Below are 72,089 nucleotides of genomic sequence, written 5' to 3'. Positions count from 1 at the left end.
GATTTTAAAGCAGTAAGTGTAGCTTGCTAGAATCAAGGAGACCATTTAGCAAGCTGTTTTAGTAAAAAAAAAAAAAGGGGGAAGAAGTTGATGTCTTGGAAAAAGAAGTTTGCAGTAGAAATGAAATGCAGAAACTGTGGTTTTATACGCCAATTTCATCTTTGCCCTACACATAGTTTCTGGCACATTCTAAGCAATGATAGCTATTTTTGTTGAGTGCATTTACAGTGTTCCAAGGACCATTTAAAGCACCGTACACACACACACACACACACACACACACACACACAGGCACATACACACACACACACAGGCACATACACACACACACACATATATATGTATAAATTTCTATTCATATTTAATAACCTAATTAGGCAAGTACTATAATTATTGTTAAGGAAATACTGACAATAAGAGAGTTTAGCCAATTATTTTCTTAATAAATTGTTAAGCGTTGGGGTGAAATTCCTCAGGCAGTTTGACAGTTTGAAACCATAGAACTACTCTTAAAATATACTATCACACTTATTTGTCAAAGAACTTATTGGATATAATAAATTTAAGTCTGAGGAGCAGATATAATATTTATATACTGTGATTTAGGCATGTAGAAATGCAGCTTCTCAGATTTCATGCATGCCTTGGAGGACAGGAAGTGCTATCTTGGCCTCTCTCTTCTGAACCAAGCATGCCACTATGTCTGCTCTTCTTGGTCTGCCTCCTGTTTCTGTAGGAGTACCTGGTAAGCATTTGGTTCCCACAGTCAAAGTGGACTAAGCAGAGTCTCCTTCAAGTTTTAAGTTCTTCATCAAAATAGCTCAGGTTTCTATATCCTTATAACTTAAATTTCCTTTTCCTGTGAACAAGATCCTAGAGGGTCAGATGCCTACATCCCCTTTCTGAATTATCTATCTATCTATCATCTATCTATCTATCTGTCTATCTATCTATCTATCTATCTATCATCTATCTATCTATCATCTGTCTATCTCTCTCTCTAATCTATCTATATCATCTATCTATCATCTACCTACCTACCTATCCATCTCTATCGTCTATTTATCTACCTACCTATCTACCTATCTCTATCATCTATCTGTCTATCATCTATCTATCTACTATCGATCTATCTCTATCATCTATTTGTCTATCTACCTACCTACCTACCTGTCTCTATCATCTATCTATCTATCTATCTATCTATCTATCTATCTATCTATCTATCGCTATCTATCTACCTATCTAATCTATCTATCTGGCATCTCTCTATGTATATATATTAGTGCATTGCATCTCCAAATCTTCTATATTTTTCCAGGTTCTCTCATTCCCATCCAAGCAAAATAACAACATTTTTTCCTTCATAAATGACAGGAATTTCCTCCATGATATATCCAACGTGACTACTCCATGAGTAAACATGCTTTCTGAATTCTCTAATTTGTGCATTCATGCCTTTTTTTTTTCAACTTTTATTACATGGATACAAATAAGAAAACAATAGCCACTGGGGCCTACTTGATGGTGGAGGTGGAAGGAGGAGGAAGATTAAAAAACTACCTCTTGGGTACTATGCTTATTACTTGCATGATAATTCTTGCATTGGAATACATTGTTTTTTTTCTTCCCCACTGAAACTCAAGACTTAATTTTTGAAATCATCCTGGGTTTTTGTCTTGTTTTATTTTCTCAGTTTAAGTAATATATGCCTTATCTTTAATGGCTTAATAGGTTGAGAAGTACAGGGCAAAACAGTAATAATTAACAACAACAAAGAGTATGAATAAAAGACACATTGGACAGTGTTTCAAACTGTCTTTTATCCTTGCAGACTGTTTTGTGCCTCTCTTTTGCTGTTTTGCTTTCCATCTAAATATTAGAGGATTAATTAGCCTGTGTTCATTTGTATTTGAGATTTTCTTTTAGTTTTTCTTTCTTGTAATTACTTTAAATAGCCTTTCCTCACCATGCAGAAAAAAAAAAGAGTGTATTGAATGTTGGGAAATGCTATTAGTTTCCTGAGATTAAGTTTTTGGATGGCAGAAACAACCTGCCTCTCCATAATTTGTATTCGTCTCACAGCTCACAACAACTGGATTAAAATACTAATATTGCCTGCTATATTTAATGACCAGGGAGAAAAGAGAGAGCATCATCTAATCTTGATGGTCTTCTCAATTAATAATTATTAAATGTGATCCAAGACTCTCTTCAGCTCTTCCCATAAGTTGACTCTAAGCTTGGAACATCATCATGGTTACCTACAGTCATCCTTCTCTGTAGTTTCTTATAGTTTTATTTGCACATAAAGCTGTTCATTCCAATCAGCCTTCTGTCTTTCAGTAACTGCTCAAAACTATATTTTTGGTGACATTTTGTTATTTTCTAGCAATGCAATAAATTTATTTATTTTGAAATACTTTTTTTCCCAAAGAATTAGAGATTGGAGGGAGAATAGATATATGTACCAATTTTGGAGTATTGATCCATTCTCAAAATAATTCGATTTTTCTTTCCTAAAACACAAAGTTGAAATTCTCTCTTTACAGTTTAGAATCCCTTATTGCCTGCTTATAACCCCCAGGGCAATAACCACATTTATTAACGCATCACTAGAAGGCCTTTATTATTATTATTTATTACTTTAGCTTAAACTCTAATCAGTCTCATCCCTCCACCCTATGTTAGTCACAGTGGAAGATAGAGGTTATAATACTTGAAATCAATATGCCTCTTTTTACCTTTCACTGCAGTATTTTTCACTTACTCTTTGCCTGGCTTGAGTTTTCTCAAGCTTTATGATACAACTGTAAAGTCAATCTAACACTATACAGTGAATTCTTTGACTTTCCCCTCAACCTAATTAGATGACTTGTCTGTGCATTCTTAACATTTTAGGCACATATCTATTTCAATTCTTTTTATCACATTATGTTACAATTTTTCACATAAATGTCTCTCTTCTAGGCTGTTAGCTCCTTAAACACAAGCTATACCTTCTTTATCTTCATAGTTTCAGTGCCTGGTGTCTTATAATATGTATGCTAAAACATTACTGTATAATTCAATGAACCACAACATAGTCATGAAATATTATACAACTCTTAATAGTATCAGCAAAGGAGAGCATAATATCAGTAGCTCAGTGACAATTGATTTTATAAACACAGTATCTTTCCAAAGTTAATCACAGGAACTTCACTGTAGGCCAAGCTCAACTTTGGCCTTCCTTAAGAAGACAGAAAAAAACTTCAATCAAACTTGAAAAGCATAATTAAATCACTCTGTGGAGTTATCTTCCCACTTGGAATAGCTTAGACATGTTTCATCTTTGTACATAAGTATTCCTAAAACTTAGTCATCTTACACTTCTTCTCTGGAATGTATTTGAATTCTTTTTTTTTTTTTTTTTTTTTTTTGAGACGGAGTCTCGCTCTGTCGCCCAGGCTGGAGTGCAGTGGCGCGATCTCGGCTTACTGCAAGCTCCGCCTCCCGGGTTCACGCCATTCTCCTGCCTCAGCCTCCCGAGTAGCTGGGACTACAGGCGCCCGCTACCACGCCCGGCTAATTTTTTGTATTTTTATTAGAGACGGGGTTTCACTGTGTTAGCCAGGATGGTCTCGATCTCCTGACCTCGTGATCCGCCCGCCTCGGCCTCCCAAAGTGGTATTTGAATTCTTTATCCAAGTCTTGTTAAAGGAAAATGGAAGCAACCACAAATTTTAAGGTTTAAATTATTATCTAATAAAATGAATTATTTTTCGTTGTTAAAGAGCAGAGTTTCTATTTTCTCAATGACTGTATATGATTTTTCTCTATCACTCAAATTTTAATTAAGTTCATCTGAAATCTGTGTTTCTATTCCTAATGAAATTTTGAATTTCTCATTTGCCAGCTAACCTCTTACCAAGGAAATGTGTCTTGTTTTCTATCAATTTAATATCAATCTCTTATGAAAACAAAAATTTTTAATGCTGATTGTTAATGCTTTGAATATTTGGAGATAAAACCCTTAAAATACAAACTATTCAGGGACAACATATTAATATTATGTGAAAGCTCCCTTCCACAGATCTATGAATAACATTTAAGTTTTAAAGTTACTAAATTTAATTAAGCAATTAATTGGCATTTTCATGGTCAGAATGAAAGATTTCCTTAGGTTTCATGACATATAAGTTTCAGAGTTCAATGCCAGCCATCAGTGAAATTAACCATTTCAATTTTTTCTGCTAATCATTTCCAAAGCAAACGCATGATAAAAGACTAGAGAAATGCAAATCAAAACCACAGTGGGATACCATCTCACACCAGTTAGAATGGCAATCATTAAAAAGTCAGGAAACAACAGGTGCTGGAGAGGATGTGGAGAAATAGGAACACTTTTACACTGTTGGTGGGACTGTAAACTAGCTCAACCATTGTGGAAGTCAGTGTGGCGATTCCTCAGGGATCTAGAACTAGAAATACCATTTGACCCAGCCATCCCATTACTGGGTATATACCCAAAGGACTATAAATCATGCTGCTATAAAGACACATGCACACCTATGTTTATGGTGGCACTATTCACAATAGCAAAGACTTGGAACCAACCCAAATGTCCAACAATGATAGACTAGATTAAGAAAATGTGGCACATATATGCCATGGAATACTACGCAGCCATAAAAAACGATGAGTTCATGTCCTTTGTAGGGACATGGATGAAATTGGAAATCATCATTCTCAGTAAACTATCGCAAGGACAAAAAACCAAACACCGCATATTCTCACTCATAGGTGGGAATTGAACAATGAGAACACATGGACACAGGAAGGGGAATATCACACTCTGGGGACTGTTGTGGGGTAGGGGGAGGGGGAGGGATAGCATTAGGAGATATACCTAATGCTAAATGACGAGTTAATGGGTGCAGCACACCAGCATGGCACATGTATACATACGTAACTAACCTGCACATTGTGCACATGTACCCTAAAACTTAAAGTATAATAATAATAAAATAAAATAAATTAATTAATTAAAAAAAGAAGACTAGCTAGCTCAGTTATTCTATCAAGTTCAAAAATTCAACTCAAAGAAAAATTAAAACTGGCAAATGGGAGCATAATTTCTGATGTAAATGATACCCGAGATTACTAGAAATGGGGTTGTGCAGATGATAAACTTTTCAAGGTGCAAACATTATATGTAATGCTGTATGATTTTATGCTGTCATAAAATAATTATTGTCAAGGGAGGACACATTTTTTCTTCTTTCTTTATACACTTTTCTAACGCCACAGTCCTGGATCAATTATTATATGTACATTCTTTATCATTTTTTTGATATAGAGTTCAGTCCAGGTACAGTAGAAGTCTTGAACACAACAAGAGAAAGAGAATATAACACTGTATAACACTGATGATGGAGAAATTCAATGAAATATCGAGAGTCTAGTCTAGGCCAAACCTGTGTGTTGAGCAAAAACAATTTTATCCAGTGTGTACATAATAAAAATATCTAGCAGTTTCACAGTGCTTTACAAGTGCCCACTTATGGTCTAAGAACTTTCAGATGTCAATTCATCATTTAATTGATTTTTTTAAGTGAGAATTGAAATAACTATAATTTCAGATAAGTGAATTAACTCAGGTAGCCAAGTAAATGGTAGAGCCAAGGATTTAAAGAAGCCAAGGAGTCTATCTTCAGAAATAATGCCCTATTCTTTAAACCACACTCTCCTTCCAATCTATCGATGATGTAGCTAATTAGAAGGGACTAAGTTTAGTTTAAAAATTTCTCCCTTCAATTCCTCCCTACTATCTAACTAAAATATTGAATAAAAGAAAGCAAACAAACCAAAACCAACAGCAATTTTATTAGATTAGTTGAATCTTGGAGGAAAACTTGAGAGATATAATATATAAACATTCAAATAAATTTATTTTAAAAATTAAACTTACTTGCCAAGTAAAAATTCAACAGGATCATCAGTAATCAGTACTCCTGTTTCTTAGTCACACATGTGAAAGATATACTTAGGCATAATAATTCGTTTAACCAATAAAGATTGAAGGAACTTACCTATATTTACCATTGTAACTACTAATTTTACTTCAAGAAAAAAAGTTACAATAGTAAACTGAAATTATTGAATTAAACATAGAAATGTTTAACCTTTTTTCCTCCAAGTAATATTTTTAATCCCATCCAGACGTCCATTCATCTATTGATTTATTTTTTTCATCTAGAACAATGCTTTCCAAACTTATACATGGAATAGCAAAAGTAGAAAATGTCAGTATGTGTACGCACATGGGGTAAACTAGTGAAGATTTTGAAGCATCTATATGTACAAATATGTTTCTTTAATGAAAGAAACATTTTTTTCTTGGAATTATATAAAGAGGTAAAGAAAAGTGAAGCACACGATTTTAGAGAAGATGTTAAATACTAAGTCAGTATACAATTTTCAAAATAATATTTTATTTTATAAGGAAGTATATTTGTATACCTTCACAGATCAAAAATGTTTTATTTCATATTTTATGCTGGAAATGCTGTCTTCAAAATCTTGATTATGTAGTTCAATAATAAATTTTTCAAATGTAAATTTTAAGCAGCAAATGGAAGAAAAATCAAAGTATAACTGATAAAACAACAACAAAAATTATTGTTAACCTTATTTCTGAAATAAGGTTTGATTTTTGTCAGTAAATATTAACATATATTTTAAGCAGTTATTGAACTTTTCATTACAATTAAATTTCCATCAATACAATTAAATTTCAGTCAAAACGGTATATTTTAGTGATTAGTATCATTCAAACAAATTGCAAATAGAAAAAAATTCAATTTTTTTCAGTTTTTTGACTCATAACTTTTTGACAAAATTCTACTTTTGGTCATCAACCCATTATCATGTTTTATAAAAGCAATTTGTTAAGGAGCACTCTTGTTTTGATGATGTTGACACATACATGGTTGATTATGTCACTTTGGAAGCATTTAATATAGAAATCAAACCTAGAAGCCAGCTTTTATATAAGAGAACTCCTTTCCCTTTTTATGTTATCCTGTCATTGAAGCTTACTTTTACAACACACATACATATATGTTTATCTAATTTTTTAATATTTCATTCACATTCAAATTGTTGATATATCATTATACATAATTTATTCACAGTAACCTCTTTAAGAAATTATATAGAGAATGCACAATATTCTCCTCAGCCCCTTTCTTCAATAAATCTATTAATATTTATTGAGGAAAATATATAAATAACTGTAGATTTATCAATCTGCAAGGAAAATATTATAAATTTAATAAACTTCAAGATAATGTTGACACCCTCATGAACGCATAACCAGTGTGTTCACTAATACTGTCATGTGAAAATGGCACCTTTTCTATTTCCTTTGATTTGTTGCTCTCAAACATGACAGTGACCATTTCCAATATAAGGAAACAAAAATTAAACTATTTTGTTGGGTCTATTAATTGTTCAACTTTGGCTGTTTACCGGAGCTGAATCTGATACTTTAGTTGCATCTGCATAGCATATTTGTAGCTAGCTATGTGATTTATTTTTATTATTTCTTTCTATAGAAATAAGACATTTAGGCAGAAGAAGAGATGAATTTTCAGAATATAGTAATGCATAATTGTGATGATCTTCATGCTGCTTATTTATTGATTTAAATTATGTATTTTGACATGTTCTTTCTCTGAATTGATAATTGTTGATTTTATTTTAAAACTGTTGACTATGATGTGGAAGGGAATATCAAAATATTGTATTTAAATACACTTAAAATATGTAATAACTGCCAACCTTCATGACCAGAAAATTCTTATTTTTACAAATATATAATAATCTGTATTTATAATTTTTATTTATATAAAATAACCAATTTTATTTAATCACACATTTTGAAAATACTATGTGATAAGCAAAATGAGAAGAGCTAAATATTACTTCTCACTTATTTTAATATTAAAATTTGGCAAAAAATACAGATTTCAATAGTACTACCTTATAGGATGAAAACATAATGCAAAACATATTTTTGAAACTCTTGGTACCCATAGTACCTTAATAAATCACTAGTGCATAGTGCACTGCAATAAATTATGTTTTCCATTTAAGAAATATTATTTACTTTTGAAAACAACTATTAATGTATTAAAAATTTTATAAATGTTGACGTTAATAGCCAATGATGAATAAATGCTTGAAATTAACTATTCGATAAAACCAATTTTGTTCTTTACATAGAAATATCTAATTCCAGGTAATAAAAATAGCAATCATAGATGCTAGCTTAGAAAAATCTTTTTAAAAAGTTTTAATAACAATTCTAAATACTTAAATGCATTCTAATGATAAAGAATTTCTCTGGTGATATAAAAATCTTGACAATAATGAAATCAGATTAAGTGGTTCTACTCAGCAGAGCGTCAGAGAAACTCTTCTTATAGGCCTGTACACAAGTCCTGCAGATAACAAAATTAATTACTCAATTCATAACAATCATAGAGAGGAGTCATCTAAGGACTCTTTTAGTAGACTTTCAACTGTTTAGTCAATAATACATTTTAAATACCATCTTACTATTCATGTTTTACACCCATCTTGGAGCACACCTCTAATCTGGGGTTCAAGTGTTCATGTACCTCAGTGCACTGGTGAGAATTCCCAGCTTTGATCATCAGTGATTATTATTTTCTGCAGAAGCCTAGAAGTAAATTCCATATGTGGTACTTTTTAAAAAATCAAAAATAATGTTTTAAACTTTTAATGAGATTTAAAAAAATAAATTTGCCACCACAGTAATGTAACAAATTACTAAAGAAAAGAGGCCCTCATAAAATCAGTAGTTGAGTGGGATACCATCATGTGCTAAAGCAATTTTATGAAACTTCATTGCTTGTTTTTAAATCTTGATTCCCGAGCTCAAAATTATTATTCTCTTAGTATCCATTAGGTTTGATGTACTGCCTTTTTAAAAAAAATAACTGATGAAAGATTTACACTGTTTGGTAATTAGATCAACATATTTCTATTCACACATTTTGGAAAATAATAAAAATAAATTCTAAATATATAAGAAAAATATGTTCATATATCATTGTATCACATAGATTAGATCATTATTTTTGTATTTAAATTCTTCACTTTCATTAAGTAAAAAGTGTCTCTCATCTCACTTCTCATGAAGCAAATGCTGCATATACTAACTGTTTTATTAGGGTCTGTATCTTTTAATTTGTATCTTTATTTACTATTAATTTCAGGAACAAATTTTGGATAAACGTGACTTAATTTGTTAAAATTAATAAAAAGATAACACTCTAATTTATTGACTTGCCATATTCTGTAGTATGCAGATTTATACTGTCCTTCAGAGTAAACAAATGTTATATCCTCCTATGGCATGTTTAATATTATCAGTTGTTGCTCTTGACCTTTGAATTAGAAGACCTTTCAAATGTTAAATTACCTCTAAACTAGGCATTCTCATAACTGGGTAAAACTAAAGGATAACCCGGAAATGTAAGGCCATTCTGTAGGTTCTGAGACCAAAATCTGTCTGAAAAAAAAATTGGAGGAAAGACAATTAATTCTAGTGAACAGTTTGCCAACTGGGTAGACAGGCTTCAGTGCAAAACAAAGCTATATTCCAGACAACAAAGAGAGGGTATGGGTTTTATAGCAAAAGTTCCTTCTCAGGTTCCCAAACAGGTCTGTTTATGCAAATGAAGGATTGAAACTATCTAAGTTCTGATTGGTTGGTACAACTAAATTGTTACTGGTCAATGTAGCTGAACCCTGATTGGTTGATACATCTGAGCAGGAAGGCCCTGTGATACATTTACAACATCTTTCTGAGATCCCAGAGCATGTGACTGTTTGCTCACCAAATCATGGCTCCCTGGTTCTGTTTTAACTTTTTGCTCCTCCTTAGCCATGGGGAATTAATTTCCACTGTTAGCCAGAGACATAAAGTTCTGATACTAACACACAGAGTGGGTACCTGCTCCTCTCTTGGTTAGCCTGCACTACTTAGAAAACAGTGAACTAAGAGTTTCATGCAGGCCCTCTCAGAACATCCAATTTATACCTACTCCTCCTCTTTTCATCTTCCCATCACTTTTTTCCTTATAATACTTTTACACATGTAACCACATGAAAATTACCTCAAGATCTTGTTAAAATGCAGATTATTTTTAGAAGATTCATGGTGGGGCCTGATTTTCTGGATTTCAAACAAGTCCCAGGATTAGTGCAGATGTTTCTTATACTTTTAATAGCGAAGCACCAAATCACTTCTAAGCTTTGTTATTTACTAAATCTAAAGAATGAAAAGTTCCCCTTTTATTATGCCATTATGGGCTTTTATATTTCTACAAAATGTTATGAAAAATATGGACAACCTCTTAAACTTTTAATAAAATAAGGATATACAGTCTGTCTTTTACATCTATGGGTTTTACGTTCATGGATTCAACCAAACCTGGATTGAAAATATTTGAAAAATATATCCCACAAAGTTTCGAAGAGCAGAACTAAAATTTCCCACCCACTACTGCATTAAATTCACATAAATGAGGTGATGTGTAGGCATTGTATGAGGTATTATAAGTAATCTAGAGATGATCTAAAATATATAAGAGGATGTGCACAGATTATGTACAAATACTTTGCCATTTTATAGAAGGAACCAGAGCATCTGTGGATTGTGGTATTGGGAGAGTTTGGGAACCAGTGCTCCTCGGATATTGAGGGATGACTGTAATCTCAAATGATAATACTTTTTATCTGATATTTCACATGCATTTCTACTATGTTTCTTAGTGAATGAGCAAAACTAGTTTAAATTAACCAGGCATTGTTGAGACAATTATTTTGGTGAAATGGTATGTTGTTTGAATTAAAGTAATATTTCATTAATATTTTTATTTTAACATTTTATTTTTAACATGAAAATGATGACTGACCTAAACTCTGGGATATTAAGAAAATGCAAGCCAATTAAAATCAAATTTAAAATAGTCAAATATTAGATTTGTGGCTAACTGAAAAGTATATTCACATTTTTAGTTTCATAAAATTTCTATTACCATTTCAAATTTTACAAACATTGGAAATCATTTCCTAGAATATGTAAAATTGATTGAAGCAAAAAGTCTAAAAATAGCACAGAACAAAACTAGAAAAGAACAAAATAGGAAAATGGGCTAAGAGGCTAAAGGTCTAGTTTTTAATTTCCACTGGAAAAATCAAAGAAAATTAGATTTATGTAACTCTACAGAAATTTTACCAACTTATTTCTTGCATATGATTGCATTACATTGTGTTTCCAAAGAAGATCATTTCCAATTTGACCTCTATTAAATCTCAAAGCATCCAATTGTTTTCAATATTACCATTGTTTTTTTCTTACTATGATTTCATATCATATTTTTATGCCCCCCATTCTTTATGTTGTTTCTACTATTAAACAACTGTAAAGTATCATTAGTTGATTAAAAATTAGAGTATATGGATCTCACTACCCCTTGACAAGTACAAGCCTATACCAACTTGGCATATGGTGTAGATTCTCTCAATTATTTAGCTATTACATTGGTTGCATCAGAAGAATGTATTGTCTTCTGGGACCTTGAGTCTGAAAATTCCTTGTTTACCTATCACCAACCATGTTTCTGGAACATGGTGCTCAAGTCTGCATCTTGGAAATTCACAGTGCCAGATGTCCCCAGAAAGGGGGTAGGAAATAAAATCTCTCAACTTGAGATTTTATCCTTGTTCTATCTACCTTTTCTCCTTGTCCCTTTGGGAGTTTGGCTAAGCAAGCAGAAGAATTAATACACATTTTATTATTACCTGTGGAATTCTGTACTTTCCCCACACATCTTCAGCCTTTCTCTTTTCTCATCTTTTATGGCCACTGGAAAAATAGGTAATATATAATTAATTATATATAATCTATAAATCATATATATATTATAAATAATTACATGACTCACTAGTCATTTTAAATATGCAATGTTTTAAATTCTATCCACAATTTAAATATAGCTAAATGATTGAATCTTTACCAAATGTCAATTATTTATAATACATGTTATATCTTATATATATGACATAGTATATAATTCTACACTACTGAAGTAATGCTAGAGTCTGAGTTGATCAAGCTTGATCTTGATATGAAAGCCAAGGGAAACCTAGTGATGATAAATTTAGAAGGATAAAAAATTTTTTTTAACATGCCAAAATATTATTTCTGTTTCGGTGTGACTAGATACAACATTTCTAAGAAAATGCTTGAACCTTCGCAAGAAGTTGACAGTAAAATTTAAATTTCAATCTCATATTCTAGCATCATTGCTGAATCCATATTATGGTTGCTAATTTTATTAAAAGTTTTTCTCACTTGACTACCAAGACTACTCCAGACCTGCCAAGGCAGATGAAGTAAAGGAGGGTGTAGCTGAATCGCGAGCTGAGGATGTTTGTACAATGCCTTGCATTTCTTGACAAGGAGTTTAAATTTTACAGAAATTTTAGCAGGTGAGTAAAATGTTCCAATTTATTCTTGCTGCCTTTGTTAGAAGAATGTTGTAGGGGCTGGACAAAAGTTATTGCAATAATTTAGTTTGGAGAAAATATTTTAAAAACTAGTGGTTTGGACAAATGTGAAAATAATATAGGTCCTAAGAAATTGTGGCAATCTTTCTAACGTTTATTTTGGTAAAAAAGATGTATTTTATAATTGTAGGTGTATTGTCGTGGAAAGAAAGTAAGCAATATTGCTCCATTTTTTTTTTGCCCTAGGATATGAAAGAATGGTGGTGCCAGCTGATGGAGAGTGAGCGTGAAAGCAAGACATGTTATGATCCATATGCCTCCTTGAGATTCAAGTGGAGAAATCAATTCAAATAAATAGAGCTTGAAAGAATTACAAAAGCTTCTAAAGTTATTTATCTCTTAGGAAATGCTTGGATTATATAATGGAAACTTGATTATTGACCTAAATTCTCATCTTAATCCTTAGTGGAACAGTGCAATCTTTCAAAAAAATGAGTTTAAAATTATTTTATTTCTATTTGTAACTTCTATATATATTTTATAGCAAATATATATATAGAAGCCTTATAGTATACATATACTATATATATACACACTATATATACTATATATACACGCTATATATGCTATATATATACACACTGTATATACTATATATACACTATATATAATATATATATATATATATACTATTGAAGCCTATAAATACTTGAAATCATTTTCATTGGCATTTACTGATATTTTAGAAGGCCAAAACTCATGAAACAATTAAATTAATCCATTTTGTAAGACTAGGTTGTTTCTTAAATATAGATAAAATCTTATTGATTAATGGAAAAAATAGTGATACAATGGTTAAATTATAACATAAAAACTCTAACAGTAGATATAGGTACACAATACAGACACACACAAATACATATACATATATGTGTTTTAACATGTAGAACTTATTACTCAAGTTTGCTGAGGCCAACAGATGAGGAGATGATTGTTGCTGAAAAGATAGTTTCACAGTTCCCAGGAGCAGGGGGCACACTATGCCACACAAGGCCACACAGAGACACGCCAGGGTCAGTCAGGAGGAAGAAGGAATGAGGGAAAAGTGTGGACAGGAGACTTTCTTGTGCTTTCTGTGGGGGTGGCCAGGCATGGTAACAAGATTTAGAATTAGCCAGTTTTAAATAGCATTAGTGGGCTGTAGGTGGTAGGAGTTGTCTTGAATTGTCTGTTACCTGGCCCTGAAGTGATATTAGGCAAGGAAGAGGGGTGGCTCAACCTCTGAGAGCTGAAGAAAGAGGGTAGTTGGTCAATATGAGATCTGAATTGGTTGATTTGCATATGAAGTTTATGCTCCCATTAAAGTCATTTGCTCTTTCTAGGAATTAGCTAGTTATGGGAGTGGCAGTGTTTTTAGGATTAGCAAGATGTCAAAACATTATAAAATACAAAAAAAAAGTGATTCATATAATATGCTTACATATTATGCATATTATGTTTACCTAGTCTATGTTATATACATATACATTATACATATATAATAAATATATGTTTACGTAGTAGATATTATATGTATTATATATATTTATAAATACATATCTAAGGAAGCCACAGAATATACAAATATATAGTTGAAAATTTATGGCTTCCTTACAGTTTTCTTTTAATCAAAATATGTTTTCTTAGAATAAAGTTTTTGAAGTATTTTTAAATAGACAGATAAAATTACATGTGTTTGCCATGTACAGCATGATATTTTGAGTGCAAGATTCACTTTGTATTATCCTTCTGATGCCCCTTGGTTTCCATTCATTAAGTCAGCAAAGGAGAATGAACTTCCTCATTGACCAAAATTGAAACAATATTAAAGTTCTAGCTGAGTGCTCAAATACATTTCCAATTATTATCTTGAAAATAAAATGCTGTAGCATCCTTCTGCTTTCCATTATAGTAGAAGATGCCAATTTCTAATCAAGATCACAATGTTTATGAGATTCAAAATCTCTGTGTATGTGTGCTTTCTTTTCTATTTTTAAAATTCTTATTTTAAATCAATTAAGACAAAAAGCTAAAATATGTCATTAGAATAAACATAACAAAAACAAACTATTTAAAGAAATTTATTTGTCTAGTGTAATTCGAATTTGCTTTCAAACCATTATGGATAGTGTTACATTACAGCATACGTGTATGAGCATTAAAAGAAATGAGGCTTCAAAATTATAGTGAAAGTTGGACTAAGAATATTATTTAAAACTTACTAATAAACCTAATTTGAAAGTGCATTTTAAACTATGTTACAATGAATTGAAATTCAAGTATTTTTCAAACTAATTTTGCAAAATTCAAGTTTAAGTGAGGCAGGTAAGAGCCTTCCTTTGAATTTCAAATCCAAACCAATTATTTTCCTCCCTAGAAGAGAGATAACAAATAGATTTTAAATCAAATACAACTCTAATCTATTGGTGTTTTCTCTCAGTTATGCCATAAAAGCAGTGAAAATAAAAATGGAGTCACTAATGTTGAGAAAAATCTCAGAAATAGAGCCAAGGAAGATCATGAAGAGAGTCCTCACACTTGTATGCCTGATAGTGAAAAAGACCACAAAAAGCGAAACTTCTGCAATGACATCTGCCCAGAAATTGCCTGCTCAGCCTCAGACTGCTGTCATCCTTGTTATTTATCTCTGTAGGCAAAGATAATTATTTCAAAAATAATTATGTAATCTGTCTTATTTTGTCCTTTAAAAACCTTGGTCTTTTTTACCTTTCTATACATAGTTTACTATGGCGTGCATATTCTTATTGCAATGCTCTATTGCCAGATAAATGTGTTTCCTTTCAGAGACCAGCTTTTTGTTCGTTATTTGTTTTGTCATATATATGGTATCTGAAATGGGACCTGAATAAGATCACTATAAGAAGAAATTGGCAATTCTTGGAATTAGTGTGAAGGAGTAACTTGAGCCTCTGCTTCCATGCTTCACCATGTCTGGCCTTGCAAATCTTCTAGGTTCAGCCTTCACCCTTTTGGTAGAGGCTTTTTGATATAAGTTGGGGAATCTTATTTGGATAAGGCTACCTTAATAAGGAATGGTATATTCCTCCAGGGATGATAAAAGACGTTTTGTCTTTTCTGCTTATTCCTTTCTGGTATAAAGATAAGGATCTTTCTAATTGAGTAGTCTTATTTCTATAGGTCTTACATTGTGTCTTTAAGGTATGTCTTCTGGTGAGTAATTTCAGTCTAGACTGTGCATCTGGTTTAATATTTTGTTGATCTGCACACCTAGGTTAAAATTTTTGTGCTTATCCTTATTTTGGTTTCACTGAGTTCTGTTTGACTCTTTTCCCTTGCTTGTTTCTGAAAGTCTTATGAGAGCAAAAATAAACATTCAAAATAGTGAATGCAGGATAGCTAATTTAAAGCTACTAGGACAACTGTCACAATCTAAAACACCAGTCTAAACTCCTGACATTCCCTGACAAAATTTATATAATTTTTATTTTTGGTATTTGTGAGATTAATAAGAAATGGAATGGGATTCTCAAACATTAAGAAATGCCAGGTTTTCTGAGGCTCCAGCTGACTACATTATATGGTTTGTTTGTGGGAATACTTTTAAACTGGTGGACAAATTACATCAAGGAAAATTCAGAGCTCAAATAGTAATTACTAGAAAAATTAGCAGCTATAGAGTTAACATGCAGAGTCTTCTAAGTTCTCTATCTAGGTCTCTGTATTTTTTCTGTCTACTTTGAATCTGCTGACTTTTCTAATGGCATTGAAATAAAATTCACTGTTTATGGCATTGCAGCCTCTATATATATATATATATGTATATATATGTGTGTGTGCACGTGTGTATGTATATATAATATGTGGGTATATATGTATACATATATACTTATATATACACATATATACATATATATACATATATGGCAACATGACAAAACCCCATCTACACAAAAAAATACAAAAATTAGTTGAGTGTGTTGGCATATGCTGTGATCCCAGCTACTCAGGAGGCTTAGGTGGGCCCTTGAGTCCCGGGGTTGGAGATATATATGTATAATAAAATATTTTATTTTAAAATTTATTTATAAATATGTAAATATATTTATAAATATATAAATTGATAAATAAATATAATATAATATATATTTATATATACTTCAAAGGGAATCTTAAAGGGCTTTAAAATTAATGGTTTTTTACAAATTCTGACAGCTCCATGATAGCCAACAAATTGAACACCCGTTAGAAATGTAATTTTAGATTTGCTTGACTAACAATTGCATATGATGATAGAACATAATTGAATAATTAATGATCTAAAAAAAGAACTAGGAAAAATGTTTTAAAAAGTTGGATCTCCAATTAAACAGATCAAAATCTTCAGTTGAAATCAATCACATAAGTTGTCTCAGTCATGCATAAAAATGTTTTTCTTTTTTCTGCTACAGAGAGGCCAAAAGTAAAAAGTCCAAAAAAAAAAAAAGAAAGAAAGAAAGACAGAAAGAAAAGAAAAAGATACCGCTAAAATTCTTTTCTACTTGAATTTGCTAGTCAAGCAAATCAGAAAGCAAATAACAGACACATTTGTCTCTAATTCAAGACTACTTGGATATTTTGTTTATCTTATAAAATTCAGCTAGTCCTAGCTAAAACGTGAACACTAAAATTTTAACCCTAAACACTTTTTTTTCGTTTTTTTTTTTTGAGACAGAGTCTTGCTAACACACCCAGCCTGGAGTGCAGTGGTGCAATCTCAGCTCACTGCAAACTCCACCCCTGGGACTCAAGGGATCTTCCCACCTCAGCCTCCTGAGTAACTGGGACCACAGCGTGTGCCAACACACCCAGCTATTTTGTATTTTTTTGGGTAGATGGGGTTTTGCCATGTTGCCCAGACTGGTCTCTAACTCTTGGGCTCAAGCAATCCACTGGCCTCAGCCTCCTAAAGTATTGGGATTACAGGCATGAGCCACTGCACCAAGACCTTAAACACATTTGAAACTAAAAATGGTGCAAGAAAATAAGAGAAGAGGTTTTTTGCTTGTTTGTTTGTTTGTAAAATCAAACTGCCATGGGAAATGCTTTACCCAAAGTTTTGGTCCACAACCTTTGTTAGATTACATATTGGGGCTAAAAATGTTTAGTTATGTGAACTTGTTCCAATTTTGTCTGAAATACAATTTGGATTCAACTGTCTCTTATAAACTAGTGTATTTGTTGTATTACTAGCACATGTCTAAAATTTTAAAATGAAGCTATAAGATCTTTATTTGTGTGTGTGTGTGTGTAGACTTGTTTATGCATATGTACATGTATCATGTTATATACTCTGACTATACTAAAGACAAATGAGTGCTCATATAAAATATATAATTAACTCAAATGTCTTTTTGTCATGTTAATTAAGCAAATATTTAATAAATTAGTTGGTTTTTAAATTATTCATAACATAAAAATAGATACATCTTCAAATTTGCCAGCATACAGTTTTGCCTGGATTTACTGGTAGTTTTATATTTGTTTCTGCTAGGTATTTTCAAATGTCAGGGTTTTATACAAAGGTTATAAAAACTATAAAACCTGTATAAAACAGAATGATATTTGTGAATTTTTTTGATGAAATTAATTTAATATTGTTGGTTTGATGAAGCCAGCTGTATGTTCAGATTTGTCAGCAAAATAACCACATATTTAACTCAAGATTTTTTTACTTAGGTAAACACCAGATAGTCATGGGCTATAAAAATGGTTAACAAGGAAATAACTAGAAGTGAGGACTATCATTGTCTAATGTCTTGGTTTTTATAAGTAATAGAGGTAACTGTTAAAAATAAATAAATTAGATTAATGTAAATGTGGCAAATATCTATAAATGAACTTTTCATATAATTTGAAATATTTAAGTTATGTTTAATAATAGATACTAATTAAATGTCTGGGTCATATCTAAATAAGATTAAAAAAATTACTGACCGTAAATATAACTTTGTTTTTGCCGTCTTAATGTTTGTAGAAAGACTAAATACATTTGAGTCAATTAATATATGTAAAATTATGTTATGAAGAAACATGTTTCTAAAAAATATAAAATGGTCCTCATCTATAAAATACTCATGTATGGGCAGATAATTCAAGATTGCTTGATTCCTAGGTTTTCATTAAAATTCAAGGTTATTAAGAGTTTAAAATCCTAACATATATAAACAGTTCTATATATAAGTGCACATATACCTAAGTTGTTTTTAATAAAAAAAATTAGGAAAGACATAAAAATGCTTTCTTTTTTGATAGAAAAGCATTTTTATCTAATTTAAAGGAAATTTAATGTTGCTTCAGACTATGGGTTTATGAAGAAAATAGAAACAAGATAAAAATAAACCAGGAAGTAGGAGAAAGAGATGTGAAGAAAGTTATGAAGATTAAGATGCATTCTTGGCAAGGAAAGTTGATTAGAAGAGAGAATAATTTTGTGTGAGAAAGAAACTGGTATGGTAAATTTTGTTCTAAAGCAAAATGACTATTTTATTTTTTTGGAAAGAGGAAGTATAGGATAAAGCAGAAATTTTAAGTGTGTTGCCAACATTCTGAGTAAGTTATGATAAGGTTCATGAAAATAGAATTTATTAAAGGAATTTTGTGTGTCATTAAGTTGGCTATAATAAAAAAAATTATTTGTCTTTGTAAAATTTGAGTTTGACATTAAAAATGAACTAACACAAAAACTTTTAAAGAAGGTCCTTATGTTAGAACAACAAGGTTTTCTTTCGATATTAATTTGCTCTTAGTAAAGTTACCAAAGGTATTGATTTTTGATTCTGAAATCTGTTTCTTTATAACAATCATCTTCTAAATTACATAAAGTTTCTATTTTTTTCTGAGATTTAAACCATTTCCCTGGTTTCATACTGGAAATACTGTCTTTTTCATTCAGACTGATAATTGTATTTCTTGAGGTAAAATTTATCTTTTTGAAACTTTTGAGCTTTATATTTCAGAAGTTCAAATTTTGTTGTATCTCACTGCATGTGACTTGCAGGTCATAAATCACTGCCTTCTGTTTTATTTTTCTTTCTCCCTTTAAAAAGGTATGTCTCTTTGGTTGGCTAGGGTAATTCCTCTCTCCTTCAATCTTTTCATCAACTCCTGTAACCTTTTCTTCTCTGGCTCTAACTCTGCTTTTATGGCCTGATGCTGAAATGTTTATCTTGAAGGTCTAGAAAACCAGTGTTTTTCTCCAGTTTAACTTGTTTCCATACACTTGGATTTTAAAAATATGCCTGAATTATTTAATTTAACCTGGAAAATTCCCATGCTTTTATCCTTGTATTTTCCTGCTCAAGGTACTAATTTGTTTGTTTTAACATTCCTTTATAATATAGTTTACACTCATAATGCTGGATACACTCTTCCTGTGTCTGATTAAATTCAAGTACCCTTTTTATCAGGTTTGACTCCCAGGTTATCAAAATGGACTTCCCTTAAAGAAAAACAATCACATTGTAGTATGTTTTTCTTTATTTTTATGGAGGCTGGCCTAAAAAGAAAAACAAACAAACAAACTAAAAACAACAGTTTTATGTTTTATCAAGATAATTCCTGTATTGTCTTTATTAAGTTTTAATTAAGAAATCCAAATTATAATAGGGATAATGTTTTTACATCCATATAACTTTCTGTATTGCTTTAGAAGTGTTTTGATTATTATTCTGATTAAATGAATAGCTATTTTTTTAACATGACCTGTGATTCTTTTTTGATCAAGTGTTTTGGGCCTTTTGACATTTTTGATAGGTACCTTCAGAATCAAAATCCTATATTAAGTCTTTTTGGCATAAACTTCATGTTAGGGTATTTTAGTTGGGTCCCTGGATAGCTTTGAAGTATGTACCTCTCATCATGCAGATATGTTAAATTGTAGGACTTATTTGGTAAACTGTATGAGAGCCATAGTTAAATGATAAGTGATATTAGATTTTCCTTATATTACATTTCTGAATAAGTTACTGATATAAATGTCCCAGAAATTACATAAACTTATAAAAATTGAATGTTTTGTCATACTTTTGATTGTTATATTAAATCTTTTCTAACGTTATGTTCATATAAATATGTTATTAATGGAGGATTCTAAAAATTATATGAAATTTATAAAAGTCTGATGGTTCTGATGTGATGCTGTCTGATTCTGGATCTCATCTTAAAATGCCACATGTAATGCAAGTAATTAAATTTCCTTGCCAATTGAGAGCTTTCATCATATTTTAAAATGGTTATTCTGTTTGTCATCCACAGTTATTGTTTTGAATTCTTCTGTAAAAATATTTGCAATCAGCGATAGTCCAAAAATGCTTTTCATGGAAAAGGCTCTAACAAGTACTCTTGAACACAGATTTCTGAAAATTTTAAGATCAATGGCCTAAATAAATATTTCTAGAATTCCAGTGAAGAAACTCATGGGTTCATAAAAACTGCTAATTAAAATCAAATTTAATAATTGCATAAAATTAAGAAACTGATGAAGATAAAATTTTTATGACTTTTATTTAAAATATTTTTGATTCTTTACTTAAATGTTTTGTTTTCCAGATTTAAGAAAATTTTCTCTCATAAGCTATCTATAGTTTTTAACAATTTGGAAAAGTATACATTTGTGAAAAAGATGCAAGCATTTGCTTTTTCTCCCACTTGATTCCTCCCAACTTCAGATATTATTCATGTGTATTTGTATTTTTATTTATATAAGTTCAATAAAAATTTTCTATCTCTTTATAAATAAGCAGGGTACAATTACAAACATTAGTTCTATTTCCAAGACTTTAACTAAAATGTCATATTTAATAATGTGTATAAAATGCCTGGTTTCAAGAGTTCCCAGCCTTACAATGAGTGAGTAAAAATAGTAGCTACCTGGCAGACTCAAGAACCTTAAGACTGTAAGTAAATTCTAAATTCTGCCTAGACTCAAGACGTTTTTAAATAACAGATTGCTATAGGATCAATATATAGAGAAAAAGTTATCATAAAAATATCTATTATATAGCTGTTATTAGATTGTGGTTCTATGCATTGTTTTCAAGTTCTTGTTATCTACCTCTAGACTGGACTAGGTCCTGAATTCTCCCAATTCCCTCCAATATTTGAGTACAACTTTACAACTAAAACCAAAAGCTATTCTCTTCCCAACACCTTGCAGGCTGAAACTAGGTAAATTTTAAGGATCATTCTCATGTCCAATGTATAGACAACACAAAAAGTTCACCAAACTGCCAGTGCCATGACCAGAGTCATTCAGACTACAAACTAGGAGAAAAAGTTGATGCTTTCATACCGTAGACAGCTTTTCCAGACGTTGGGACAAGGCTTCATATCATAATGAAACTTTTACTCTTTTAATGCTACTTTTTTGCTTGACAGGATAATGGTGTAATGGAAAGTTACAATCAATAGCTTCTGCGGGAATTTAACAGAAACTAACCTAAAAAGTCCTTTTAACTATTGGTTAAATAAGAAAATGTCTATGCTATTGCTAATACTAAAAGCTGTGCTTCGGTAAATACATCTGGGAAAATAGAAAACAGACCACATGGTTACAGTAGGTCTCACTTAATTCCTTATATTTATTAAATTTATTAAATTAGTTGTCTTTAAGCCTAGATTTGTGGCTCAAAATCATGATACAAACTGGAATTGTCTTATTACTATTAATTTTACTTTGTATTTTCCTTTTTTAACTTTGCATCTATTATTTATTAGATTTTTGCAGAGGGACAAATCCTAACAAAATAATGCTGGTCAAGCATTTTTGAGGCGAGAACAACAGACTATAGAACAAACAAAACTGAGCTTAACGATAGGCTCCAGGCAGACTTAGCCTGAGAACAAGTCTTTCTAATCGCCACTGTCGTTCAAATGTGGCCACTGAATCCTAGTTTCCAGTCACTCCTCCCCATGTGAGAAAAGTCAACTAGAATAGGCCCATCCACACACTGAGGGACATCAAATCCTAACAAAGGGATGACTTATTAGTGATACTTTTGGAGAAGGACTTTGATCAAAAGGGATAAGTGTGAAGGTTATCAGAACCAAAGTGGGGTTACTAATGTTAAAAAAAAGAAAAAAAATAAATAATCGAGGCAAGGAAGTTCAAAAAGAGATAATTATCATACTTGTATGTCTAATAGCAAAAAAGACTGCAAAAACTACAACTTAGCACACACACACAACCTCACACACACACAAATACTTCTGCAAGGATATCTGCCCAGCAACTGCATGTGCAGTCTCAAACTGGTGACACCCTTGTTATTGATCTTCGTAACCAAAGATGATTATTTTAAAACAATTAGGTATCCTCCCTGTTTTTCCTTAAATGTTTTCACCTCTCTAAATATGCACATAGTATGCTACAGTACCTGAATTTCCATTGTGATGTTCTATACCTAAATAAATATGTTTCTTTTACATAGCTTCTCCCCGTTTGTTATTTAAACATGCTGAATTAAAAGCATTCCATCCTCCAGGATTGGAAGAGATTGGTGCAATTTGTACTGTGATTAGCACACTTTGTTATGTGTGTATTCTCACAAAGGCTCTATTCCTCCAAACAAAAGTACAACAGAGAACTTACAGTTTGCAGTCTGTCATGTGAGAAGGTTGGAAATTTAGCCACTTCATTCCAACAGTAAGTAAAATGCTAAACAAATTGAAAAATCAGTAACCGGTTAGTTTAGATCCGTAGGAGAAATGAATTCTTATCAGCTCAGCACAGAAACCCAAAAGTTGAAACGTCTGTGGCCAGGGCAGGAAAATGCCAGGGTAGGAAAATCTAAACTGCAATTGACGAATTGCTGGAGGCTCAGTATGGGCAACTTTGGGTCAAAACTACAGAGGAACATGTCGTGGCAGTGGGGAGGGGTTAATTTTTATAAATTTTATCTGGTGGAGCTTCACCTTTTTTTCACAGTGAATATCAGAGAAAAATACCCTCTGGAGGGGAAAGAGGAGAGGAATCATTTTAAAATATATCAGAGTATTCTGTTCTTATTAACAAGGTCAGCTGTGAGAAGAAACTAATGAACTAAAGTCTAACATTCTAGGGTTGGATCACAGCCTAACTGACCTGGAGGAAGTAAGATACCCAACTCCAGCCTCCTGAAGCCTTCCAAGTAGGAGAAAAGAAATACTCAACTCCAGCCTTCAGCCCACTTTAGTCATTCTGTCCAATCTCATGGAGATGGGAGTCAAAACAGAAAAGCACTTAGAAAGTTCTCATTCTAGAGGCATAGGCTCACTAAAAGGTTGAAATTTAATCATAGGACCGCAGAACACTTCTCCTCCTTCACACCTTACCACAACATTACTAACAGCCTATTTACAGCATTCCTTTGATCATAGAGTCTGGATATCAAGAAAAATTACAAGGCATACTAAAAGGCAAAGAAAAAAAACCCACAAAAAAGACAAATAAAGCATAAGAAGACTTGGATGTGGCAGGATGAGGAAATGATCAGACTTGGAATTCAAACAATTGTGATTAATATGTTAAAAGCTCTTCTGGATAAAATAGGCAAAATGCAAAACAGAAGGACAATGTTAACAGAGATAAACATTCTAAGAAAGAGCTAATATGCTAGAGATAAAAAACACTGTAACAGAAATGAAGAATGCCTTTGTGTGTCTCATTAGCAGGCTGTACACAGTTGAGGAAATAATTTCTGAACTTGAGACTATCTAGATAGAAACCTCGAAAATTGAAAAAGCAAAGAGAAAAAAGACTGAAGAAAAAAGAACAGAATATCTATGTTATCCTGTGGGATAATTTTAAAGGTATAAATGTACACTATGGGAATATCAAAATGGGAAGGAAGAGAAGAACAGAATCAATATGCAAAGCAAAAATGATGGAGAATTTCTACAAATTAATGTCGATATCAAGCCATAGATCCAAGAAGTTCAATCAGAATAAATGCCAAAAAATAAAAATGAAAAGCTACAACAAGGTATATCACTTTTGAACTACATAAAGTCAAAGATAAAGAAAAACATCCTGAAAGAAGCCAAAGGAAATCAAACATTGCCTGTAGATGTGGATAGATAAGAATTGCATCCAAGTTTTCCTCAGAATTCATGCAAGAAAGAAGATAATTGAATATATTCTTTTAAATGCTGTGAGGGAAAAAAATGCACACCAAACTAGAATTTGATACTCTAAATAACTGTCCTTCAAAAGCAAAGAAAAAATGAAGCCTTTCTCAAAGAGAAATTGAATGAATTTGTTGTCAAGAGACCCATCTTACACGATATCACAAGTTCTTAAAGAGAAGAAAATAATATCAGTAAGAACTTCAAAACTACATTAAAAAAGAGAGTATCAGAAAAGAAATAGGTAAAGGTGAAATTTAAAAATTTATTTATATCATTTTTAACTGATCTGAGAGATAACAGTCTTCAAAATAATAGAAACAATGTATTTGAATACGTATGCTTGTGTGTGTGTGTGTTTTCATGTATACCTATGTATAAGCAAAATGGATAACAGCAATGATTCAAGGGATGGTAGGGAGAAATTAGGATTGTTTTGTTTTCATTAGGTACTTGCACTACCCCAAAGCAGAGCTGTCTTATTTAAAAGTGGACTTGGATTAGTTGAAAACATATATTGCAAACTCTAGTAAAAAACTTTAAAGAGTGAAAAAAAGCATAAGTAATATGTTAAGAGAAGTGAGATAATGGAATCATAAAGCGTTCACTCAAGTAAAGCCACAAAAGGCAGAAAAGAAATAAAAGAGAAAAAGGATAATAAATAGAAAACAGAAAAACATATGGCAGATATGATTCCAGCCATACCAATATTCACTTTTAATTTGAATAGTCTAAATGTACCAATTAAAAGATACAGCCATTTTGGAATACAGTTTGGCAGATTAAAAAAAAAAACTGATTATACTCAACATACAATCCAGCAATTACCATAGGATCCTTCAATCATGTCCTTGGTATTTACCCAAAGTAGTTAAAAAGTTTTGTCCACACAAATACTTGCACATGGATGTTTACAGCAACTTTATTCATAATGGTCAAAACTTGGAAGCAACCAAGATGTCCTTTAGCAGGGGAATAAATCAACAAACTGCAGTACATCCAAGCAATAGAATATTATTAAATACTATAAAAAAAGAGGTATCAAGCCATGAAATATATGAAAGGGAACTTAAATGCATATTACTAAATGAAAGAAGACCATCTTAAGAGGCTACATACTATATGATTCTAATTACATGACATTCTAGAAAAGGCAAAACTATGGAGACAGTAAAACAATTATTGGCTACCAAGCATCAAAGTGAAGGTTGAGATAAATAGGCAGAGTACAGAAGATATTTGGGGAAGTAAAACTTTTCTATATGAAAATGCAATGGTGGGTTCACATAATTTATACCTTTGTCCAAACCCATACAATGTACAACAGTAAGAATTGACACTAATGTAAACTATGGTCTTGATAGTTGTAGTGTCATATGTTTAAGGATGTGTCAGCGTAGGTCCATCTATTGTCACAAATATCACTCTGGTAGGGGATGTTAATAATGTGGAAGGTGATGCATGTGTGGAGGCTAGAGATATTTGAAAAATCTCTGTGCCTTCCTCTGAATTTACTGTGAGCCTAAAACTACTGAAACAATTAAATAAGAAAAGTCTATTTTTAAAAGTCTAGCAGAAGATTCCAGGGAAGAAAGAGGAAAGATGATTAAATCACCAAATTTACAATGCAGAAGTTGCTGAAGAGTGACACTAGTGAAGATCTGTTTGCCGCTTCATAGGGTGATGATGACTGAAAAGCTAAACTGATGCTGGGATAATATAAATTTTTAAAAAATATATTTAATATCTGCTGATAGTAGCAGGAGACAGACAAATCTCTAGGCAGACAGCGGTTGGTCCCCAGTGAAACCTGACCTTCAAGCCAGAGACAGCCCCAGGTAAATCCTCAGACCAGATTGAGAATGTCTCTTCCCATTTTGCATGCTTTTTTCTGATTAATTCCCAACCTTCACCTATTTTACATATACCTACCCTTTCCTAACTGGTTTTCTACAGTGTCATGCCCACCTTTGAGTGGTGTCTTTGTTTTAGCCTTTTGTGCATATTCACAAACCAACCAGCATGCACTTTCCATTCTGAGCCTATAAAAGCCACAGACCCAGCCACACTAGGGGGAAGGCACCCCCATGTACCCTCTCCACTGAGAGCTGTTCTGTTGCACAATACAATTCTTCTTCGTCCTCCTTACCGTTCAATTGTCAGCATACTCTGATTCTTCTTGGATGCAGGACAAGAACGTGAGAACCACTAAACATGGGTACGTGCTACAACACAGGTGGGCTGGGCATGGGAGGGCCACCTCCTGCAGCAAGTAGCGTGGCCAAGTGAGGCCCTGACAGAGGCGTCACCAGCTGGAAGTCCCCCACTAGCAAAGTAACCAAAGAAAATCCTGCATCACTACTTGGTACCAGGAAATAGTATTTTCTAGAAACACAAAGATGAGCAAAATGCCCTCTGACCTTCAGGAATTTAAAAGTGATAAAGACTATTAGTAACCAAAGGATAAGCACAATGATACCCAGGGCTTGCAAGAACAAATATGTATTTCCTGCTCACATTGCTGCTGTAGTTATTCACAATCTGCATGGCTTTTCACAGTCTGCTCTATGTAGCTTCCACCTTCTGGAATAAAGTAAAATAGATCCACCCGAGATCTGATGAAACTGCAAAATTGCTGTTTAAAGTTTTTGCTCAGAATTGGCAGACAGTCATTCCTGCTCTCATTTTCTTGGCCAAAACAAGTCACAGACCAAATTGATGTAAATGTAGGAAAGCAGTATACTCCTCCATCAAGAGAGAAGTAAAAGTCATACAGCAACAACCGGGAAAATGTGTTCCTCTGTGTGTGTGTGTGTGTATCTGTGTGTGTGTGTGTGTGTGTATCTGTGTGTGTGTGTGTATAAATTTCCTCTTACAAGGAACTCAGGCAGGGGGATGCAGCAAACACTTTAGGACAGTTTCAGAATACAATATAACCTACCAGTGTAAACACCTAGCTGTTGTTTTATGCCACTTATTTCTGATGTCCCAACAGAATGGTGTAATGAATATCCAATATATGCCCTTCTTGGGAATGCTTCAAAGTTTTACTGGGCTCTATATCCAGTATAGAAATTAATAGTCTGATTTTGATCACGTAATCTCATTTCAAAACCTACATGTGGTGCATAAAGTTTCTTCTTCCTCACATTTCAGTTGGAATTTTCTAACTATTTGAAGTTTGGTAATTTAACAGTACAAAGTGAAGTGTTACACTTTTAAATTGTTTGTTTTATCGATGTTAGTTTTGCTACTAGTATCCTTATATTTTCTAAGCTAGTTAGCAGAAGTTCTTTTATATTATGTTCAATATTGTCACTTTTGGACACTAAATTTATATTCTTCCATTGTCATTTGTTAAATTTCATCCATACCTGTATCCTTTACATCATGCTCATTCAATCAGCCACTAAGCATTGTTCATTCTATTGCACTTCGCCTCTGAGAAATAAAAATGAAATCCTAAGCCCCATGACTAACTAAATGGACTCCTCTTGGCTAAGGGGACCCCAGAGTAACCTTGAAAACTGAGTTCTTGGTCATGATGGGAGATCAGACATGCCTTGTTCTACCCCATCCCTCGCTAAGTGTACTTAGGCTTTCCTCCCTGATGGCTACACAGAACCAGTTTCTTTAAAAGACTCTACTGCGGAGAGTAGAATCTACTGACCTTTCTGCTGCCCCTCCCTTTTGCGGTTTCGACAAAACAAGCAACTGGCATTTCTTCCTGATAAGATACCATGGACCATGGAGCAGTTCTGGTATCTATGGCGGATGAGCAGTAAGGTTTTTCACATCTTCTGCTTCACCTTTTGACATCACAGGGCCTAAATCTCCACCCTCAGATCCTGCTAACTTGGCCATTTTTTGTACATAGTATCCATGAAGGGGCATGAAGCTCAATTGCACATGTGCATGTTTCTCCTTTAATAAATATTCATAACTCCACTTATAGCTTTTTAAATATATATATTCGTACACCCTGCTCATCATAAATTCCTTTTCCCTTTGTGTCTCTCTTGAAGTGTCTGTTTCTAGCTTCTGACTGGAGGTTACGCTTTCTTCCCTGACAGAATGGCCACCCAGCAGGTTGCAATTATTTATGTGAAATAAAGCTCTGCTTTCCAAATTAGTGATTCCCATCCACTCCTCAGTTGACTCCTGTCAAAACTATGTTTCCATCCTTCTCCCCAGCCCATATGTTAATTTAGTTGAGCATCATCTATTGCTGGACCACTGTAATAACATCTAACATGTTTTTCTGTGCTGTTTATACATCCCTGATGTATTTTTCATAATGTAACCAGAGTAATGGTCCTATAATTAATAATAATAATAATAATAATAATAATAATGATGTCTAGAAGAAAAAACTTTTCCTCCACCGTCTTAGGTTCTGAACTGGTGACCAATTAATCAAACCATCACAAGATGAGTAATCGTATAAAAATCATGTACTCACATGCGCAAGGGAGCAAACAAAAGAAGTAGCTAGCTGGTTAAATAGTTAAATTTAAAGGCTTAAGTACCTAATTTATTAGGGGAAATAGAGGAGGGGAGTAAAGGCTTTATGTGAAGAACAAATCATTTTTTTTAGGAAAAACAGCTAGGTTTTTAAAATGAGAGGAAGATAGAGTTTGTGATAATATTTGTTTATGACGGAGCAAGTGGTCTTCTGTCTTCTTTTTGGCCATGACGCTTTCTCGAAGACAAGAGTTTTACAAGTTTTACTTTTAGTCTCTGTTGTGGGATAGACCCATCCCAAGGAGAGAATTTATGGCAGCCTCATTTCCCAGCAGTTGATGCTTTTCGTCAGATAAAGGAAGATCCTAGAAGGCTTTTCTCTGATCTGTTGAATCTCATATGTCTTCCGCTTAAGACAATCTTCATACTAAACCCTGGTTTCTGAGTCCCCACAATGGCAATCATTTATTTAGTGTTTACTCTTTACTAAACATTATTGTAAGTTCTCAGCATGTATTAGATAGTATAACCCCTAAAATAATCCTGTTAAATATATACCATAAATACATACCTAAATGTTCCCATTAATATTTTAGCTGAATGAACTGAGTTCAAGGGGCAGCATAGTAAAGTGATTAGACTATGAACTCTAACAGCACACTGCTAAGGAACCACCATTTACTGTCTGTACACTGCTGCTCAAACTAACATTCTAATCATGCCATTCCTTAGGTTACAAGGTTTAATGTTTTGGCATTACTTACAGGGAGTTGTAAATCTCACCTCTGGTTACACTCTGACCTCAATCTTTTATATTTCTTCTTATTTCTGGAAGTCTATATTGAGAGGTGCCCTCCCCTGACCCCAGGCTTTTGTGCTTGTAATTCTTTCTTTCTTAAGGTCTCTCTCTTTTTTTCCCATAGCCATCTAACTTTTATTTAAGATTCAGGTATTGAAGATGACACTTTCTCCAAGAAAATTTCTTTTTTCGTACAGTGGGTGCTTCTCTTATGTACTCTCATTGTATCTTTGAATTTTATTTATAGAATGCATTGCACTGTATTTATCTGGTTACCTTCCTTTCTGATATACTAGGCTTTAAGCTTTGCGAAGGTATTTTATTATTCCCTGTGTGATCCCCAAACTAACATTATGCTTGCCACATAACAGACACTCAAGAAAATACTATGTATAGAAAGAAAAAATAAAAGAAGGGAAGGATGCAAGGAAGGAGACAATTAAATATAATTGCAAACTTTAAAATGATTGGGTGAGAAAACTACTTGAGGGCAGGAGTTCAAGACCAGCCTTGACAACAAAGTGAGACCCCATGATATGGTTTAGATCTGTGTTCCCACCCAAATCTCATGTTCAATTGTGTCCCCATTGTTGCAGGTGGGGCCTGGTGGGAGGTGACTGTATCACTGGGGCAGAGTTCTTATAAAAGGATTAGAACCACCTCCTTAGTGCTGTTCTTGTGATAGTGAGTGAGTTATCATGAGATCTCGTTGTTTAGTGTGTAGCCCACACCCCTCTCTATCCCTCCTGCTCCAGCCATGTGAAGTGCCTTTGCCTTCTGCTGTAAGTTTCCTGAGGCTTCCTTGGAAGCTAAGCCAATATCAGCGTCATGCTTCTTGTACAGCCTGCAGAACCGTAAGCCAATTAAACCTCTTTCCCTTATAAATTACCCAGGTTCATGCATTTCTTTATAGCAATGCAAGAATAAACTAATGAACCCTATCTCTGCAAAAAATAAAGACAAAAATATTAGCCAGTCATGGTTGTTCTCACCTGCAGTCCCAGCATCTTGGGATGCTGAGGTAGGAAGATCACCTGAGCCCAGGAGACTGCATTGAAGTGTAATCATGCCACTGTCTGAGTGAGACCCTGTCTCTAAAAAAAAATGAAAAAAAAAAACCAGAACCAATTTGTAACTTTATATAAGTGATTTGAAAAGTTAAATGAAAGTGTTTCATCACATAAATGTTCTTAGAACAATAACTATCAACACTATGCACAAGTGAAGAAAAGGGGTAATTATTAGAGTAAGAGTAGGAACATGGCCATCTCCTGTTTCTATCTTTGTTTCTATTTCTGCTTGAGAGTGCAGGCCAGAGTCTACTAGAAGCACAAATTGTGCTTTCATGTTGTGTTTTTCTGACCTGGTTAAAAGATATCTGTCATGTGTTCAGCTGGCCAAAGGACATTAACATATGCCATTTGCAAATATGGGAAAGATTGCCAGGATCAGTCCCGGTTGCTTGCCCTTGCCAATATTTTGTGAAACACATACTTGTTTCTCTTTAGAGCTGCCAGTCTCCAGCCTTCTGTGAGCCAGAGACTGAACAGATTCCACCTGGACTGCTATGTTGCCCTGCTTCCTGTCATATGTCGTCTTCTTATCTTCTTTTAATGTCTCTACAAACAGCAGAGTGAGAAATAACACAAATAACACTAGATATGCTGGTCATGCTTTTATAATTTTGTTACTTTGAAACAAGAATATTCAAAATGGAAGAATTTGCTTTCAAATTTGACATGTCTCATGATGATAGGAAAAGATTTTTTTTTGTCAACTGGCTCAGTTAGAATCAAATTCTGTCTAAAAAACTTTGGATCTTTCTTGGGAAAAATGTTAAAAAAAAAAAAAAAGCAGTCTCCGAAAGTGAAGAAAAGAAAGTTCAAGTTACAAGGAAAACTTTTGTCCATTTCTCCAGTCAGCATCAATATTTCCCTGTGGTTGGCCTGCCCCATATCCAGCTGTTTCCCTAAATACGTTGTAAATGCCAATGAAGGGAAAAGGGAGAGGAAACTGGACCCACTTGGCTGTGTGTTCATGTATTCAGCAGCCAGTAGCTTCCTGCTAGATGAGAGCTTACTACCTGCTCCAGAGGTAAACAAATGAATTGTTCACAAGAAGAAATTTTCCAGCCAGTTGTTCACAAATATGACTCTTTCGAACAATTTGACATCACATTTTCAGCTATTTTGTTTTTTTCTTAAAAAATGTTTTTGTCATTATATTTCTTTTTGGGCAGAGTGTGGCTAATTTCTTTAATGCTTCTGGGAAGTCTAACAAATTTTGTGTGGATTTTCCATTCTTTAAAAACGTGTAATTAATTTTGTGCTTATTCTGTTGGGCAATGCTTTTGTGACCTAAAACAAAACAATCTCCCACTACTAGAATGAAAACACCTGAAAGCAAATACTGTGCAAGTGAACAGTTCAATTCAAATCTAAAAAGCATGTGATTATCTTGATAAATTAGGAAGAAGGAATGCATACTACTCAACATTCCTTTTTGATTGTCTTAATACAGCCACAACTCAATAGCATCTATAGCATAGCAATGTGTCAGTATTCTACTAATAACAACAAACTATGAGATTAAAACTTTGAAGAAAGAAATGTTTCTCTGTATTTTCTAGCAAACCTAAATATAAGCTATCATGAAATTACAAACAAGAAATATATTTTGTGGATGAACTAACTCCATAAACAGTATAAAATAAATAAGTGAAAAGTTTATAAGAAATAAGAACATGGGAAAATCACAATTCCTCGTCCTGTTCAAATATTGAGATTGTTCTCAAACTCAGAGCCCATTAACTGAAGAAGACACCTGGTCCTCTTAAGAAAGAACCTACAATGTGACCAGTGTGTGTGTGTATGTGTGTATTTTCTCCAATCTTTCCTGAAAGGATCATACATTCATCACAAAGGAAGGGAAATGTCCAGATATTTGAGAATTTTTGGATTTTGTACCTAAGACCCAAAATGCTAACATGCTTATAGTCTTTGAGTATAGATATATCAAGATCAAGACCAGGTGATATATAGATCATTCTGGCCCACATTCTTTTTTTTTTTTTTTTTTGAGACAGAGTCTTGCTCTGTCACCTAGGCTGGAGTGCAGTGGCGCAATCTCGGCTCACTGTAAGCTCCACCTCCTGGGTTCATGCCATTCTCCTGCCTCAGCCTCCCAAGTGACGGGGACTACAGGCGCCCGCCACCACACCCAGCTAATTTTTTTTTTTTGTATTTTTAGTAGAGACAGGGTTTCCCCATGTTAGCCAGGATGTTCTCTATCTCCTGAGCTCGTGATCCGCCCACCTCGGCCTCCCAAAGTGCTGGGATTACAGGTGTGAGCTACCATGCCCGGCCCTGGCCCACATTCTTTTACATTGAATGCAGTGATCCTTAGACCCATCTTGAAATTATTTTTATGAGCCTTGAACCCTCACCATCATTCAAGGAGATCAACTAGTTTTGGACCCTCTCATTCTTTTTCGTTTTTCTTTCTTTCTTTCTTTCTTTTTTTTTTTTTTTTTTTTGAGATGGAGTTTCGCTCTTGTTGCCAAGGCTGGAGTGCAATGGCGTGATCTTGGCTCACTGCAACCTCTGCCTCCCAGGACTCCCTCTTTCCTGAAAGGGCCAGGAGTAGCAAAAATTTATACTTACTGGGATTGTCACAAATTCTAGAAATGAATTTGTCTTGTCTAATCACATTGCTTCTGCCAACACCACTCACTGAGGTTTAGCATGACACATAGCATGACCTCAGTCCAAGAACGGGGTAATTTTATAGTGAAGGAAAAACAATGAAGGGCACATGTTATAGAAGCAAAAATTTCTGCCCATATCACCTGTGCAATGCCGTTATGATAGAATTTTAAATAGCCTTTCAAAGGCTCAGGAAAATGCATCATGTTGTACGTGATGTGGAGTTGGGAACCCTGGTATATATGTATGTTAAAACAACAACTATTTATGCTGCTGCTGTTTTTTCTCAATAACTAGTCTGGGAATCAAAGGGTAGAAATAGGAATGCCTTCTTTCTTCATCATTTCTGTTGTCTCACTTGGGGAATTTTAGGTTCACATCTGTCCAATATTGGAGTCTGTGGGATTAGAGACTGGTACCCAGAGATGAAATACCTTGACCAGAGGATGCAACAAATGCTTCAGTACATGAGACACCATAACTTCTTCTGCTTCATTGTGGGACAGGATAATAGGTCAGAATCCAAAGACAGGGTCTCCTCTCCTAAAAAGACTAATTGAAGCTCATTTACTAGATGTGCTAAAGTTGCAGCTATATAAAGGGCAATGAAAACGTTGTGTGGAATTCAAGGACTTATTGAAAGTTCTTATTTGTGCTTCCATTTCCTGTGATAACAGTGGATTGGTAATTAAGGCCACTGTAGGGTAATAAAAAACCAGGTAATTAGGAAATAAGAACCTTGAGGAATTATGACCTAAGTCAACTCACCAGGACCAGTACCTAGGCCAGTGGAATGCTGACCAAGAGAGATGGGACTGAGAAATAGAAAGTAGACGAGGGAAGTTATGAATACACAAAATTGTCTTGGGACTAGCGATAGCCATAGGAGTGTAATTTTTCACCATCTTTCCCATTTCAAATATTCTTTTAGAAGTTGATACTAGCTATCACCTGGAAGTCTGAATATTGCATCTCCACACTGGGGACTCAACGTGACCATGACTAAAATAGGATAGTATAAGAGATATAACATACACAATTCATGCAGTACAGTCCACTTCAGTTTATAGGCAACTATATTAGATCTTTTCCCAGCACATAAATTACAACTTCCTGTCTTAAAAGACTGTTTTTATTTCTTGTTCCTGAAAGCTTTCTTGCACTGCAATCATTCAGCATCAATTGCCTACTAACCCAGAGAAGGAAAGGTGACTCCCCAGGGAAGATAGAGAGCCCCAACCTATTTGTCTACAATGTGAGTCTGCACACTAATGAACTGATGATTGTCTTTTCTCTTGTCTCATACTTTTTATTTCCTCATGAGTGCTTCATGGGGTCACCTCTATAAGTACCTAACTCTTTATCTCAAGTATTTCTTTGAGGGAACACAGATAAAGAGTTGAATTATCATCATTAGCCTTGTATAGGGGATGCTCAGGCCCCCTTAAACAGTGTATCCATCCCCCAACTGATATGTATGTTGGTTGCTGATAATTCACAGCTGTAATTTCTCTGGAGCACTGCCACTCTCTTCTTCCAACAGGTCAGAGTTGCCTATCCTTCAACTTAGACCTAAGGCAGTGAGTGATCCTGCCTAAGGTAAGACAAACTCTGTTGTACAATTTTTGCCTAGAACCTCTTTGTGGTATCAGACTGAAGCTAGTCTTCAACTGAGACACAGGCTTGCTTAGTGTTCCACCAACACTGCCTTATCCTTCCTTTCGCCTTGAAACATCTCTTGAGTCAGTGAAAAAAAATCACTATTACAGACTTTGCTTCTAGAGAAACTGACTTAAAACTCGTGACATTGTAACGCCCTTACACGTGTAGGAACTCCAGAGACTATACTGATCCTACCTGTGTTGGGAGGAGAAAAAGAGTTCAAAGGCAATTAGATCATGAGAAGGGGGCTTGTGCCTGATATTCCAAGGTGTTAAACCCTAAAAGGAAGCAGTGACCTAATCTCCAGAGAGATTCGAATGATTTAAAAGCAAAGAAACTTCTGCCTCATTTTCTGCTGTTTCTTTAGAAAGGTATAGCACATGATTACACAAAGAAATGGCTATGTGATGCTGGAACTGGCCTTACAGATTTTCTTGGGTTCGTCTTCTTTTAAAGATGATGTTTCTGTAACCATGCATGACAAATAAGAAGTGCTTTTCTTAATATTGTAGAATTCCATGAATCACAGCATGGAGTAGGAACTACAAAATATGTCCTGTGCATACAAGAGTAAACCACACATAATACAGAGAGCCACTAGACCCAAAGAGACCTGATGGAACAGAACAAAAAAACTTTGCTGTAGTGACCTATGTGGAATGAAAACAAAAAATCAGAAAAAAAAATTATGATGAGTACAATAAATGATGGCTAAGAATAGTTCACGTTCGTCTCTCCCTGAAAATATAGCTTGATTTGTTGAAACACTCAGTCAACTTAATTCAGATGAAACTTTACAAGAAAAATGGAAATTCCCTAATTTTTTACAAATCAATAAAAGGGAATTATTGCACAAAACTTTATTTTATTCAAAGGTTTGTCAAGATCACAAGAAATATAATTTTCTTTCTTAAATAATTTATAATATAGAATAGGACATCAGAAGAAGGTGTAAGTGAAAAAAAATCAAATACATCTAAAGAAAGTGCCAACATCTATTATTGTAAAGCAGGTGATAGCAAGCGATAGCAAACACACAGTGACAGCAAAGCCTTTGGACATTATTTATAATAAACATTTTCAGATATACATGCTTTGGATACAACTGTCTGGGAAATATACTTTTTAAGGATATTGATAATTTGGGTTCTTATGATAGGCTAAAAATTACATAAACATATACAAATCCAGAAATATATTTTTAAGCAAAATAACTATTAACAACATAACAACATAATAGATATTCACTATTTAGCAAGGAGAAACAAATGCAGTTTCTTCATTTGCACAAAGGAAAAAATCAACGATATTTTTGTATGAAAGGGAATTTGTGTTTTACTTAGTCCAACTGCTTTAAAGATCAGCATATGGAAATCGGAAGGTGGCAAGTTCTTGCTCACTGCTTCTACAGCTAGTTCATAGCAGATCTAGTATCTTAGCCTTGTGATATTTTTCAATAGAACAAGCTGAGAATAGTGAGAACCTGAGATTTTGAAATTCGAGGTTTTTTAATTTGATGTTTTCTTAATTGTTATTGAAATATTCTCACCTTTAATTAGATTAGTATGTATAATATCTTAAAATAACCACATAGTCAACACAGAACATGGAAAATAAAGCATCTAAGAGATGAAAACAATATGAAGCATAGGTGGGATTTTTTTAATAGAAACTACATTTTAAAAGGTTTTTCAGCAGCATAATTATATTATGAAGTATGTGAGCTTTATCCTTTGGCATTTAAAACAATTTCCAGAAGTAGCTCTTCAAGCAGTTTCTGATTTTATAGATATAGTCCATCAGAAATTTCTGTATATGGAAAATAACTTTGGTATATAATTTTTTTAGTTTTATTTCCTTTTAAAAATTTTAAATTATTATTATATTATTTGTAAAGATGGGGTCTCCTTATGTTGCCTAGGCTGGTCTCAAATTCCTAGCCTCAAGTGATGCTTCCACCTCAGCCTCTCAGAGCTGGGAGTACAGCATTATCCACCATGCCTGGCTGATATATGATTCTTAAAATTGCAATTATTTTAAATTATATTTGTAAGATGCTTGTTGAATTACACCTAACTGTATACTTTGTGCATATATTTATCTTACTGGATACTATTAAAGGAAGGGATCATCTTACCTTGTTTTTAATTATCACATGAAAGCCAGACACAGTGGCTCATGTCTATAAACCCAGCATTTTGAGAGGCCAAGGTGAGAGGATTACTTGAGGCCAGGAGTTTAAGACTAGCCTGGGCAACATAGTGTGAACCTGTCTCTACATTAAAAAAAAAATTATCTGTGTATAATGGTGTCTGTCTGTAGTACTAGCTATTGGGAAGGATGAGAAAGGAGAATCGCTTGAGAGCAGGAGTTCAAGGTTACAATAAGCTTTGATAACAGAATTTATTCTTTTAAGCTTAGGGATGTATTAGTCTGTTCTCACGTTGCTATGAGGAAATACCCAAGACTGGATAATTTATAAAGAAAAGAGGTTTAATTGACTCACAGTTCAGCATGTTTGGGGAGGCCCCAGGAAACTTACAATCATGGTGGAAGGCACCCCTTCACAGGGCGCCAGGAGAGAGAATGAGTGCCAGTAGGGGAGATGCCAGATTCTTATAAAACCATCAGATCTGGTGAGAACTCACTCGCTATCATGAGAACGGCTTGGCAGAAATTACCCCCATTATTCAATGATCTCCACCTGGTCCTGCCCTTGACATGTGTGGATTATTACAATTCAAGATGAGATTTGGGTGGGGACAAAGAGCCGAACCATATCAGGGTAAAATAATAAAAACACAAATTGATAGCTTATATGATAATCACAATTCAGTGGGATAGATAAAAAAGTTCAGGTTATATTTCTCCGCTTCACCAAACCTCAGGTAAAGGAATATTTTTAAAACACGTGATTTTCCCGACTGACTTCGAAGTTTTGATGGTTTGTAAATATTAAAGATTTAGAGATTTAGAACTGCAATTCATAAATTTTCTGTATAGCAATTTATCTGTATGACAAGAACACAATGTTTGATGGACTGCTTAAGTCACTTCATTCACCACTGAACTGAAACTAAGAAGAAACATCATATGGAACAAAGTGACATGATTCAAACATTTCAAGAACAGAAATGAAGAGGAAATTGATGATTCATCATATAACCAAAAAATGAATTTATTTGTACAATATAATTATCTTAATTTGCATTAGTTAAAACTGAGGCTTAAGTTTGCCAGTCGTATGAAATTACTACTAGTTAATTAAGGGAAAGTACGGGAAAAACTTAACTCCAACAAATATGACTGCATCTGCAGCTCTGTTTATAAAAACACATGCATTTTAAACATCAGCTTAAATAATGCCATGCACTAGGGAATAAATTATAAAATAAAGTCATTATTTGGCTTGTGACTGTATTAGCGTTTTGAAGTAGTTTTTCCTTTTGTATTTCTCCACTTTTTAAAAAATTTCTATGCTGTTACATGCACTGTAAAAAAAGTGCTTTATTCAATGACAAATTCTCAAAGCTATTAAGGTTAACATTATTATACAATTGCATTATTTTAGCCAAAAATAAATAAGAATCTTTTATATTTAAAATAAGTCTATTTGCCCTATTTATGATTTTTTTCTTTTTTTGATATGAATTGCTGTGTTTAAACTTTCACTTTGAGATGACTTCAGACTTAGGGAAGTATTGCAAGACAGATACAAATAACTCTAATATAACTTTCATAAAGATTCCCCAAGTGTTAACGTTTCACCATATCTGCTTTATAATTTTCTCTACATCTATACATATATATTATTATCTTCTCACCTGTGGAGAGTAAATTTACACTAGTCATGCACTAAATAATTCATTTTGCATTTACTAAAATCAAGAACATTGTCTTGTATATTAATGCTGTAGTTATCAAAATTAGGAAATTAACATTGAACGGTTATCTGTTCAATAGACATTATTTAGATGTCACCAAGTGTTCCTATAGTGGTATTTCTTGTAAAATGTTTGTTTGTTTTAGTTTCTGCTCCAGGATGCAATCCAGTATAACACAATACATTTAGTTGTCATGTCTCTTTGGTTTTCTCTAATCTGGAATAGTTCCTCAGATAGTCTTAGTTTTTCAGAGCCTTGATATTTTTGAAAATTATAGGCCAGTTATCTTGTAAAATGCCCCTCAATTTGGCTTTGTCTGATATACCCTCATGATTAAATTCAGGTTATGCAGTTTTGGTACAGATATCACAAAAGTGCTGTTGTGCTGTTCTCAGTGCACCATGCCAGGAGATGATAGATGATAACTTGATTATTTTAAATAGCCTAGCTCAAATATGATTTTACTTTTACTATCATTCTTGTCACAATGCCATTCTTTTCAGGGTATGTAATATATTACAAAAACCATTGTATTTGTTGCTTTTTGGGAGCTCAGGATTTTCATATTGTTTAACTATTTTTACTCTTTTTTTATATAAGTATTTTTACTCTTTTTTCTTTTGATGTTTCTTTTTTTTTTTTTTTTTTTAGAAGGAGTCTTGCTCTGTCACCCAGGCTAGAGTGTGGTGGTGCGATCTTGGCTCACTGCAACTTCTGCCACCTGGGTTCAAGCAATTCTCCTGCCTCAGCCTCCAAAGTAGCTGGGATTACAGACATCGGCCACTGCACCCGGCTAATTTTTGTATTTTTAGTAAAGATGGGGTTTCACCATCTTGGCCAGTCTGGTCTCGAACTCCTAACCTCGTGATCCACCCACCTCAGCCTCCCAAAGTGCTCGGATTACAGGCATCAGCCACTGTGCCTGGCCAACATTTTTATTCTTTATTATTCCAGATATAGATTTAAGGTTGATGTTTATTAGTTGTTGTTTTTTTTCTTCAGGTTTTAAAATTTATTATTTATTGTACATGGCCTCATGAAGTGCTTCTGTTTTGTCTTCCATCATCTGTATAATAGAGTTACATTGGAAAGCTTTTAAAAAAAAGAAGAAGAAAAAGAAAACTCCCATATGGCTACCACTGAAATTTCACTTTCTTTCAATTTCTCTTCCATGTGGATATGACTTCCCTTCATAAATATTAATCACTAACACAAAGTTTAGTTTCCTTACTCAGTAGACCAACTGTTGAGAAAAAAAATAAATCAAATTGATTAAATAGGATTCATAAAACTTATGAAATCTCAAATAGATCACAAATAATCTAACATCTCAAGAACTGGAATTTCTCCTGAATATAGTCTGAAAATATGATGAACTATAGTCTAAAAATATGATGAATAGGATGAAAATATTATATCTCATTGAGTAATTTTATAGATGGTAGTAGAGCATCTCACTAAATAATTCCACAGATCACTAATTTAATTAAAATGAGATGCGTTCAAAAAAGTCATTTTTTTAAATCTACAATAAATTTACACAGCAGCACTGAGGCAATGTAATTGGTGCTTGAAGTTACCCCCAACAACATTTTAGAAATTAGTTAATTTGTATTGTGTAGCTGCAGGCCATGTAGATAGTGCTGAAGATGTAGATGAAATTCTAACTCTTTGGATTTTAGACAGAAGTAATTGATCCAAGACTGTATTGAGAATAGTTCTTGTTGCTCCTCCATATCAACATGTAAATTCCCCGAAAGCAACTGAATGTTAATCATTTTTGTTGACTTCCATAAAAGAGTCATTTCAATTACATCTAAAATAAAATACACGAGTTCAGCTTGAGTGTATGCACCTCTTATGTGCCATAAGTTACTTTTCCTTTCTATGGGGAAATTTGTAATTTGCCAGTTAGGTATTGAGAATAACAGTGGGCCTGCTATTGTGACACATAATCCTTAAAAGTCATCCTACTCTTCTTTCTATAAATTAAACTAGGCTTTATTGCATGCTTTCATGGTTTAGGAAATCTAATCGTTATTTTTTTTCTTCTATTTTGTTATTAGCTATAATAGACCTGCCATATATATGGCATACTTTTTTTTTTTTTGAGATGGAGTCTCACTGTATCACCCAGGCTGGAGGGCAATGGCCCAATCTGGGCTCACTGCAACCTCTACCTGCTGGGTTCAAGCGATTCTCCTGCCTCAGCCTCCTGAGTAGCTGGGATCACAGGTGTGTGCCACCATGCCTGGCTAATTTTTGTATTTCTAGTAGAGATGGGGTTTTACCATGTTGGTCAGGCTGGTCTCAAACTCCTGACCTCATGATCTGCCCACCTTGGCCTCCCAAAGTGCTGGGATTACAGGCATAAGCCACCGCACCCAGCTAGGCATACTATTTTTAATCATGTTATGGGGTTGAATATGGACTTGGATGAGTATTTTTTCTCAGGAGATGATCTTATAATTGGTAATATATTCACTTTCATGTGGTAGTAGATGCTGAATATTTCCCTTTCTGATCGCCTGAACCAGTTGGTGCATCTATCTCCCAGCTATTTGTGAGGCCTGTGCTTAGCAAATAACTCTTATCTGACCTCTTCTCCAGAGAACTGCTCTCAGCCAAGCAGGATCCACCACCACAGAAGTTATATGCCACTCCCTGTGTGTAGGGCTGACTTTTGCTCCTGACTGACTGATATAGGGTCCAAGGTAATTAGTTGCAAGGCATCAATGTATTGTTGAAATTTGCATTCTACAGCTTCCACATGATATCAGACTCAAACAAATTTCCAGCAGATATGACATTATTGCTTAAAGTTTTTCTCCTAACCTTCATTGTTTCACTGTTCTCCCTTCTTAGAGCTTTCTGTAATAAGTTACGTGGAAAAAAAGTCTCCTCTTAGATTCCACTTCTAGGAAACTTAAGACAGTGTATGCCAGGAGTCATCCTAGGAAGGAGTCCTGGAGGATGTAATTCTGGTTGGCGATAAGGATCTCAATGCTGATTCCAAATTGAGTCTGGACAGTCCTCAAAATGCTGTAGCAGTGGAATTGCTAAGGCTTCATCTATGATGGTCTGGAATGGGATATAGCAAGAAGAGGATGCACTGGCAATGCAATGTCTCAGGTGTTTGAGATTAATGAGAGAGCTGGCAAGAACAGTAGAACAGTAAAATTGGATTGGTGTTGCTAAGCTCCAATGATTAATTTATCTGAAAAAGTGATAGGCTCATATCTATTAATCAACAATTTAAAGCAATTTATGAAAGTCAGAATGCCTCTTTGGCAGTTGTTAAAGAAACCATCATTTTCTGCAGCTAAGCAGTGAAGACATTTGGATATCAGGCATAGAACATAATTGTAGAAAGTAATAGAAATTCAGAGAAGACTGAATTCTTAGCCTAGGAGCATTCTCTATGCCATAGTCAATACAAGTAGAGGAAAGAAGGGAGAAATGAGATTAGGCATGGGGATATAAGGGTAGATGCACCAAGATCCTGAATGCTTGCATCCCTTTGTAGAGGATAGTGGCAGCCCTTTGCTTGACGAGTGTGAAGAGGCTATTGGCAGGACAATTCTCTTCTCAGAATCTGACATAACTTATTTCTTTGACAGCAGACCAATAAATGAGGCCTAGTCTTAATATGAAAAAAAAAAACAGAAAAGTGTTTTGTCTACTAAAAGAAAAAAGGAATTTTAAACTAGAGGAGCTGCAGAACCTGGAAAATATACACTCACGGGACCATGAGACTATGCATAGGAGTGAATATTTTAAGGGAACTAAGTAAGATATGAGTATGCACACATATTTTAAAAGTGGATAATGGATTTTGTCAGTATCTGAGCACTCTCCTGTGAGTTGGAACTTAATGCTCTGGAATGTTGCTCAGGCCAATTCTGATGCATGTGGAGTTGAGTTGGCACATGGAAACTAAGAAAATAGCAACAACCCACATTAAACAAAATGATGCTTGCAGAAGAGCAAAGGCTGAGAATAAATGAAAGGAGAAAAGTCCCAGAGAAATAAGAAATACCAAATGTAAGACACAAGACACCAGAAATCTTTGTTCCTCGACAAGACACGTATGACACTCCATTTACAATGGCAGCAATAACAGCCTATTTGAGGTGGGTACTGATATCATAAAGAAGCTCAGTGGCAGATGTTCTCTGTAGACTAATGCTAACAGTAGGAGATGCTGTTGCAGAACTGGGCTCTCAAATTGACAGTAATATAATTTCTGAAAGAAGCAGCCAGGTAGAAGCATTTCAGTCACGGAGGTAAGGTGAACATCATTCCCTTTATGGAACAATAAATGTGTCTTTTGTAACACCACCTTAATCCACTGAACCCTCTTTACGGCAAAAGAGGTGAAGTTGTGAGCACCATGGGATCTGATAGCTCTATCATATGCCACATTTTAAAGATGCTGCATTCCTGGTACAGTCAATAGTACTATGCTGTACCAGGAATGCTGCATTCCTGGTACAGCATAGTCAATAGTACTAGTAGGGCGTCAGTATGGTGATGACATACCACAAACGTGGTGAATTGTAAGGGAATACACCTGAAAGGGATGTACTATGTGATTCAGTATCTTGTCATTTGAGATATATAGGATAAATAATAATTATAACCACTTTGATACATTGAAGACAGAAAATAGCTTATACCAGTCAATTACTGATTTCTTTTCATCATTCTGGACTCTGCTCATACATCAATTCTTTAGAGAGACTTATTTCCAACTAATGACTGAGCACAGTGAGTGTACTAGAACACTAATCTTGCTTGATGTAGGATCCCTTTAATGGGAAACATTTGCTTGAAAACTCGCCAGTAGCCTACCAAGACTTTATCAGGGCTAAGCTGCATTTGAGGCTCTTTCTGCTTACCTCATCATCCCCTTTTTCCTCACAGATTAGAACTTCCACCTTTATCTGAAGGCTATCACTGCCTATGCCTACATCCTGCCCCTTAGTCAGTTTAGTAGCTCACAACAAGGCTATTTATTTGATCCTGCACTGTGATAGTAAACATAGCTGAGGAGCAAAATCGATATCTGATAGTAAGGGTTATGAAGCTTGAAAGATTTAAATTCTCACCCATGCCAGTTCTGTTATGACAAGATCAGGACCCTGGTTGGGGAAACCTAAGATATTAAAACATAAATGAGAACATCTGAATGAATGCCCTAAGAACTTTGGCTCTGCAGATTCCTGTGAGCCTTCAAGGCTTGCCAAGCTGGCTCAGTGCTCTGGAGTATGAGCTAAGACTTTCTCTCTATGGTAACAGACTGCAGAGGTGTTTCTTTGACAAGTCAACAGGTGACCTTTAAGGTAATTTATCCATTTTGCATCCTGGCTGCCAGGTTGGTAATTAAACTAAAATATCAGCATGATGTAGACAGGGATATGTTGGGCCTATAAACAGTAAAGATACTGCATTCTACAGAACTTCAACAATTAGCAAACATGTGTCAGCAGGAGCAGGGGAGCAGGCCTAGAATTAAATTGTGAGGGTCCTTTATCAGAAGGTGATAATAAAAACAAGTAATAAATAAATAAAAGTAGATAAGTAAGAATTCATTGGCCTCTTGGCCCTTTCTTGGCAGTTATGTTTTGCTGCACAGGTCTCCTTTCCAGATATTTATCTCCTTTCCAGATATTTATCTCCAACTCAGAATTCTGTTGTGATTTTTAGATTCAGCTTCACGTTAATGTACTTCCCTCATTGAAAGCATTTAGTGGTGGTAGCAAATTATTACAAATAAAGCTAAGTTCCTTCCTGTAGTGTGTCTTCAAATCCAGAAAATGCTATTTTTCTTCCTCAGTCCTTTGCTTGGGCTGTTCCTCTCACATGGAATTTTCAGTTCTTTATATCTCCCACATTATTCTTTTCATCAATAGCTAATGAATCTAAAACCCTTATTCCCAAATAAATGTATCCCTATATTTAGAAATTTCTGATATGTGGCCAGATGTTATGATAGTCCAGAATAATGGTTAGATATCACTCAATATAAGGTCCAAGATGATGCCCAGTCATTTAATAATTTAATCTTGGACAAGCTTTTACATTTCTTTATGCCATAATTTGACATTATTAAATTGTAAACAAGGGTATTTACTAGAAATGTAGTAAGAATTGAAATATATAAGTTATGTGCCTGGCAGATAATTCAATAAATGAGTTATGTGTATATAGTTCTTTTATTTTTATAAAATATATAAAGCATATTTATTTTGGTTTACTTTCTTCAATATGTACATATTTACACATACAAATCCCTCTTCCCCCATTTATTCACTTCCCACTTAATTTCTTCTTAAAAATATATCCCACTACTTCTGGAGTACAGCATCATAATCTATGTTGCTAAAGTGTGTTGCTGGCCTCCTTCCCACTTAAATTGCCTAGAAAAATTTTACAGTGAATTAAATTTGGGAAACTACTTTAAATACTTTGAGTGATTAATATGTTTTTGGAGCTGGTCACAGAAAGTTTATCAGGAATGAGAATTGATGCCTTTTATCACATTGGTTCAACTTAAAATATTGATTGTAGAAGGATATAGTTAAGAAGAAATGGGGTATGATTTTTATTTATGTGAAGATATAAAATCTTGACTAAATAAAAATGATTTATGTTTTTAGTTTTTATTCATTACTTGAAGAAGGTGAAGAATATGGTAATATATTGGCACCTTTGGCTTAAATCAGAATTTAATTTTTTAATAGAAAATTACATAACAATTATTAACTTTTTCTTTTATTATAAAATATAAAAAAACTGGTTAGGTAGTTTCACCAGAAATTGTTACTATATATCATGGCTAATTGATGATTATGATGGTAAAATACTATTGAAATTAATGATCTATTAAAATTACTATTAAAATGCTTCCCAATATAATGTGTAATATATATTAAAATCAAAGTGAGTTATTATCTGGAAATATGTATATTTTGCCATGTAGCCATTCCTACTCATTAAGCTGCTAGATATTTCATAATTCTCATTTCAAAAAATACTTAACTTTCTAATTTTTATTAGAATTAATGGAAAACATTTATATTTCCCCATATATAAAGTCATATTGATGTATTCACTTAAAAATGATAACAGTGCATTTCTGGTATTAGATAAGGTTGATTTTATAACAACTTTGTAAATCTCTCCTCACTTATATTACCTCACCAATAAGATATAATTTTTCTCTTTAAAAATAATCATTTTGAACACATTTTTTTAATATGAGAAACAAGAATATGTTGTATACATGAAATACAGCAATTGTTATAGACAACACTGTCATCCACAAAATTTTGTGTTGCTGATCACTTTAGAATATACAAAGGTGTATTCCATATAGCTCATTTAACCTCTATCTACTCCTACTTCTTAGAAGAATATCATATCTCAATAATGATTTAATCGAGTGGGCATTTAAATCCTACAAACTCAAGGAAAGATTGTGGGTAGGATAGAACCCTATCAACACAATCAAACATCGAAATCTAAACAGTCTACCTAGACTTTATATTACAGTATGTGATTCACATCCCAACCAATCAAAATACACTCTAGTAAAGTAAGAACAGTACAATAAATTAACAAGTCTGCGATCTATAATGAAAACACTAGGTACTTAAAAATAATTCTGTACATAAAATAAATAATACTGTAAATTAAGTTCTGACAATTTCTGGTCTCTTCTTACTGAAAAACTGGTGGTAAATATCACCTATGTCACTGGGAACTTTTCTTGACCAGTCTGGGTAATATTGTGTTGAATAAGTTCTTATCCTAGTTGGTTTAGCCTGTGTCCAAACATCTCTTATTTGCTTATATATCTGTTTAAAATCTTCAAGTAACTGATGTTCGAAGCTCAATTTCTGGGAAAGTTACTTCTTTCTTTCAATATGTTCAATGATTTCAGTCTGCTGTTGAACTTTGTATAACTACCCCAAACTCCTTTCGTATAGATTGATCTTCTTGCTTGTTTATGTTATGTTGTCATTGCGAGATCAGAATGAATCAGGGAGCTGTGCGACAGGATACTCATTTTAAAATCCTTGAAGACAGAACAGTCGATATCTGCTTTGAGTGGAGCTAAAAACTTTTTTCTCGTTTACTCCACACCATGCAACCTCCTATATAACAATATTTGATAGCTTTTTCACAGCAGTAGTGGTGGCATTGATGCTTAATTACTTTAAGCCAAATATCATGTAATGTTGTGATACTGCTTATACATTTTCTAAAATATTCAGAACATAGTGGCCACTATTGTGTACTACTTTGCATCAGGAATTATTTACTTAATGAAGATATTTTGCTTATTTGAGTTTACTACTATGGTGTTTCTGTGGGGAGAAATATTAAAAGACAAAATCAGAAGTTAGCCTCTACTGCTACCCAGTTCAATCTTTGTTCTCTAGGCATCATTGTTGTAGTTCCTGAATGATAAATGAAATAAGCACATAAAGAAGTAACGAACATTTTTAAAATATTTATTTTACATGGTACCAATTTCTCTCAACACAACAGCTAATTCATAGCATAGTGTATAAGTAAAAATAAATAAATATATATATCTGCAGCAGAAAATGTTACTGTTACTGTATGGTTTGAAACATATACTTTTGATAATGATTATACTCTAAGAGAAAGACTGCACTGTGGAAAAGGAAGGCAATCATAATATTTGAAATGTCAATTATATTCTTGTGTAATGATTAGTTTCACTGACAAAAAACTACTTTATGGAACTCTGAAATACAGTCAACTTTTTTTGTAACTCTTGAAGGAAAAAGCCTAATCAGAATTTAGAGCATTCCTTTTAGAAACAGGAGTATCTTTTTAAAATAAATTATTTTTTTCTCTAAAAGCATTTTATATTTACAATATTATGAAAGGTTTTGAAAATTGCTTATATATACTTTAAATCAGAGGTTAAAAAATAATTTCTATTTGCTTGATTTTCTTGAAAGTCTTCATTAAAATATAGTGTATGTGAAAATTTTTCTTAGCACTAACAGCATTTTTGTATGTAGACATACATTTTTGTATACACACTTATACCTCTCTGTGTATACACATATATATATCTATCTGTATATAATGTACAAACATATTTTGAAAGGAACTGAGTTTACTGATATATTTAACATAAGCATGCAATGTGCTAATATGTGCAATTAAATGCACAATGTATTAATAAATCAGAACCTTGCCTGAAACAAATTAGTCATATTTTATAGTACTACTATATGAAAACCATCAAAATAGCATTATAAACAATGACAAAATATTCTTATTTGTTTATAAATAAATCTATGGTTCAAGGACTTCTATAAATCATTAGGACAGATAATTTAACTTCATTTATGTTGCAATTTATGAACTATAATAGGATGTACCAAGAGAATAAATAAAATATGAACTGAAAATAAGCAAGACAATTATAATTTTGAAGTATATTTTAAAAATAATTTGATTATTGGGTGAAGTAGTTGTCCATCAAAACAATTCTAAACAATTATGTTTTACATTCTTTTTGCAACTGCTCCACCAAATATAGAAGTTGGGATAATGGTAAAAACAAAAAAGCTTTCCAAACTCATAGTGTAATTTTTGAAAATTTCTCTAACTATATCTCTAGAGAAGTAAAACTCAGAAGATAATATATTGAAAGTGGGACAATGCAGAACATTGAAGGAAAAAAATTGTTAGCAAGTGATATTAGCAAATGCCTGCCTAAAAATTACACGGTTGAAGCTTTAATCATTAACTCATTGGACATGAGTCCAAGGGAGATGTTTATAATAATTCATACCCTAGACAAGAAAGATTTTAATATTAACTAATAAATGGAAATATTCTATATGTTTTAGATGAAACAAGAAGAGAAAATGCTAGAAAAATTCTACGATGATATAAAAATTAGTCCCAAGGAAAAATAAAACATTTTTCTTTAGGTACAGAAGGATGTGGTAAAATATAAATTAAAAAAATTAAAACGTGCTTTGAAAATACATCTGGATTACTGTGTTATGGTTTGCTACAATTGGCATTGACTTGATATGTGACTAGAAATTGATGCAATATAAGATAAAATGCAATCATTTATATGGTATTTGTATTAAGGAAAAGCAAATTTTAGTTAGTGTCAGTAAAAACCTGTCAAACATGTGGTAACGAATGTTCAGAAAAGTGTGAATGTCAGGTCTGCAATGAACATCTGTTTGTTTCATTTTGATGCTTCCCTGGAACATTTTACCCTTTCTCTAGCAAAGAATCTCTCCCAACACATGGATGACATAATTAAAGTATCCTTTCATTCAGACTACAGTGATTGGTTCAGTGTGGTCTAAACTAATCAAATCAGAGTTGTCTCTATGAAATTGACAGATTTAAGGGCAGCAAAGTTATGGAGTTGCCATTTAAGAAAAAAAAAATGAAAGTAGGCTGCCAATGGCCCATGTTTGCTACATGGAATGGGTTTATCTGAGAGATGGAGAAAGGGAGACCAGATGATATTGTTTGAATTGGTGTCCTTCTGTTTCTGAACTTAATTTTGCCTTAGATGTTTCAGTTATTTGAGAGAATTAATTCAATTTTTTTATTAACTAGGTCAAAATGAAGCTCTCGTATTGCAATTGAAGGAAACATCAATTCATATCTTACAAAGGTACAATAAACCTGATTAGGAATACTTCCTGCAAAGGAAAGTACTACCTGGTTTAGTTTCTCACAGAATAGTGCTTATAATTTTTTGTCACTTATAATTTTTACCAAGCTTTTTAAAACCTCTGTTAAAATCAAGTTATGGTTTGCATTCTTCTTATCTCACATTAATTTTTCTCCTTGCCCTGACAAGATCCTGCCTAATACTGCCACATGTTTATACCAAGAAGATTGTTTTCACGTAGTAGAATTAGTATTATTATTTTAATTACACCCTCATATTATTGGTCAAAATCTCTTCCATTTAAAAATATCTAGGCCTTGCATTGTGTTGCTTTCATATATGCTTATTGCTTTCTGCTTCTACACTTATTACATTAAGAATGCAATGTTAAAATATTTGTGGTATTATTCCTTTCCAAATCACAATGATAGCTTTTCATATGCTATCAATTGTCTTCTCTTACAGTATACTTTTAATAAAAGTGATAACTTTAGGATTAACAAGAGGAGAAGTATTTCCCTATTGTATAGAAGTTTGGGCTCTATGGCACTTTTATAGAAGACAATAACTTTTTATAGCTATACAACAATTTGATTTTATTAAGAAATTATTTCATGTAAAATATCACAAGCCTATAAATACTTAACAAATGTGATTAAATTGCTATGGCAAGAAACATTTTTAGTATATTTTTAGAACATTTTTAGTATATTTGTGTAGAGGTCTTAAGAAATCCAACTTAGATATAAAGTGATAACGTTAAAAAGACTCTAGGAACTGAATGAAACAGGAAAGTAGAAGATTATAAAATTATTTAAAGACTTTTTTTACAGAAGCAGAGAAAATTGTGAAAGGAAGAGGAAAAAGGATACGAGACAAACTGAAACTATTATAGTTACTGTGGAGACAGATACAGTGGGACTATAAACAAGGAAAGTTGAAATATTTTCTCAGAAAGAATAATTTGGGTAACTTTAACTGGATTATTAAAAATCCTATTTGAACTTTGATGCTGCAAGAAAAAAAAAAGAGAGAGGGAAAGGAAATGGTAATGAAAATGATCCAAGGCAATGAAAAAAATCTAAAAAAGTCATGAGCTCAAAGTAAGCACTGAAAAATATTGAAGGAGCCGGAATGACCCTATACAAATATGTTCTAGAGATTTTTAAACAGATCAAGTAAATGTTTCTATAATTATACATCTGTGATTTAATGTACCTTTGTACACATTTTAAGCCTTCTGGAATTATGTGCTTATTAAAAGAACTTTATGCGTTATCCTTGTTACCGTATTTAAAATTTATGTTTTATAATAGAAATAATAAATTTTGAGTTATTCTGTGGCAATAGAATCTCTTATTATTGACATAATAAGGTACATTGATATCATTCTATTTGGGGCCTTAAGTACATATTTAATATACTTTGAGAGAGGTATTTGTTTTTGTGACATGCCTGAGAAGTCATTTTTCTACACTTAACTAATATTATTCGTGATTCAAAAATTGTAAACGAATGACCTACTGTGAGAAACTGAAAAATGCTTTAAAATTTTTTAAAAAATAGTTAAAGTAATTATGGTTTATTTAAAAAGCTTATGAGATAACACATATAGTATGTGGCCATAGAAATTATAATATTAGATTGAAAATGATAAGCGCTCTTAGAATAAATTTTAAATGCTGTGGTTTCCAAAGCAAAATGAAGATTTCTATGAAGGCAATTCAGGGAACATTCTTGGAAGGGAGGCTTTTGAGTTTGTCTTTATAATATGGATGAGCTATAAATGGATGGGACAAGGCACTCAAATCAGGCAGATGAAATACTCTGGATTAGTATACGGAGGCAGCGAAAGTGTGAGGCATTGTGAAAAATTATGATAATAACACTTAGAAATTGGATTATAGCTTGTGAAGTTAAATAATTAGATAAATCACTTAAAAGTGTTCAGCTCTTAAGTTATCTTAAATATTGGTCTAAGGGAGTTGTATGCCTTTCATCAAGGCAAATACAGAACTTTATTATATTATATCTATATTAATAAACATATATGAAATATAGAGTACAGATACAAAATTTTTACACTATTATGAATTTTTCAAAATTACAGTGTATATTTTGGGTGAAGAAGCTGATTTTCCAACTTGCAATATGGAAAACAACTTTTCGAATTGTGAATTCAAGGTTGGTTTAACATACACAAATCAGTGAATATGATTCAGCACATAAACAGAATTAAACACAAAAATATATAATCATCTCAGATGCAGAAAAGACCTCTGATAAAATTCAACATTTCTTCGTGTTAAAAACCTTCAACAAATAAGGCATCAAAGGAACATACCTTACAATAATAAGAGCTATCCATGGCAAACCAACAGCCAACATCATACTGAACAGGCAAAAGCTGGAAGCATTGCCCTTGAGAAGTGAAACAAGACAAGGAGGCCCACTGTAACCAGTCCTATTCAACAAAGTACTGGAAGTCATAGCTGGAGTAATCAGGTAGGAGAAAGAAATAAAATGCATCCAAATAGGAAGAGAAGGAGTCAACCTACCTCTCTTCACAGATGATATGATTCTATAGCTAGAAAACGCTATAGACTCCACCAGAAAGCATCTAGAACTGATAAGCAACTTTAGTAAAGTTTCAGGATACAATATCAATGTACAAAAATCAGTAGCATTTTTATACATTGATAACATCCAAGCTGAGATATGAACCAGTAATGCAATTTTATTCACAATAGCCACAAAAAGAAAAAAATACCTAGGAATATGAATGACATCTACAATATAATCACAAAACACTGCTGAAAGACATCAGAGATGACATACACACATGAAAAAAAAATTCCATGCTCATGGATACAAAGACTCACTGTTGTTAAAATGGTCATACTTCTCAAAGCAATTTACGGATTCAGTGCTATTCCTGTCAAACCTCACATGTCATTTTTCACAGGATTATAAAAAGCTATTTTAAAATTCATATGAAAGCAAAAAAGAGCCAAAATCACCAAAGCAATCCTAAGCAAAAAGAGTAAGACTGGAGGCATCACACTAATTGACTTCAAATTATATACCACAGAGCTACAGTAACCAAAACAGCATGGTACTGGTAAAAAAGCAGAAACATATTCCAATGAAACAGGTTAGAAAACTCAGAAATAAAGCGACACACTGACAACCACCTGATCTTTGACAAAGTCAACAGTAACAAACAACGGGAAAAGGGCTTTTTATTCAATAAATGGTACTGGGATAACTGGATAGCCATATGCAGAAGAGTGACACTGAGCCCCTTCCTTTTACCATATATGATAATTAACCCAAGATGGATAAAACATTTCAATGCAAGACCTCAAACTATAAGAACCTAGAATAAACTCTAGGGAATACCACTCTGGACATCAGCCTGGGCAAAGAACCTTATTGAAGTTGAACTGACATAGGAACAAAAAACTAAATAGTATGTGCTCTCATTTATAAGTGAGAGTTAAACACTGAATACAAATGGATGCAAAGAAGAGAACAATAAGCTCTGGGGACAGCTTGAGGTGGGAATGTGGGGAGGAGAGTGTGGGTTGGAAGGCTACCTACTGGGTACTATGCTTATTACCTTGGTGATGGGATTTCCCATACACCAAGCCTCATTAACATGCAAATTACCCAAGTAACAAACCTGCATGTGTACCCCCTGAACATAAAATAAAAAATTAAAATTAAAATAATTAAGATTAAGAAAAATAAAAGTATCACATTGTATCTCATAAATATATACAATCATTATTTATCACATAAAAATAAAATAAAACTTAAAAGTGTGCAAAAATAAAAAATAAATGAGTAAATTCCTCATTTCAAAAAAAGAGAATATCTTAAAATGTCAATGAAAACAGAAAATCGAATAAACTCGGAGACATTATTATGATAACATAGTTTCTTACATTCTGTTTTTAGTTATGTGAAAGAGAAAAAGACACAAGTAATGCATCAATCAGAATTTTCAGAAGAACTCTAATTTTAAGGAAGCTATAAGAAAAAAATCTGACTAAGCAACCTGATGTTTTGGCCAAATAAATACATGTCTTCATTATAAACAGTGATTGATTAAGATAAATTTCATGTTTGTTTAAAGTAATGTCCTTAACCCTAGATGAAGTTTGGAATAATATAGCTAACTGAAAATCCAATGGCCACACCATACCCTCAACCAATTATATCAAAAGTTCTATATATCTTATATATCCTAGTTCTTATTATATCAATTATAGACCAATTATATCAAAAGTTCTATAATCTAGTTCTTATATCCTGGACCAAATTATATCCAGTAGGAACCAAGATGAGTACTTTAAAAAACTCTTTGGGTGATTTCAACATAAAGCCAAAGTTGAAAGCTACTTATTTACAGGTCACTTTAAGAAATAAAATTGCCTACCACAGCACATTTTACTGTGATTATTATATCTTATTTTTGTTAGAGACAGTAAACAATAATTATGTATTTAAACAGTTAATTATCACCAATTTACTAAATTTTTTCATCATATTTACATGCTTCTTGAATGTTAATATTCTAAAAGCTTTCCCCTTTTTTGCTTTATATAATTCAGGCAAAATTAAGTCCACAATATTTTTAATGTGGCATGTCCTTTTAAAAAGATAGGTCTGAATATGGTTCCTTGTTTGCTCTACCCTCCTGTAAACACATAGGCTAGCAGATATTTACATTTAGAGTGAGAATACATGGAAAAAGTGACATAAACTTTATTGAATTTACTAAATTCACTTTATGTCACATAAGCTTAAAATGGCTTAAATTTTCTTTTTAACCAAAATCAGTCAGCATTTCATGATTACTCTTGTTATGTCCACAAATAAAATTAAATCATTCACTTCTTAGTCTAGGTTTCTATGTATTTCAAAAGGAATTCTTCTAACAACTTTCTAACAGCAAATTATTGTCCAAATTTTAATATTATCAAATGTTTTGCTCATTATGTGTGCAAATGATCCAAATTAAAAATAAACAATGAATTCGTAGGCTTATCTATGTTTTAATAGCCTTGTTCCATGCTACATGTAAACATTCGTATTAGTTATATGCATATTTATATCTGTTTATATAGATATAGATATTCATGTATTACCCACTCAAATTACTTATATTTTTAATCATACAAAAACTAACAGGAAATGTTAAAGCCATCCTTATACCTTAGTATATATATTTTTAATAATGTCCTTTTACTAAACTTACCTGATTCTATTTCATATCTTTCACTTTAACTTTCACTAGATCAAACATTTTTATTCAATGGCAGGCACTAGATTAGGCCCTAGTAATAAATGAAGAGTAAAACAAATGTAGACTCTGAAATTATGAAATTTAAAAGTCTGCTTGTGCCAATTCACAGCCATCTATTATAATGGGAACCATGGAGTGATATAATTTTGATTTGTATTTAGAAATTTGGTTCTTATATTTTCTAAGAAAAATACGTTCTCGCATATTTATCTTCAGAAACATGAATATTCAGTTATTACTAAAATAACATTTCATTCTTTGAGAATCCAGCAGTGAATTCAGGGAGTGCTACGGTTTGAATGATGGTTTCCGCTCCCACATTCATGTTGAAACTTAGTTCTCTATGCAAAAGTATTAAGAGGTGTGGCCTTTGGAAGGTGATTAAGTCGTAAGAGTAGAGCCCTCTTGAATGGGATTAGCACCCAAATACAAAAGCTAGAGGTTGAAGGGAACACTCTTTTGCCTTTCCGTCATGTGAAGTCACAGCACTCATTTTCTCTGGAGGATGCAGCAACGAGGCATGATCTTGGAAGCAGAACCATACTGAACCTGTTGACACTTTCCTAGGAGTCCCAGCCTCCAGAACTGCAGGAAACAATATTTTTCTTGCTTATAAATCACAGTCTCTGGTATTTTGTTATAGCGGCACAAACAGATTAAGACAGAAGGTACGTGGTGAAAATGTTACATTCGGTGTAATCTCTGAAGACCCCAAATACAATTTTTAAACATTGCTATGCACAATCCACAGAACTGATCATCTACACAAAAGTGTTCAATATGGAAAATATTGATAGTCTTACTACAAGAAGAAAGATATATACAATGGTAAAAAAAAATTCCTAGAATCCAGCAAACTATATTTTAAAATTCTTGGTGTATACACTTTGTCAATTTCTTAGCATCTTTTTTACATCACGGAGGACGGTATAAGAGATGATGGTAGTTAATAAAAGTCATCGTGGAAGTTAGAGGCACTTAAAAAAATCGTTTCCTCCCTGTCCTGGAGAAAACTTGTAGCCTCGCAACTCACATAAAATGTTTTTTATTGAAGAGAAAAAAAAAACAGAAAAAAAAAATGAAGAAAACAAGCAAAGTGAAAGAAAATAAAAAAGAAAGAAAACCTGAAAAAAAATACAGCCATGACAGAAATTACTATTTCTCTTTAATATTTGTGTTATACTTGTTCTCCTGGTTAACAGCTGGCTTTTGTTTGTTGTGTAATCCCTTGTGTTTAATTGTGGGTATGTCAGTGAGGACTGTCCATTGGAAAGTGTGCAGAAATGACAGGTAACCTCTTTCAGCCTGACGTATATATATCTCCTAAGTGTGATCCTCATATTGCTTCTCCATCTGCTGGCTGAATGCAGAGATCTCTAGGATCAAGACAAGAGCAGAGTCATGAGATACAGGAGCCTGAGTTCTTGAATAACTGGAAGGAGTAGAGCTGTCCTATGCATATTAGATGGTTGTATTGGAAAAATATAAGCTTTCCGGTGGTAAAGAAGTGGAATTTTTAAATTATTACAGCAGTTAATCCACTCAGTGAACCATACCAACATTCTTGACATTCTCAGATTATACTAGTGTTGAAACAGATTCGTACTCTCAGAAAAATATACTTGTATTTCACATTTATATTAATAGATTTCATAATATTTTTGAGTTAACTATGGAATAATGAAACTATATTAGCTGCTAATAAATAAAAGAAAATAAAGCTTTCTTTTTGTCTTTAATGAGAAAGCACCTCAGTGGGAAATAGAGCCCTCTAAGTTGTAATGCATTTTTAAAAGTTTTATAATACTAGCATTAACATAATATTAAAGGAAAACACACAAAAATAATTACTTTTAACAACAGAGGTAAGGAATAGCTGTATATAGTAGATATAATTTAGGTTGCTTCTGAATAGTAATTATGAGTTTACTGGACAGCAAGAACAACATGAGTTGCATATAAAGAATTTTTGATTTTGTGCCATGTTAAAAAAATTTGTGTTTATGAAATATAACATCTGGAATTGTTCAATCTGTTGCTAAAAATATGTGTGAAGCTGACAGAAAACGTTAGATAGAAGAAATATATGGATGTCATCATTTTATAATAGGCAGTGGCTACCACAGGCATGGATAAAGAAACCATCTGGTGATGTGATAGAGCAGGAGTCAGCAAACTGACACCTGGTACAAATTTGGCCTACTGCCAAATTGTGAATAAAGTTTTATTGGAACACAGTCATGCTCATTCACTTACAACCAGGAAAACTGACAATGTTTTCTATCTTAAACTTTACAATGAAATGTCTTGAGTACCTCTATACAGGGATTACTAGAAGAAGGCCTTGTATTAAAAGAGTACATGTTAACATTAAAGGCTGGTACAGGGTGACATGCAACAATCAGAGACATGGCAGAAGATGGAGAATAGAAAATACAAGATTCTGAAAAATTAATAGAAGACAAAATTGAAGTAGTAAACAGTATTTACTTATTACGGAAGAAAATTGTAATAATTTGGTCTAATGAATCCAACATCGAATACCTAACACGGTGTTTTGAAAGAAGAAATAAGATTGAATCACACTGAACAATGGAGATTAAAGAACATTATTATTTCAGAAAATGTAGCAGTGGAAGGGAAAAAAGGAAGATACAGCAACATTACTTGAGTGATTGGCGAAGCAGTGGGATTCTATTTATTTATTTGTTTACTTATTTATTTACTAGTTAGAAGAGGCTGTAAAATGTTGCAAACTTAAGTCAAAGGAAAAAGATGTAAAATTGAAAATAATTTCAAAAACAGATTTAAGAAAGGCAAAAGGGAAAGAATCCAGTATACAGGTAATGGGACCAGCTAGAATAAAAAATGAAATGCCTCATTGTTTGCTGCAATGTAACTGAGCTGACAATTATACATAGTATTATTATGGATAACTTTAGAATTAGAACTGATGGAATGTGATAATGACAACATGTGCATGGTGTTCTCTTTTTCATCTATAGCTTAGGAGGCACATCCATCTGCCTGGATATGAAGATGGTGGTCTTCAGTAGGGCAATAAACAACTCTAAAGGGTGTAGAGTTATGGAACCTACTCAAATTGAGTTGAAAAACATAAATCTTTAGTCATATCAATGGGCACATAAAAACTTTTCTTTTTTTTAATTTCATCGCCAGGCGCAGTGGCTCATGCCTGTAATCCCAGAACATTGGGAGGCTGAGATGGGCCAATCACCAGAGGTCAAGAGTTTGAGACCAGCCTGGCCAACATGGTGAAACCCTTTCTCTACTAAAAATACAAAAATTAGCTGGGTGTAGTGGTGGGTGCATGTAATCCCAGCTACTCAGGAGGCTGAGGCAGGAAAATCTCTTGAACCAAGGAGGCGGAGGTTGCAGTGAGCCAAGATCACGCCACTACACTCCAGCCTGGGCAATAGAGCAAGGTGCCATCTCAAAAATAAAGAACAAAAATTGGCCGGGCATGGTGGCTTACACCTGTAATCCCCCCAGCACTTGGTGAGGCCAAGGTTGGCAGATCACCTGAGGTCAGGAGTTCAAGAACAGCCTGGCCAACATGGTGAAACTTCATCTCTACTAAAAACACAAAAATTAGCCAAGTGTAGTGGCAGGCGCCTGTAGTCCCAGCTACTCGGGAGGCTGAGGCAGGAGTATTGCTTGAGCCCGGGAAGCAGAGGTTAGAGTGAGCCGAGATTGTGCCACTGTACTTCAGCCTAGGTGACAGAGCAAGACTCCATCTCAAAAAAAAAAAAAAAAAAAATTCATAATAGGTCTGTTTCTTGATGAAATAACATTAGGTGGAGTTCCGGGAATTACCATTAGCTGAGCATGGGGACTCCACTATGAAGAAGTCTGGGCACAAAAACCCATATCACTTGTGAGGAAATAAAAATGTTGAAATCTGCACTAGATATTGTTAGTTGGCAGCCATTAAAGGTTCCAACCCATCATCCTGTGGCCATACAGTGAGGATAAGAACCTCATAGCTCTGCAGTGCTTCAAAGTTTCACTTTTTTGGGATGGGGGAATAAAAAACTATATTTTCTTCCTTAGACACTTTCATTCTTATTTATGAATTACTAGACCTGAAAATTTTACAATACACCTGAAAATAATCATCCCTAAATTTTAGGCTAATTATACAAATGATATAGTTTAAATGTGGAGTAGTTATACATATTTGAATTGCTATTCCTGATGTTTCTGACTATATCTAAAATGTATGCCCTTGGTAGGGCAAAGTAAATAAATTTAGTAAAACAGAATAAATAAATCACTGATCATTGATTACTGTTTTTTTCATATTTCTAAGAAATTAGTGTTAGAAAGCCATGTTAATTTTAGCCAGGAGGGTGGTTATAATAGTATTGAAACAGACTTCTTAACATAGCAGCTTAGGATTGAATTCTTGTCACAGCCAGCTCTTTGGGAGAATTCAATGTGTTAAAGACACAGAAATTTAATGAGTGTGGTAAGCTATTTGTCCTTTTAACATAATTGCCCAGATCATCCTGAGGTTTCCAGGCTGTGTTGTAGTAGGTATGAAATATTAACTACCAGGAAGTGCAGAACTGCCCACAGTAGCAAGATCTTTGGAGGGACTTAGCTTAACTGAGTACAATGCAGCTCTGTACAGTTAGGTCTGTCATGTTTCTACTCCCCAAAATGCTTTGGGTCACAAATAAGTTAGATTGTTTTCAAATGAAATTGAAAGAAGTTATCTACCCCTAAATCAAACAGACTTTGATCTAAGTATGTTAAAATGTAAAATACTATATCTATATCGTGACCTAGTGTCAACAACCTTTTTAATTGACTCATCTACCATAAAACAGACATATTAATATTAAAAAAAGATTTAAAAGATAAACCAGTAAACCATTGGATTATTTTTGCTATGGATTTGTCAATTTAAAAGCAATTATACTACCTTAATAATCGAAAAAAATATTTAGATAGTTGATGTGATAGGGTTTAACTTTTGTATTGGAAGTAATTTAGAAAGCATGTCTTAGCTGATTATTTAATAATCTCACAATGTTATTCAAATAAAACTATTATACTATTACTTTAACCCAAAAATTTGTTTAAAGATTACATAATGTTTCTGATATACTGAATTGCGTGGCAATCCCCATACTTTCCTAACCATTATGGCCATATAATTGCCAGAATCTTTTGAATAATTGAAAGACTAATTAAAATGTTCAAGTGTTATTAAAGTTGCTCCATATTTAAAGTATGCCATAGTATAAGTTTGACATGTGTATAAACCTGTAGAAATGGTCACCAAAATCAAGGTAACGAACATATCCATCACTCCAAAAAGTTTTCCCTTGCCCCTTTGTAAACTTTTCCTCTTGTTCCTCTCTGCCCTTTGCCCAATCCCCACGCAACCACTTTTTGTCACTATAGATTAGTCTGCTAATTTAAACAAGTTAAAACAATGTCGAAGTATTGCCAGGATTGTTCTAAATCCTAAATAATTATTTTTTAAACTATATTAAATTGTATCTATATTAATATTGATAGGCAGTAATAATAACAACAATAAATACTTTAGAAAAGCTATCGTAGTGATATGTATGACTGAGATCAGTGTGCCAGAAATTGTCAGGGATTGTATAAGTAGGAACTGTTTATACTTGTCTTTGGAATTCTATCCAATTCTCCTGTCATGCTACTATAAGGACATACTGGAGAATGGGTAATTTATAAAGGAAAGAGGCTTAATTGACTCACAGTTTAGCATGGCTGGGGAGGCCTCAGGAAACTTACAATAATGGCAGAAGCAGAAGTAAACACGTCTTGTTTTTATTTATTTATTTTTTTTTTTGAGATGGAGTTTCGCTCGCTCTTTTGCCCAGGCTGGAGTGCAGTGGTGCCATCTCGCACACTGCAAGCTCTGCCTCCCGGGTTCTTCCCCTTCTCCTGCCTCAGCCTCCCGAGTAGCTGGGACTACAGGCGCCCGCCACGACGCCCGGCTAATTTTATTTTTGTGTTTTTAGTAGAGACGGGGTTTCACCGTGTTAGCCCTGTTAGCCAGTATAGTCTCGATCTCCTGACCTCGTGATCTGCCCCCCTTGGCCTCCCAGAGTGCTGGGATTACAGGTGTGAGACACTATGCCCAGCCGCAAACACATCTTTTTTTCACAGGGCAGCAGGAAGGAGAATGAGAACCAAGCAAAGGGTTGGTTCTTAGTTGGAACTTAGCAAAGGGTTTCTAAGCCCCTTAGAAAATCATTAGATCTCATGAGAACTCACTAGCTATCATAAGAACAGTATGGGGGAAACTGCCTCCATGATTCAATTATTTTCACCTGGTCCTGCCCTTGACATGTGGGGATTATTACAGTTCATGGTGAGATTTGGGTGGGGACACAAAGCCAAACCATATCACCTGCTAAATTATATAGATCGATGATAGATAGATAGATAGATAGATAGATAGATAGATAGATAGATAGATACATGATTGACAGATAAATAGATAGATAGATGATTTGTTACCCTTCACATGTTAGTTCTTAGAGCACTTTTATATAAAATTATTATTATTTCTCTAAATGATGAAATAACATATTCATTATTTTAAAGACAAATAATTTTATGGTCTTGTAAGCATTTTTAAACTTGAAACATTCTATAGGATAATCCTTTTGCTCTTATGCAAAGTTGTCAAGGCTTAAAATTTTGACTATGAAATAGAATTAATGAGAAAAGGAAACAACTAGTAGGCATTACCAACGTGTAATCTCTTATAATAATTTATTAACTGATGATAAAAATTAAATCAATTATTAAAAAACTGGCATATGGATGTTGATGTGCATGTTCAAGAGCGTGGCTAATATGAAAAGCAATCGTAAAGAAAGGAAAGAGCTGCCTATGAATGCTTGTTTTTCTATGAGAGCAGAAGCCAAATTTTAGCACATTTTTCTCCATATTTTAAAAACAGAAAACACATTGCAACACATTTTCTCTAATTGTCACAAAAATAATTTATAGTTGTAATGATGGACTACTTAAGTTATATACCAGACATTACTAAATTGTGCAATCTTTGACATAGAATCCCAGGAAGATTTCAGTTTCCTCCCATCTCTTTAAGTGAGGAATGCCTCTATCAAGACTATATCATAAAAGAGAAGAAAAATTTAAAATAAAATCATTGTTTTGGAGAAAGAATTGAAATAGCAACAAGAAGAAAAATTTTAAAAAATGAAGAAGCATACTAACTTACCTAAAGAATATTTAAGTGTATTTTTAATAGAAGTGAAGACATGTCTTGCAAGTATGAAACTACCTGAGGGATATAGATAATATTCTCCAAGACAATGTCCTCTAAAAATATATTTCAAGCAATGAATGTTTCAGAGTCTTAGAATGTCATAAAACATATTCTATTTAAGCAAATATCTTTCTCGTACTGTTCATTCTGTCTTACAAAAACCTTTGCCACTGCATCTTCAAAGAAGAGAAAATCAGCCTAGCTCTGGTGAATAAATTGTCATGATCCCTGATCAACTATCCAACCATTTGGTTCTATTTTGCATTTGAGATACAAAGTGAAGGGACACATGTATAAGCTTGGAATCTTTTCTCAATCTACATTTTGAAAAACAGTATTATGGAATACTAAATTCTAGTATCTCTAAGTATTAAAGATATAGCTAAATGCCAAACTTTCTACAATAGCAGGAAGTAAATATGTTACATTTCCTTTGAGCATAAGATTTTACAAGTTTACTAAGAAGATGAGATAAATATACAACCAGTTAAGTAATAACATGATAGTTTCAGATTCAGGTTTCACAGAGAAGAAAGGTTGAAGGGTATTAGAAGAAAAAATATCAATTTTAGTTGGTTAGATTTGGCTGGATTACTTAAAAACTGGATGACTTGACATGAAGAAAGTCATAGCCTCTGGCTGGAACATATTTCTGTTATAAAGTAACAGGACATATAGTTAGAAAGGTAACACATTGCAAGTTTATTTGAAGTTTAAAATTCACTCAGCAGTATTTGAACACGGTCAAAAGAGATAAGAGTTATTGAATTGTTCTTACCAATAGAATATTAATATATAACCTTATGGTTGTATGTAGAAAAGGTTAGGAAGGGAAAAGAATGGGGACAGGGAGATAACTCACAACAAGGTTCAAAATAGCCCCATGAAAGAGACCAGGGGAGTAGAAGCGGGAGTCAGAAAGAAAGGGAGATCTAAGCATATTTCATCATATGTAATTCACAGTGAAATGACATTAAGAAAAATCTAGTATATTTCTTCTTAGATAACACAAGAATTAAAATGTCTTACGAGAAAATAGATACAGGAAATTAGGAAATGGAAATAGAATTTGTATTTCACTATTTAGGTATAAGAACTTAATCATTCTCATGATAGTTTTTCAGTATGTGAGTAATTATTTATAAGATTTTATATGATAGCTTACATGTAAGGTATAATATATAATGAAATATAAATTATCTAAGTTTTATAGTAATCTGATACTATATATTGGATTTACACACATGTGTGTACATCTGCATGTATATATCCCTAATAATATATATGTGTATATATGTGTTTGTATGTATATAAATATAACTAAAATAACAAATGTATATTTTGTTGCTAAATATTGTTGAGATTTAACTCACATAAAATCAAACACACAACATTTAATTATATACATTCCTGTAACCAGCACCTAAATTAAGAGAAGGAATATTTTTTGATCCCTGGAGGTTTTTCTTTTTCTTTTCTGCACGGTATTTACCAAGAGTAAACAGTATTCTGATATCTATCACCAATAGCTTTAGCTATTCTTGCACATCAGTTAAATGATATAATACAGTTGATACTTTTTATTCATTTTATTCTCCGATTACTACATTTGTAAGATTAATGCTGTATTAGTCTGTAATGTTCAATTATATTAATATAATAGTATTTATTTATCATTCTACTAAGGTAGACATGTGGCTTATTTCCAATTACCACTATTATGAATAAAACACTTACGAGCACTCTTCTAAATACCTCTTGGTAATCGATTGCACTCTGAGGATACACACAGTCTCAGGAGTGAAATTCTGTGTCAAGGTGTGGTATATCTTTTTTTAAACACGTGTCCAAAATCGATGTTCTAAGCTAGACTTTCTGGATTCTCACACTTTGTCTACACTTTAAAGTCATCTAAGGCCAAGGAGAAGTTTGTACATATTTGGGCGTGCTTCCTCTGTGGTTCTCTCCTGTATGTAATCCACCTCACAATCTCATTCAACTTGCAAATTGGAATCGTAATCTTTGGTTCCTCCAGTCAGTGAAAAAGCTGCTTGCTGATGGTGGTTAACTTTTCTGTGGCCCAGCTTAGAAAGTACACACGGGAAGAGGACCATGGGGAATAATGCTATTGGAAATATGGAGCTCAACTCTCAGGCTTCTTTCTCCGTAAGGACTACAACCTAGATATGGTTAACAGTCGATGTTTACTGCTAGAAATTATGGCTTTTATACAGTGAGAGGACCTTCCCAAGAACAGATAGGATATCATAGCCGATATGTTGATATCTAATTCATCACATAGTGATTTGAATCCAATTTAAAAAAATAGAGAATTACTACAATGAACACTTTCCCATAGGTCTAGGCATTATCTGGATAATATTAAAGTAAATATGTAATATTAAAAGAATCAATTATTATTTAATAAAAACCTCTGTGGGAGAAAGCTTACATCAAGAGTTTCACTACCATAAATAACACAGAATTTATTGCACAGAACAAATCTAAATATTTGCTTCCTCAAAATTTTCTTAGAAAAATAATTTCAAAAAACACATAAAATTGACTTTCTTACAAATTTGGTTTTCCATTTCCTGTTTCGTATTTTAACGCCCTTAATTTTCTTATTGGGTATGCACTGCTGAATTCCCAGCTCTAAAACAATTCACATAATAAGTAGTGTGCCATAGAGCATTGCTAACACTCAATTCTTATGCACAAGTAGAGGAATATTGGTTCTTTATAGTCTTCTACACTGTTTAGACAGTTCTATGGCTTAGGAAGTTTTAACTATTTTCAATGCAAACACTGCCAGGTAATCATTGCACAGTGACCTAAAATTTACCCAGCTGATTGAGACTTGCATGTAATTAAGTGGGAACAATCTTCTTCTTTCTGGAATGATATGATTTTGCTCTGTGTCCACACCAAAATCTCATCTCAAATTGTAATCCCCATGTGTCAAAGGAGGAACTTGGTGGAAGGTGACTGGATCATGGGCAGGCTTCCCCCATGCTGTTCTCAGGATAGCAAGTGAATTCTCACGAGATCTGACGGCTTTATAAGGGGTTCTTCTCCTTAGCTCTCTCCTTCCTGTTACCTTGTAAGACATGCCTGCTTCTCCTTCCACCATGATGATAAGTTTCCTGAGGCCTCCCCAGCCATGCAGAACTGTGAGTCAATTAAACCTCCTTTCTTTATAAATTACTCAGTCTTGGGTAGGTTTTACAGCAGTGTGAAAATGGACTAATACAGAAAATTGGTACCAGGAGTTTGGGACACTGTTACAAAGATACTTTATATATATATTTTATATATATATAATATATATATAATATATACGTAATATATATAATATATATTATATATAATATATATAATGTATATATAACATATACGTAATATATACTATATATTATGTATAATATATATTATATATAACGTATATATTATATATGTAATATATATTTTTATATGTATATTTATATATTTTATATATATAACATATATTTATATATTTTATATATATAACATATATTTGTATATTTTTTATATATAACATATATTTGTATATTTTATATATAAATATATATTTATTCCACTGTATATATTCCACTATATATATATATATATATATATATATATATATAGTGGAAACAACTTTGTAACTGAGTAATGGACAGAGATTGGAATGGATTGGAGGGCTCAGAGAAGACAGGAAAATGTGGAAAAGTTTGGGGCTTCCTGGAGACTTGTTGAATGGTTTTGACCAAAATGCTGGTAGTGATATGGACAATGAAGTCCAGACTGAGGTGGCCTCAGATGTAGAAGAGAAACTTTTGTTTAAAAGTGAAGCAGAATTTAAAAGTTTGGAAAATTTCCAGCCTAAACGTGGTAGAAAAGAAAATCTTTTTCTTGGAAGAAATTCAGCCAGCTGCAGAAATATGCATAAGTAATGAGGAACCAAATGTTAAAGAGGAGACAATGGGGAAAATATCTCTAGGGCATGTCAGAGACCTTCGTGGTGGCTCCTTCCATGATATGCCTGGAGGCCTAGGAGAGAAAAATGGTTTCAGGGACCAGGATTCAATGCCCTGCCTCCCAGCCACTCCAGTCTTAGCCACAGCCTAAAGGGTCAAAGGTACAGCTTAGGTCATTGCTTCAGAGGGTGCAAGCATCAAGCTTTGGTAGCTTCCATGTGGTTTTGGGCCTGTGGGTGCACAGAAGTCAAGAACTGAGGTTTGGGAACCTGTGCCAAGATTTCAGAGGATGTATGGAAACACCTGGATGTACAGACAGAAGTCACCTGCAGGGATGGAACCCTCATGGATAACTATTTTGGGGCAGGACAGAAGGGAAACGTAGGGTTGGAGCCCCCACACAGAGTCCCCACTGGGACACTGCCTAGTGGAGCTGTGATAAGAGGGCCGATGTCCTCCAGACCCCAGAATGAAATATCCACCAACAGCTTGTACCGTGTGCCTGAGAAAGCTGCAGACACTCAATGCCAGCCATGAAAGCAGCCAGGGAAGGGGGTGATGAGGAGCTGTATCCTGCAAAGCCACAGGTATATGGGGCTGCCCAAGGCCTTGGGAACCCACTTTTTGCAACAGCATGACCTGGATGTGAGATATGGAGTCAAAGAGATTATTTTGGAGATTTAAGGACTGCGATGACGGCCCCACTGGGTTTTGGATTTGCATGGGGCCTGTAGCCCCTTTGTTTTGGCCAATTTCTACTATTTAGTATGGGAGCATTTATCCAATGCCTGTACCCCTATTGTATCTTGGAAGTAATTAATTGCTTTTGATTTTATAGGCTCATACATGGAAAGGACATGCCTTGTCTCAGATGAAACTTTGGATTTGGACTTTTGAATTAATGCTGGAATGAGTTAAGGCTTTGAGGGACTGTCAGGAAGGCATGATTGTGTTTTGAAATGTGAGAAAGACATGAGATTTGGGAGGGCCCAGGGGCGGAATAATATGGTTTGTTTCTTTGTTCACACCTACATCTCATCTTGAATTGTAATCAATCCCCATCTGTCAAGGGAAGGACCTAGTGGCAGGTGATTGGAACAGGTGAGTGGTTTCCCCCACGCTGTTATTGTGATAATGAATGAGTTGTCACAAGAGCTGATGGTTTTAAAGTGTGGCACTTCCTCATTCTTACACGATTTCTTTCTTGCCTGCCGCAATGTAAGACATGCCTCCTTCCCCTTCCACCATGATTGTACATTTCCTGAGGCCTCTCCAGCCATAGAGAACTGTAAGTCATTTAAATTTTTTTTTAATAAATTACCTAGTCTCCGGCAGTTCTTTATAGCAGTGTGAAAATGGACTAATGCACTGAACTCTGGCAAAAATAACATAACAAAGAGATTTGTTTAATATTCCTAAATTGGTCCTGGAACAAAATCCTAATCTGATTCTGGCAATTTGCAAAGAAGAGTAATAAATTTTAAGTGATACAGAAACAGAACCCTGGAGATTATGAGACAATATTAGTAAAAAAATGATTTATAGGCTGGATGCGGTGGCTCACACCTGTAATCCCAGCACTTTGGGAGGCTGAGGCAGGTGGATCACCAGGTCAGGAGTTCGAGACCAGCCTCCCCTGAAACCCTGTCTCTACTAAAAATACAAAAATTGGCAGGACATGGTGTTGAGTGCCTATAATCCCAGCTACTCGGGAGGCTGAGGAAAGAGAAGTACTTGAAACCATAAGGCGGAGGTTGCAGTGAGCCAAGATCATGCCACTGCACTCCAGCCTGGTCAACAAAAGCAAAACTCTGTTTCAAAAAAAAAAAAAAAAGATTTATAATAGTATGAGAAAAGCTAAATAACTCACAATGAAAGAAAGTCATTACCATGCCCATGCCTATGCATAAAGAGGCAAGAGGTGATAGAAATAACTGGAATCTCCAAATGAGAGCTGTATGCATAGGAGAGGGCCATGTGATGGATACTCGAACTGCAATAGAAAAAAAATAGCTACTGCCAACAAGAGAGTTGGCAAATGAAACCTCAACCTCACTGTCCTCTCACCCTCAAATCTGCTCTGTTCCTTATTGTCTGAACCTAATCTGAATCCACAGGGTGAAGAAATCAGTCCCTAAAAGTCTGCATCTCAGGGTAGAGAACATTGTAGAAAACAACAGTACATGGATTTGAAAGGCAATACAGTTTGGATATGTATCTCTACCCAAATCTCATGTTCAGTTGCAATCCCCAATGTTGGAGGTGGGGCCTATTGGGAGGTGATTGGATCATGGGAGTGGATGCTTCATGAATGATTTGGCACCATTCCCTCCTTAGTACTGCATAGTGAGTGAGTTCTCACGAGATCTGGTTGTTTAAAAGTATGTGGCACCTCCCCTTTCTCTCTCTTCTTGGTCTTGCTCCTGCCATGTAAGATGCCTGTTCTGGCTTTGCCTTCCATTATGAGTAAAAACTCCCAGAGGCCTCTACAGCTATGCTTTCTGTACAGCCTGTGAAACTGTGAGCCAATTAAACCTCTTTTCTTTTTAAATTACCCAGTCTCAGGTATTTCTTTATAGCAGTGTGAGAATAAACTAGTACCAAAGGATACATGGAAAATACTCAGCATACCACTTCAGTGATTCTGTTTGATAATCTTCCAGCTAAACTATGTTTTCTTCATTCTAAATAAACTGAGGGCAAAGAAATTGTATTTTTAATGATTAATAAACAGATACAATTATGTTATATGAGAATGAAGACTTAATGATATTAACAAAATATTTATCAAGCACAAATTAGTATATATAATATAGTGCATTTGCTGCCATATTTTTTGGCTGTATGTTTGCAAGAGATGTTTTCATGTAAGCTACTAGTAATCATTTGTAGGAAATTCTAGTTTCTCACATGCAAAACTGAAACAATTTTCTTGGATTGTAAGTTTTGCTGACTTTGAAAATAGTAAGTGTAATTGTAGAGAAAGTTCTTGAAAAATAAAAGTAATCAGGTTCCAAATTCTTCAAACACCTTAAAGTTCAATTCTGTTTTTGCCTAGGTCTAAGAATATCTAATATTTTATACTGTCATATAGTAAAATTTTAATTTGCTGGGATGCAGTAATCAGTAGTAATATCTATTTTTTTAAAAGTCTGGGTAAAGAACACTAATGTTAGTATATTTACTTATCATTATATTCTTAAATAATGGTAATATTCATGTTAGAGTTAAATAATACAGTATAATTTAAATAATATTAGAAAACAGATCAAAATAAATAAATAATACACCATTATAATGTAGGATATTACAAACATGATAGTGTCTGAAGATATGTTCAGTATTCAGAATTTAGTGTTAACAGTATTTAGTAGAAATAAAGGGGCTGTTATAATACACATAACATTAGTTTATAAATTATAAGTCCTCCTAATACTAATACTAATGTTGCATTGTCTGTGTGAATCAAATTAAATTAACAATCGTATTCTATAATTCATGTTCCAACATAAACATTTTTGGCAAAAGCCAAATTTTTCCAAAAATAAAAATTTTAAATATTAAACTAAAGTTTCAGTGAATTAAAAACATATTTACATATATTATAAAATGTGAAAATATCATTTTGTGAGATAAATTGGACAGCTTTTCATTTTTTAAATTTAGTCAATAATAGCTATGTAGTTATAATTTTTCATATAAAATTTAACAAGTAAGAATTTTGTTTGAGAGCATAATTGGCAAAAATAAGTGTAAGCATAAGAATAAACCTACATATATTTGTGTAGTTAATTCCAGAGTATTACTTTTCAAGTTATTTTGTTAGGGTACATTCATTATTTATTCCACAGATTAAATATTAAATTAAAACTGTAAAAACATTTAAATTTTAAGATTCAGTGTGAAGTGTAGTAATGTATTCTCTGGAAATTTACAGGTGAAAAGTTAGAATAAAGACATTTTCTTAATTATTGTTATAATCTTGAAGTAAAATGAGTTTATTTAAAAATATTTTCTTTCGTCTTGTGCATAAATGTGTGCATAATGTTTTTGCTGTGAAGATGTTTCAAGAAACTTAGATTCTCTTGAAAATTTTCAAGAATTGTATTAGCCTAGAGCATGATGCAGAGTTACAAGGACTTTTTAAAAATCATCCTTCTGTCCAACTTATTTTTACTCAGATAATACATATTCAGTAATATCTAAGAACAAAGGGAGAGATAATCTGGGGAGAAACCTATCTTTCAATATGTTTATCAGTGGAAGTTTATGATATCTTTTTCATTCCTAGGAAGAAAAGATCCTTTGAAAGCAACTACAGTTGAAAAGAAATTTAATTGCCATATATGATGATTTTATAAATAAATTCCAACTTTTTCATATTTAGCATATGAATCACTTTTATGCACATATTTTCAAACAAGCTTCTCATCATCTTGGATGATGAGAAAAAGTATACAGTTAAATTTAAATTAATATTAAATGTAAAAATAATGTAATTCACTGAACTGAAAGACATCATAATCCTCAAGGACTTCAAAATCTAGTTTCATTTAAAATACTGATAACTATATGCAACAATTATTTGTATATACTCATAATCAGAGAGATAAAATCAGTCTCACTCCACATTTTTTAACTTGTAAATACACTGCATAAGTTACCAAAGTCTTTAAATATTTACAAGCATAAGTACAAAGGAAAACATGGAGAAAAATAAACAAAAAGGGAAATATAAATTTATGTTTTTCTTTTTTAGACTAATTTTAAGTATTCAAAGTGAAGGAGAAACATGCTGCTATTTGCATGGCAATAATACAAAATCTTTAAAAATATTTTATATCTGACCCAAAATACCAGACAATTCAACAGCCTCAAGTCATATAGAATATAAGAATAATTCAAACACTTCCCATGTTTGAATTGAGAGTGGCAGGTGGGCTAATTGAAAAGGATTTGTTACAAAATCTATACTCCAGTCAGAGCCCCGCCACATTGTGCTGTGTAACCTTCATAGGTTATTTACTTCTCAGTTTATCTTTAAAATGAAAGAAGACAGATGTACAGTATCCAAAACATCTTTATAATTCTAAAATTGTATAATTCAACAAGAATTCATGTTTTTCAATGACAGAAGGATATAATCACAATATATAAAGATCCCTTTGATATGCCAAACTAATATTAAGCTTTAAAACATTAGAAAAATTATAGCTTTTATTTTTATGTGGAAATTGTTCAAGCTATACCCATATAATTTAATTCATTTTGACATGTGTGTAAGAACTTTGTTATCATTTCTGATGACATTTTTTCTATGAAATATTAATTGCATCTGTTATTTTCAATTACTGTTGATTCATTTTTATTTTATTGATACTCATAATAAAATTTAAGACTTCATTATTTGTTTCATTGAAGAATACTTTTTCTTCAGAGAATCAAGAAATCTCCTATGATATATACATCAAAAAATAACTCAATTTTTATTTCAAGTGATATGAAAAATATCTCT

This window comes from Pan troglodytes, chromosome 2 (assembly GCF_028858775.2).
Source record: "Pan troglodytes isolate AG18354 chromosome 2, NHGRI_mPanTro3-v2.0_pri, whole genome shotgun sequence".
NCBI classification, from domain to species: Eukaryota; Metazoa; Chordata; class Mammalia; order Primates; family Hominidae; genus Pan; species Pan troglodytes.
Note: the sequence above shows the minus strand (reverse complement) of the source record.